The 59,413-nt window shown below is 38.5% G+C and overlaps 4 protein-coding genes across 4 annotated transcripts; 3 read left to right on the forward strand and 1 right to left on the reverse strand.

Annotated features, from left to right (window-relative positions):
* The first annotated feature begins 964 nt into the window (after positions 1-964).
* On the forward strand, positions 965-6,734 carry FGG (fibrinogen gamma chain). The gene is made up of 10 exons (XM_032186503.1): positions 965-1,101; positions 1,193-1,237; positions 1,678-1,861; positions 1,960-2,053; positions 3,021-3,151; positions 3,804-3,937; positions 4,055-4,239; positions 4,692-4,969; positions 5,345-5,511; positions 6,507-6,734. The coding sequence occupies exons 1-10, from the start codon at positions 1,030-1,032 to the stop codon at positions 6,519-6,521; spliced, it is 1,305 nt and encodes a 434-aa protein (XP_032042394.1). The 5' UTR covers positions 965-1,029; the 3' UTR covers positions 6,522-6,734.
* A 6,827-nt stretch (positions 6,735-13,561) lies between these two features.
* On the forward strand, positions 13,562-20,008 carry FGA (fibrinogen alpha chain). Its single transcript, XM_032187343.1, has 6 exons — positions 13,562-13,612; positions 15,394-15,522; positions 16,556-16,739; positions 17,029-17,174; positions 17,802-18,876; positions 19,299-20,008. The coding sequence occupies exons 1-6, from the start codon at positions 13,562-13,564 to the stop codon at positions 20,006-20,008; spliced, it is 2,295 nt and encodes a 764-aa protein (XP_032043234.1).
* Positions 20,009-23,443: 3,435 nt separating this feature from the next.
* On the reverse strand, positions 23,444-30,323 carry FGB (fibrinogen beta chain). The gene is made up of 8 exons (XM_032187383.1): positions 30,249-30,323; positions 28,464-28,667; positions 27,290-27,473; positions 26,467-26,694; positions 25,745-25,858; positions 25,056-25,178; positions 24,590-24,875; positions 23,444-23,672 (listed from the first exon to the last, which is right to left on the reverse strand). Exons 1-8 carry the CDS (start codon positions 30,321-30,323, stop codon positions 23,444-23,446), a joined length of 1,443 nt encoding a protein of 480 aa, XP_032043274.1.
* A 4,157-nt stretch (positions 30,324-34,480) lies between these two features.
* PLRG1 (pleiotropic regulator 1) lies at positions 34,481-47,978 on the forward strand. Its single transcript, XM_032186517.1, has 15 exons — positions 34,481-34,545; positions 35,026-35,132; positions 35,385-35,527; positions 36,546-36,599; positions 38,138-38,231; positions 38,668-38,758; positions 38,947-39,048; positions 41,014-41,106; positions 41,454-41,603; positions 41,718-41,819; positions 42,326-42,428; positions 43,112-43,220; positions 44,278-44,417; positions 46,138-46,331; positions 47,333-47,978. The coding sequence occupies exons 1-15, from the start codon at positions 34,537-34,539 to the stop codon at positions 47,390-47,392; spliced, it is 1,551 nt and encodes a 516-aa protein (XP_032042408.1). The 5' UTR covers positions 34,481-34,536; the 3' UTR covers positions 47,393-47,978.
* Positions 47,979-59,413: the final 11,435 nt, after the last annotated feature.

Raw genomic sequence — 59,413 nt, forward strand, 5'->3', positions numbered from 1 at the left:
AGTCACTTGTAGTTTCCTGAGCCCATGTTAACAGCACTAATAAAGAGATAATAGAAAACATGAGAGCAGTTGACTTGTATACATTTTTATTTACTCCATTTTCACTATTTAGGAAACAGAACTAGCCGTGTAAAAGGTGGAGTCTTGTCCTGAAAATGTATTGAATGAGGCAGAGTACAAACACAATCTCAGAGCTGGTCTCTGTCCCTGGAGAGATAGATAGCACTTTTATCTAGAAGCAGCATGTTTCCACAAACGCTTGTTGCAGACTTGTTGCAATAGGAAAGAAAACATTTCTTATCCCAGGATACTGATAGCACTAATACCCCAGCAAGGCAGCTTTTATCAGTCATTCAAACAGACTCCCTGAATTGAAGGATAGAGAATATTCATGCTTCCATTGCTTGTGAGAAATCACAGAATGTCACAGGCATGTTTTTCAGCTATGGCACTGCTCAATGTGGCTTTATACGTGCCTCAGTTTTATCATCTGCCAAGTGGGGGGAATGATGTTGAGCCCTTTTTGCAAAGCATGTTCAACTCTGCATAGAGAAAGTACTACATATGCGCAAAATGTTCTTAGCATTATCTCACATTAGGCTATGGATAGGTGTTGCACACAATTCAGGTAGTTACTGTGGCTTTTCCCTATGCTGAGTGACATTTCTGCCAGTCCCCATCCCACAGCCACGTGTGGGTCTGCTTACACTTGTGTTACTAGAAGTAGCTTCTCCAGTCCTTGTTTCACCTTTCTGCCTCCTTTAAGACCTGGCTGGAACAAAGTGGACAAGTAGGAAGCAAGCTCTGCAAACGGGAGGAGTGTGAGATGAGTGCAAATTCTGGGAATCCACCTCAAACCACTACCCCACCTCTTCCCGCTACCTCACAGAGCCCGCCCCCAGCTCCAGCCTGCTCCCTTAAACCACTGTGGGTGGGTGCTGTGCCAAAACTGGCTGCCCATAAAGGTGCCGCTACCTTGGGCACCAGGCTGAACACTTTCGGCTGGCAGCGCACGGTGGGGCAGGCACGATGGGGCTGAAGCTAGGCAGATGGGCACCACTGGGGTATCTCCTTTCCTTGCTCTTCTCTACCAGCCTGGCGGTAAGTGGAGAGGCAGTGTTAAAAAATGTATCAGAGCTGAAAATGCTGCTGGAGAAAATTCACTGAAAATGGTCTTGTTTCTTCTCTTCAGTACCTTCCCACCAGAGAAAACTGCTGCATATTAGATGAACGATTTGTAAGTACATGAACAATTTCCTTTTATATTAAGAGTCTAAACAAAGCCTTCCTACTGATTATTAACTGCCATTATCTTTTGTAGCTTCATTAGATCCCTATTGTTATTTTCAATACTTATTAAATGCGCTGTGCTTAAACCCATTGTTGATTCGTAGCTATAAACATCTGTTGAAAAAGGCAGCTGCGCTGCTGATAAAAGCATTTTAGAAGACGCTATAAGTAACAGCATGCACTGTTTTATTGCCAAGTGTGCATGTATACACAGTATGAAACTGAACTGTCTCTGTAAATTTAAACACCGCAGACAGTGGCAAATGCCTACCCCTTTTTTACCCAGTCATTTGTACAAACCATGACTTAGAGTTCTCCTGCCCAAATGTTCTACTGTCCTTTTTTTAGCTCCTGAAACATTATCATTTATTATTCTTTCCTCTTTAGGGTAGCTACTGCCCAACAACCTGTGGCATTGCAGATTTCTTTAACAAATACCGTCTCACTACGGATAATGAACTGCTGGAAATTGAGAGAATTTTGCAGCAAGTTACTAACGCCACAGGAAAAGCAGATTATTTGATTCAACACATCAAAACCCTCTATCCTCCAGATAAGCAGCAACAACAACGTGAGAATATAAAAATAACCATGCAATTGAAAAATCTTATGTCACTTGTTTTTCTAATTTGTCTAACTGCAATTATTTTATCCATTTGTCTGTTTTAGAGTCGGTTGAGGGTTTGACTCAGAAGTCCAAGAAAATAATTGAAGAAATCATCCGATATGAAAACACTATTTTGTCTCATGAAAGTACTATACAGTAGGTGTCTACCAACTTTTTGATATCACTTGACAGTCCAAATAATTTTATTTCTCTACTTTTATCAACTGCAATTAAGATTTCTTCAGAAAGGGTTTTTGTGCTTATGTGCACCACTATGCCCACACTGTCATTACTAGCTCCCTAGCAAGATACATTAGGATCATAAGGGTCTGATAGTGCATTCTCTGCTTATCTGCGTAATCTATTAATTGTGCAAGAAGTGCAAGATAAGAATGTCATGAAGCCTGGCAACATTTTTATGTTTCTTTTGCTGTGTCAACTACTTAAAACTTTATTTTTTTTTTCATTGGCTTGGGAGAATATATTAATATGAATTTGCTTAGTAATGCAAAGTGTTTGGAATATTTGTGCAGTCATTCACTCTGGCTAGTTTTTCTGCATATATCCTAGAATATCAGCTCAGTTCCACATACATAAATCACAAGTAATTATAAAATCAATGGTAGTCTTCTGTAAGCCAATGTTGAAAATACAAATGAAAACACCATTAACTTGGCTAAAACTTGAGGATATGTTTTTTTTTCCTGAATGTAGCAAAACCTCTGCCCCTATAACATTATATCAAATATGGCTTAGGCACACTGACTACTGCAGTAGTTTATTTACATAATTTATGTTTTACAAATGTGCCCACAATTAAGGAAGAATAATTTATCATTTACTAATGAGAACAAAGAAAAACTTTCCATAGCATTACAGTCATGCATGAATTGCTGATTTGAGTTTTGCTGATTAGAGGCAAGTCAAGTTTTGCATAAGATTAAGTTTACGGTTTCCCATTTTGGCTAATTTCCCAACTTTAAATATCAGTGTTAAGAGAGTCTTCCCCTTTTGCAGGGATGTATGTTGCAGCATACTACATCAGTCAGGCATGTGTGCAGAGAAATGTGTATTATTGTCATTAAGAAACACCTGAAGCAACGAGGCATTTTTATGTTTCCAGACAGTTGACAGACGCACATATAACGAACACCAACAAGATCGCACTACTGAAACAGAAGATTGCTCAGCTTGAGTCAAGCTGTCAGGAACCATGCAGAGATACTGCTGAAATACAGGAGACGACTGGAAGAGGTGCACAAAAAGTTTCTTGTATGGTGGAGGGTTAATTCAGTTGCGTGTATTGCCAGCATGCATCACAGCAATGAAGTACACGTAGTCTTAAGGAAGATAGATTTTTACAAAGATATGTAAGATTGCAAGTTCTGAAGTCAGCATTTGGAACAATTTAAGTACTGGGTAGGTGCTCCGCAAGTAGGACATTCAAATGGAACAGAGGTCTCACTTGCCCCTTTGGACTTTTTGACCAAAATATGATTATCCCAAAACGTATGCTATACATCAGTGACAGAAGGAGAGTTGCTGTGGACAGAGTGAAAACAGAAGATAACTCATTATGACATTTCTGCTGAGTAATATGAAAAAAATTAGCTCCAGAAGTGCTGTTTTTGTTGTTGTAGAAACTAATGCAATGGCTATATTTTACATTTAAGTTGCTTAAACTCCATGGAAGACCAAAGTCATTCTTGTCTTACACAAGTCCTGTGACCTTCAGTGAGTTTTTTTATGGCAATGACATCAAAGTATGTAGACTAAATAGTGAACTTTGCAACAGTATTTAGATGAGTTGTATTTTTTGCACTAAGAAAGTTGCAATATCAAATAAATGTGAGGATAGAACTGCAGCTAGATTAATAACAATCCTTTGAATATATGTTTATTTCAGATTGTCAAGATATTGCAAATAAAGGTGCCAGAAGAAGTGGTCTTTACTTCATCAAGCCTCAAAATGCTAAGCAATCATTCCTAGTCTACTGTGAGATTGACTCATACGGCAATGGCTGGACAGTATTACAGAGGGTAAGCCACTTGTGTATTATTACCATAAGCAAGCTGACTGCATCAGCACTGTTTTTATTTGCTTACATAAAATATATCACATTTTGGTTGATTATTTTTTTTAAATATTTTTTCCAGAGATTGGATGGAAGTGAGGATTTCAGAAGAAATTGGGTTCAGTACAAGGAAGGATTTGGACATCTGTCTCCAGATGACACCACTGAGTTCTGGCTGGGCAATGAAAAGATTCATTTAATAACTACACAATCTACTCTGCCGTACACCCTGCGAATAGACCTGGAGGACTGGACTGGCAAGAAAAGGTATTTGCTCATGAAGCTTCTGAAAATGATGGCTTAAAGCTTACTGCTTGTACTGTTGTGTTGCTTTGTACATATTTTTGAAAAAAATTGTGGTGCTGTTAGGTCTACTAACATACAGAGGACACTGAACTCACAAGTGTAATGCCAGCCTCTGTGTGTGTCTGCCTAAAGGCCATACCACAAGCAGTCCTAGTGGATTTGGCAGAATAGATCTGTTCCTTCCTCCCTCCGAGAATTTCCTTATGACCATAGTAAGCCTAAGCAGTAGGGGATACATACAGGGATACACACATGTGTGTGTGTGTGTAATGTAGGTCTTCTGTACATCACTGAAGACTAGGAGTCAGAAAACGCATCTGATGCTGGAGCATAGAAGTTGTTTGTGAATTTTTCATTTGAGCACATACTAGGAATGCAGTATGCTTACGTTCACCATTATCCTCTGTTAACAGCACTGCTGATTATGCTGTATTCAAAGTGGGAACTGAACAAGACAAGTACAGATTGACCTATGCATACTTTATTGGTGGCGAAGCTGGAGATGCCTTTGATGGCTTTGATTTTGGAGATGATCCAAGTGACAAATCCTATACCTTCCATAATGGCATGCGATTCAGTACCTATGATAACGACAATGATAACTTTGAGGGCAACTGTGCTGAGCAGGATGGATCTGGATGGTGGATGAACAGATGTCATGCTGGCCACCTGAATGGCAAATATTATATAGGTAAAATATCTTCTAAATACCTACTTTTATGTGGAAAAAAGTAAGCAAGGACAATATATTTCAATGACAAAAAAAAAAAAAAAGGTCACTTTCATTGAGTATATTTTGCCATCTGTTTTCTGCAAAATATACATAGCCCATTTTTTTCAATAACTGTTAATATTAATGCCAGAAGTAGGAACTTCTGGCAGCTCTCCAGCCCAAAGTGGAACTATCAGTCCTCAGAGAAGTAAACTGGGGGACAGGGGCAGTGAATGCATACTGTTAGGATGCCTAGGGATGTCATAGAAGTGTTAGTATCACAAATATGAATGGGATGAGCACATTAATTATTTTAGAAACAACTAAATATTTTGTGCCAACTGATATTTTTAGATGGCGTGTACACATCTCGAGATTCTGATCCAGCTGGATATGACAATGGCATTATCTGGGCAACCTGGCGTGACCGGTGGTACTCCATGAAGAAAACTGCAATGAAAATCATCCCATTCAACAGACTCTCAATAGATGGACAGCAACACTCAGGCAGCATCAAGCAGGTTCGACCTCAGGAGAGAGGAGATGTTTAAAATGAAAACAGAACATAGTTATCATTTTGAATACAGAGCATGGACAGCTGAAGTATTAAGCCCTCTGCATCCTAGGGGCATCAGCTTTGCTTACCATTTTGTCATAGAAATATTTGTGTTTTGATTTTAGTATATCTTCTACTTTAATGTTTCTTTTAACAGATAGGTAAGTGGTTGGTCTCATGATCAGAAATAATTCCTTGCCTCCTTTTACTTTGAAGGCTACGTTTTTAAATTCCAGCTAGTATCACAGAATCATTAAGGTCGGAAAAGTCCTTCAAGATCATCTGGTCCAACCATCCCCCTACCACCAATGTCACCCACTAAACCATGTCCCCGAGTTCCATGTCCAACCTTTCCTTAAACACCCCCAGGGACAGTGACTCCACCGCCTCCCCAGGAAACCCATTCAAATGCCTAGCTACTCTTTCTGAGAAGAAATGTCTTCTAACTTCCAACCTGAACCTCCCCAGAGCAACTTGAATGCATTCCCTCTTGTTCTATCTGAGGCCAGTTATCTGAGGCTGACCCCCAGCTCCCCACAGATTCCTTTCAGGTAGTTGTAGAGAGCAATAAAGTCTCCCCTGAGCCTCCTTTTCCCCAGACTAAACAACCCCAGTTTCCTCAGCTGCTCCTCACAGGACTTGTGTTCCAGACCCCTCATCAGTTTTGTTGCCCTTCTCTGGACATGCTCCAGGGCATCTATGTGCTTCTCGTAGTGAGGGGCCCAAAACTGAACACAGCACTCAAGATGCGGCCTCACCAGAGCTGAGTACAGGGGGACGATCACCTCCCTGGTCCTGCTGTCTACACCATTCCTGACAGAAGCCAGGATGCCACTGGCCTTCTTGGCCACCTGGACGCACTGCTGGCTCATGTTGCACTATCAACATGTCATTGTAGCCTTATGTACTTCTTTCTTAGAAGAACATTAAAATGCTGTCTTTTTTTTTTTTCTGTCGTAGGTTGGAGACGCATAAAGGGACAATTTAGCAAAGACTGATACGGACAGGGAAAATAAATCTTTCATCGGTGAGACACTGAACTTATCTCACTTTCCACAGTTTGGAAGTCAACTTTGTAAAAAGCTGTTGGCTGTAAAATGCTCAAGCATTTTCCTTGAGCAGTGCTTACTTCTTATGTGGTTATTTTTTCTGTACAAATTCTCAATAAATTTTTGATTACTACAAAAATGCTGAGCTTACTATTTGTGCTCTACTGTTGGCCAAACAAAACAAAGTAAACACTATAATGTTTGGAAAGTTACTCTGATCAAATCTGTTTGGGTCAGTCATTCCTGAATTGGACACCAGAAATTTCTGCTGTTTGCTTAGAAGTGTGTGTTGGAGCTATTTCTTCATAAAATGTGGTTTGCTTCCAAGAGTCTTCATTTTGTTTTCTGATGAAATTGTTGATTTGTGACACAGATCAAAGTACAAAGCAAATTGAAAGAGACCTAGTTTACTGCTAAAGGCCATATAACTGAGCTTACCACAAAGTAATGAATACATTTTCAACCAGGATATATTAGGAAATATACTAGCATAACAAAGATATTTTATTTCAGAACATATACATTAACAAGTTTCCCAAATATTATTCAGAATAGAAGTTTGGTTTTCTATATAGCACACACTACCACACTGTACAATGATTATTCCTGAATGCTATTGTAAAACTATTATTCCTGAATACCATATTCATAAGCATTTTAAATGATTCTAATGTATATAGCATGATTTTCAGAGCAAAGATGTTAAAATTTGCAGTAGAAAATAATTACATTTTTGTTGCATTTGCTTTTCCTAGATACAGTAATAATTTTCCAGCAATCCACATGAGCAATCCAACAGCACAGTTCAAGAACAGCAAAAAGTTTGAGATGCTGCCTGAATGTACTCATTCAGAATATTTGATGAGTATTTCTGGGTTTATTAGCAAATCAGATTAAGTTTGTGAATAAATTGCTCAATGAAAGATATGTTCAGGCTAGAACAGAAATATAGATGCATGTCAAGTTGATATATGAAGAAGTGCTTCCTGGTCTTTCCTTTTAGCTACCATCGAGCAGCCAGAAGTTCACTGGATATTTCTGAATAGCGCATCCAAATAGTTTGTTTTAAAGACAGAGAAGTGTAAGAGGAAGGCAGGTTTTTCAGGAGTAGGTCAGAAGAAGCCATTGCTAACATGGTGCCAACACAGGGTTAACCGCTGTTTGGGACAAGGGACAACCCCTCCTCACCACTGAACCAGTACATTTGCATGGCTCTGTTGCATCCATGCAACCAGCTGTGCTTTGCAGCCCAGCTCCAGTCTTGACACACAATTCTTCACCAAGCAAAGCAGTTATCCTGAATGTTTTGTGCAGTGAGGCCTCTCCTAGGGTTCCTCATGTGGTACATGTAGAGAGGCCTGTGGGAAGGATGCAAGCTGGAAGCTGGCCAGCCCAGCCTGATCCTGGTTCAGCAAACAGTCTCTTGAGTGGCGTTGGCCAAGTCACTTTCACTTTCTGTTTTCAGTTTATCCCACCTATAGGATAAAGGTGGTTAAATAATCTTAAAATCCCACCTATGAAATCTGTAGCAACATTACTCTAGGTCTGAACTGTGGTTTCTCCCCCCCTCCCCCCCCCAGTCTATCTTTTAGCTTGCAGTCACTTATTTGATGAGAATCTGCTGTAATTGCACACATTTAGTTGGTGTAAGCTGTCATTTTATGGGTTGCTTACAGGAGCTAAGGTTGGCTCATTCTACCAGTTGTTTTGTTGTCCTAAAGTCTCAAAAATAATTTCTGCTCCAGAAGTCTGTTAGGTCAGGGCTGTTGAATCCAAGTAGCCTAAGGAGTCACATAAGTCCTCTGCCAGTGCTCAGAAGGGAGTCTGACAGATCCCAATCTGCAGCTATACCCCATGGGCTCTGAAAGAAGTCTGGCAAGATTCGTGCCTTTTGGAGATCCTTCCTATTGTTTCCAACCATCTAGCTATCAGAAAGGAACCAGAAGAGATCTATTTCGTCTAACTCTTAGAGAGAGAATAATACTCTCAAGCTGTGTTTTGGTGTTTGTTGCTGTTTGTTTTTTTTTTGTTTGTTTTTGTTTTAAATTTGTTTTTGTTGTTGTTTTGTTTGTTTGTTTGTTTTCAAGTAAATACATTGCATTTTGATTTAATGCCTCCATTTTATATTCTAAAAGATCTTATTTCTCCTTTCTAAATCAGTCTATAATTGCACACGACCTTCAGAGCATAGACAGTATAATATAGTGTAATCCTTTATATGTAGGCTAACCTATCCTCCTCTGAGTTTATAGGAGTTCGTAACAGGGTTTGGGTGCTACACTGTTTGCCTTCTTTTTATACGCTATGATCACTCCAAAGTAAAAAAATAAAATAGGAAGAGATAGAGGGGTAGTGAGGAAAATCAAGTAGACAGACTGAAAGACTTGGGTAAAGAAACTAGGACTGAGAGGGCAAGTGAGAAGGTACTTACTAGCATTGGCTGTCTGGCCAGTAGAAGCAGGGAAGAAAACAGACTGGAGGAAGAGGGTGGTGCAAATTCAGAAACACAAACACTGACTTGGGAGCTCAAGTGAAGCTGAGGCCCCAGCAATGTTGACTGGGGGAAACATGGGACCAGATGCAGGGACTGGCTAGTAACAAAACCAAGAGAGGCTGAGGAACATGTTAAGAACAAGTGGAGCTCGGAGCTGGAGCTGGAGGGAAACTGTATCTAAGACAAAATTTCCAGAGGAGGGACAGGAACAAGCAGATAAGAGGAGGATAAGGCACCTTCTGGCAACTTGTGGTGGGGTTTGGTGGTAAAACAGGAGACAGAGGCAATGATGGGCAAACAAGAGCTGGTAGACACTAAGTTGAACATGAGTCAGTGATGTGTCCTGGCCACTAAGAAGGCTAACAATATTCTTGGCTGCATTATGCAAAATATTGCCAGCAGGTCAAGGGAGGTGATCTTTTCCCTCTACTCAGCATTGGCGAGGCTGCACCAGGAGTGCTGTGTCCAGTTCTGGGCCCCCAGTACAAGAGAGACTGGGACATACTGGAAAGAGTCCAACAGAGGACTACTGAGATAATCAAGAGACTGGAGCACCTCTCCTGTGAGGAGAGGCTGAGAGAATTAGGACTGTTCAACCTGGAGAAAAGGAGGCTCAGGGGAAATCTCATCAATGTCTATAAATGCCTGAAGGGAGGGTGCAAAAAAGACAGAGAAAGGCTCTTTCCAGTGGCACCAGTGCCAGGACAAGAGGCAGTGGGCACAAACTTCTTTCCTGTACAGGTGATGGAGCAGTGGCACAGGCTGCCCAGAGAGATGGTAGAGTCTCCTCATTGGAGATCTCCAAAAGCCACCTGGACGTGGTCCTGGGCACCCTGCTCTGGGTGGCCCTGCTGGAACAGGGGTTGGACCAAGTGGACCCAGAGGTCCCTGCCAACCCCAGCCATGCTGTGATTCTCTGATTCAGAGCTGGCTCTCAGCCAGGGCACACAAACCAGAACTGAATCCTGGAATCCCCAACTATTGTTGTGGCAGCCTGCCAAGAGCAGGGCAGCCGAAGCACTAAACTGCACTTCTGTCCTTTGATCATGAATTAAAGTTAAATCCAAAGTTTATTTAGCTCTTAGCCTTTAGCCTTCTCAAACAAACAGACAGAGAAGTGACTGGATGATTGCAACAGGAAAGCAAAGGTACAGGCTGAAGGTCAGGCCCAGATTCAGCCCTCAACTGGAAAGCCTGAGGAACTCCTCCTTTTCCCCAGCTTCACATATGAAGCAGGAAAACCCTCTTAGCTTACCTAATGTTTATGATCAGTTATCAGCTTTTTTTTTTTTTCTTTTTTTTTTTTCTTTTTTTCTTTTCCAGCCCCTCTAGCCTTGATGGCTGGGTTTTACTTGAACCAGAGCTTAAGGTTTTTTTGTGTGTGTTTGAAGGTCACCAGAGCACCCTCCATCAGGGTCAGAGGAAAGCTGTCTCATACTACTGCAATGTCCAGTCTTACACTAGTAGTGTATGTGTATCACACTATCTAGCAAATTGTCTAACCCTCTTTTACCGTGGTTGAAAAGGCAGAAATCCTTCTACTTGATGTGCTCACATTGCAAGAATGTGGACATGAAGAGAATGGTACAAATTTCCTGTTTCTTCAACACATTTTGTTTTTAAAGCCTAAAAAATTACAAAAATAATGTTCAGAGAGTATTGAAGATCACAAAATCAAGCTCTTTCAAGTTAGGAAAATCCAGAACTAATGTGACACATCACATCTGAATTATGCTTACATATTCATTATGATATTGTCCTAAAGATATTTATCACCTAATTCTTTTTTTTGTTGTTTTTGTTTTGTTTTGTTTTGTTTTGTTTTGTTTTCCCAATACATTATTTGCCTAATCAGTGCTGAGCATGGGAACTGGTTGCAAGAAGAATGAAGGACAATTTGTTTGTTGTTGAGGTTGTAACAAATGTAGTGAGCAAGACCAGACTGGGTACAGTCATCTCTTACAGCCAATACTCCGCAAAATTAGGTACTGTTCCTGACCTCTTCATCTCATTCCCATGGGACCACAGGCAAGTCACTTGGTGATCTTAGACCTGGCTGCTGGATGTTCCTCCAGACCTCAGTGCTGAGTGGAGAGCTACAGCTGAGGTCAGAGGGGTCTGCACATGCAGTGTATTCTGAAAACTCAATGTATCAAAAAAGATCCCCAAACCTAAAAGCTACTTTTGTACTTAACCTTCTCACCTGGCTTCTGCAGCCGTGAAATGGAGAAAGTGGTGCCCCACGAATGAGTGTTGGTAAGGCACTGGGATAGTTGAGTGATGAGCACCACAGAAAAATCCCTGAGGTTTAAGTCTTCAGAAAAGAACATACAGCTTCAGGCAGCAATGTACACACTAAACATGATCAGGAGAAGGGAGAATCACAGGTGATCCAGCAGTACAGCCAAGTACAGGTTTGTACGCACAAGGAGGGCATGTGGAGGTGTATGTGCAATTCTTGTGTTCCTGAGCATGGAGGGCGTAAAGCCATGGTCTTTGAGCAGAGTTTGGTGTCTATCAACTATGCTAAATTAGAGCTTATTAGCTTGAATGGGGACTGTCTGTGGACCCAAGTATATTTTGCATGTTGCTCATTTTATTCTGTTCTTTGAAAAAAATTATCTTATTGCTACAAGTCTTTTTGTTATCATGATCTTTCCCTCCCTCAAGCATGTTACTGTTTTCTGAGCTTTTCATAATTCCTTAAGATTCTTACATTTCTTTCACACTACTGTTACACCAGAGTCAACACAACTGTGTAGGACTTGGAGTGGGGAAGAGTCATCAGTCTTGCCACTGCTGAATTTAGCAGCGGAGAATTTATGAAAGTATATTATGTGCTTTGAGTTCAGGAGCTGCCTTATGGATGTTTATCAACCAAACAACACAGCCATGGCTGGCTGATCTTCAATCTGAGCAAAGGTAACATGGGGTCTGTCTGGACTTCTGTGGCTGAAGTTAGTTGGATTGTTCTGTTTCTGAAATTAGAAGGTGTTTCTTGCATCATAGCATTACTGGCACTGCGTGGGATTCAACAGAAGTCTTTACAAAACAGCCTGCAGGAAATTAAAATAAACAAACAGTCTTGTTTCAGCTTATGCATGCACAGGTAAGATTAAGTCTTAAATGTAATAGAACCCCTTTATATCTCATTTGCAAAGCCAGATTCTGGCGATATAGGTGTAAATCAGTGGCATAAATCAATGTAGCATCATCTTATTGAACTGTTCTGTTTCCTGCTACCTGAGAATATGACTCAGTAATATTGGTATATGATCTGTTTAAGCTTAAGAGGGTTTTCCTGGGTAAGGGAAATGCGCAATGCAAAGCCAGAGATAGGAGAAAACAAAGGGTCCAATTCAACTTCAATGAACTTTACATGGAGAGCGACAAAGACTTCTGAAGATGGAAGAAGAGGAAAAACAAAGGAAAGGAGGATAGGAGAAAACTCAAGAGGCTGTTTCAATGGATCCAAAGCTACAATCAGCTATTTGTAGTTAAAAATGTACAGTGCCAGAATCAGGCTTAAACATGCCTCTGTGATGCAGAGTATGATGAGCAACCTGTAGTTGACAGAAAGTTTTGTGAATGTCATATTATTTAAAAAAAAAAAAATAGAGTGTTTTATTCTTTCAACTGATTAAGCTGACATTTGCCCAAGCAAAGATTTTCTTGCTCATTTCTGCTCACTGTGGTGGCAACTGTGGTGGAGACAGGCAGCATCTTCAGGTGTTTGACAGCCATGTATAATATTCCCCAGTAATAGTAAGGCTCGTTATAGATCTCACAGCAGCAGCACATTATCATCAATTGCCACACATAAACTATATCCTTTGTTCAAAAATTAATTTTATATATATCTATATATCTATATATCTATATATATCCCCTTAATTGTTCTCAACATTTTTCTGGGGCATTTTCAAATACTACTATTTTGTGCTCTTCATAAGTATGTGTTCAATTCACACAGTCCATTTGGTCATCAATAGCCTATATCAACCTTTCTAAGACAAGTACTTGCTTTAGGAGGCCCACGGGAACATAGTCACAGAGAAAGGGCAAACCAATGACTTCCTTTTTCAAATATCAACTGTTTGATTACACTAGCTAAATTCCTGTCACACAGAGTGTGTCTTCCAGTGGTTGAGTATTCCTGGATGCTACTAGATCCTGCACACATCTTAGCTGAACATCTGTTTACAAAAAACTAAGCTTTAAACAGATTATTTTTTTCCTGGAATTCATGGTGTTGCCCTCATGCTGGTGCTCTACAATCTTATCTGGAGCAAACAGCACCAGAAACTTGTGCAAGAGGCCTTAGGTAATCACCTGGGGACATCTGGCATGTTTTGTCTCCAAACAGAGGGAAAATAATGATTAATCTCAGATTTTCATTAAGGTTTAAATTGCATCAAAAGACGAGAGAAGAACATCCTCTCAGTCAGAGTTCTGCTCGCTCTTCTCTGAAGATGATATCCATGAGGATCCTCTGTGTGTTGCTCTGCCTCAACTTAGCCTGGGTATGAGTTTGCTTACTTCATTCTTTTCATATCATGATGATTTGAAGAATGAAGGTTTATTTAATCTTAATTCATTAGATATGTTTTGGCTGTCACCTAGCTTGTGAAATTCAATGCGCACACATATGCACAAGCTTACTGTAAGCAATTCAGTGCTGGACTTTCACATCAGCAGTTCTTGAATATCCATTTCTGTAGTTTTTCTTAATCTGTTTTTGCGGAATCTGCCTTGCTTTAGGAGCAGCAAAGCAGATACGTTAACATGAATTCCTAGGTTCATAGATGATTCTGTGAATCTTAAAACTGACTGACTTGGATGCTAGTGGCTCCAGCAAGTCAGGAACTTTAAAGTTTATTTTAGGGTAAATTCTACTCTCCTTTGGGTAGAACATCTCAGTTTACCTCTACAATATTTTCCAGCTACAAATAACACATAATGCCTTTATCATAAAATACCAATTATACAACAGTGATTCCTGTGACAGCAGCATCAGGTTAAAGCAGATTTAAGCAAGAATCATTTTTTAGATAAGGAAAGTGATAGTCTTGATTTTCAACTATGCTAATATAACTTTGCCCTTTTTTTTTCATTTAGGTCTCAGCCCATAATCTTGTTGTAGTCTTTATGTTTCTCTTTGTGACTGTGTTTTGAAGAAAGTGGATATTTTAACAAATGACAGGAGTTATACAAAGCAGATCTGACAAAACAGAAGCAGTCATGTTGGAGCTGTCAGTGCTGAAAGGGCACAGACCATCTAAAATTAAACTTTTTATTTGTTATTTTGTTAACAGCCAGTTGGGCCAGATCCTCAGGATGAATTAAGCAAAAATGAATAAACACCCAATTCCATAGGGATAAGGTTCTGGCCCTGAAGGCTGAAATTAGGGAAACTTTCTCTGCCTCAGAATAAATCATTAATATTTTTAAGCATTAATTATACTGCTTGAAAAGAAAGTAAGATGTGTGCAGAGGAGTCTAGTCAGACTTAATTACATATCAAGTCTTAAAACAGTCTACTTCATCTTTTATGAAAAAATAATTATTTTCCAGTCCTTTACTGAGCAATAACGCAATAGGAATCTTTATAATATTTTGATTTAGAATTAGCTAGTGTAAATGTATTCTTGCTTCTCAGATTTCAAGAAAATCTCAATACTTATCTTTCTTCTCTTTCCATTAGCGGAGTAGAATCCATTCATCACTGACATTAGTAATTTTATTACAGTGTTATTAGCTTTCTTTTTCTTTATGTTGGGCAAAACACAGCTACAAAGTTATAGTTAGCAACTCTGATTAAAATCAGAAACACTAATGGGAAAACAAAATTCATATATATATTTAAGACAGTTTTGTGTAGACTGGAGGGGGTAGAATGAAAACAGAAACTTAGAAATATGACAACAAACATAGTGTTTCTGTGTACAAACAGCATATGCTTTACCTTAAGCAGTTTGAATCTAATTTCAAGTTGTTTTTTAACATTTTTTAAGATTACACAGAGCACAAGATCACCTTTTAATGATATTATCATATATTCTGAGCACCTTTCATTAATTTTAAGGTGTGTTAATTTTAAGAACTGAAAAGCTTTATTGTAAGAAAATCATATCTTACAAGAAATGCCAGGAATAAAATCCTTGCATTGCTGGGTGATTCTTTCCACATGTCTGCATTTTCTGCAGCCGTGATGCCACTGAGTGCTTAAGTGCTTAAATTTCTTTTCTCTTGACAACTGTTTAGACAATCTCAGGTTTGCACTTCCCCTTTTTTTACCTGGCAGGCGCAGGATGGAAAGAGCAGCTTTGAAAAGGAGGGCGGAGGTGTGCGTGGTCCCAGGATCGTGGAGCACATGCAGCAGTCCACCTGCAAGTATGAGAAGAACTGGCCCATCTGTGCGGATGATGACTGGGTGAGCAATGAGCTTTGGGGATGAAAACTGGGTACTCACAGCCTTCAGCCAGCCTGCTCTGATGGGTGTCATGCAGGCTGTACACATTTGAGCCTTAGATCTGAGAGAGGGCAGCTAAACCTTCATATCAGGACATCGTGGTGTCCTGGGGAAAAGAAAGAAAGAAAGAAAGCAATGCAGCTGTTACTGAAGAAGAAAGAAAGGGAAGGAAGAACAGTTTTCAGAGGTACAGAATCAGTCTGGAATAGAAAGATGAAATAAAAGAAGATTATTCTGTAGAAAATGATTATTATTTTCAGAATTTTGATATTGCTGCTTTTGGAGTTGGTAAGAGAAAGGCAATTGAAAGGAAGATGTGTGACAAAGAAAAATAAGTAAAAATAACTCATATTTCAGGAGCTACTTTTTAGAAAAACTGATGACAAAACATTCAGTAAAAGATTCGTAATGACTGACTGAATGTCTCTGTGTATAAACTGTCAATTTGTCTTCTTCTTGCCTCTTACATCTCAACTCACCTTTATGCTATATTTGTAAGATGTAATTTTGCCAAAGAGCTTTAGTTTATAAGAACATTAGGCTTTTCTGAGGAAAATTTTGCTTTAATAACTTGACCTAAGACACCCTTTCTCAAACTGGACAACAAAGCTCTCCTTACAGCAGTCTTTTGGGAAACAAATAAGGTTTTTTGTTTGTTTTATTTTATTTTACTCTTGAGGAAAAGAGTAAAAGGAAAATTAAGGGTTCCTAATCCCTGTTTACAGCAGGTTTCATGGGATGCACTACAGTGATTCCATCACACCAGTCTCAGAGGTGCAGGACATGAAGAATGAGGTGGTATGCTCTAAGTCACACAAGTCCTTGGCAAAGTCATTGGATGAATAGGGCAGAACAGCTGAAAAGAAGTTGCAGAATCTTTTTTTTTTTTTTTTTTAAGTGTGTTTTAAGTGCTGGCAAAAATCTGTAAACATTGATAAAAATAAGGCATGCTCATGAAGACTTTAACACAATTATTTCTTTCTTCCAATCTTAGGGTACAAAATGTCCATCAGGTTGCAGAATACAAGGACTGATTGATGACATGGACCAGGATAATAGCCACAGAATAGACAAAATTAGGCAGCTGCTCGCAGACAATCAGAACAACTATAAAACGTCCAATCGGATAATTGTGGAAACCATAAATGTAATAAAACCAGGCCTGGAGGGTGCCCAGCGTAAGTATCTCCCTCAGTTTTATATTTCATGGCTGATTTTTTTGTGTGTGCATAAACAGCATTTAGTGAAAATATATGCTGTACTGGCCCTCATTTTCAAAAGACAGAATAAACATAGTAATACATGACTCTTAACTAATAACTGGTAAAAACTAATGTAGGTTTTTTAAGTTTACTCTTATGAGAAATGTGTTAAGTACATATTTTAATTGTGTGTTTTAACACATGACACTCTTTTAGGAAAGAAAATCACACAAGCATAGCTGACCCTGATGCATTTGTGTTTCAGAGCTTGATGAGAATTATGGGCAGGTGTCAGCAGAACTGAGGCGGAGAATTGTGACATTGAAGCAGAGAGTTGTCACTCAAGTGAACAGAATTAAAGCTCTGCAAAACAGCATCCAGGATCAGGTGCTGGAGATGAAGCGCTTGGAGGTAAGCAGCTGCTACACCATGCATATTGTTTCCAGAGCTTAGCTACAGAGCAAAGAGGGTCTGTTATACCAAGCACAGCAACTGGTGCTCCATCCAGAAGGAAAATACTATCTGACCTGCTGAGGCAAACCCCCAAATGAGTTGCTTTCTGGGGGGCTTGCTTTTCTCTTCCTGCTTCATGAGAACCAGCATTAGCTAAGGAGGGCTCCTTCTCTCATCTGCTCTCAGTCAGGCAGCCAGGATTACTGATGCTGTATCTGCTGATAAGTGGCTCCGTGTGGGGCAAGTCTCCTCCTGTAAGGAGCTGCAAGTCGCTGGGGACAAGGGGGGAGATGTCCTGTCCTTCATAAGGACACCCTTATGCCCCAAGAGCAAAAGGAGCAGTAACTGGGAACGTGCCACAATGTACTTCTCCATGGCACTTATGTGCATCGTGCCATTGTGTGTGTTGTATTTGCAGTGGAAATGAAGCCAGGATAGGTTTCAAAATGGAGCTTTGGAAAAGCTTGGCTGTAGATTGGAGGTACCAATGCAGCTCCCAGTTTTGCCCAGTCCAGTTAAATAATATACTCGCTTGTGAAAGTCAGGCAAGTTCCCTAACCAAGTTATTTCTCTCTGTTCATGCAGGTGGACATTGATATTAAGATACGAGCTTGCAAAGGAAGCTGTGCTAGAAGTTTTGATTACCAGGTGGACAAAGAAAGCTATGATAACATCCAGAAGCAGCTTACCCAGGCCAGCTCCATCAACATGAACCCAGACCTTCAAACAACCACCTTGAGCACACTGAAAATGAGGCCACTTAAGGACTCGACTGTGCCTGAGCATTTTAAGCTTAAGCCTCTGCCAGAAATGCAAGCTCTGAATGCATTTAATAATATCAGGCAGATGCAAGTGGTGTTAGAAAGACCAGAAACAGGCTCGAGCTCCTCCCGAGGCGAGACCCTGTATCACGTGGCAGAATCAAGGGGGGATGGACATTCCCACACCAGCAAATTAATTACTTCTCCCCATGGGAGAGACACCCCTAGCCTGGGAGACAAAACCACCACTGTTCATAGATGCACCAAAACTGTCACCAAGAAAGTTGTTAATGGCCCTGATGGCCCCAGGGAAGAAATAGTTGAGAAAATGGTTTCTTCTGATGGCTCAGACTGCTCCCACTTGCAAGGACTAGGAAATATTGGAGGTGAAGGAAGCACGTACCATATCAGTGGGCCAGGTAGCTTCCACAACCTAGACAGGTTTTTCCCTGAGTTAGAGCCCTTTCTTACCCATGAATCTGGATCCAGTGGCAGTAGATACTCTAGTGGATCTGGCACCATTTCAACTGGCAGCCGTGTCACAGGGACAGGCAGCAGCCACCTGAGTACTGGAACATCCAGCCACACAGTGTCTTACGGAGGGAAAGACAAATTCACTGACTTAGGAGAGGGGGAAGAAGATGACTTTGGAGGACTCCAGTTTCAGCCTGGATTCTCGTCTAGCGGTGCAAGTCACTCCAAGACTGTAGTTACCAGCTCCTCTTCTAGTTTCAACAAGGGAGGCTCCACTTTTGAAACCAAATCACTAAAGACCCGTGAAATATCTGAGCAGCTAGGTGGGGTGCAACATGATCAGAGTGCAGAGGACACCCCAGACATTCAGGCACGCAGCTTCAGAGCGGGAGCAGTGAAGCAAAGGACAGCCAGCACTGGGAAAGGTACACAGGCTCACAGACATAGCTAATGAGGTAGTGGAGCCAAACTCCATCCATAACCAAACTGACAGAGTGGTTTTAGGTACTGCAGTATAATGATGTGATGATAAAATGCCAGAACTGTGTCTGTTTGTTGCCACCTTGGAAAAAAAGAAAATGAAAAAAAAAAAAAGAAAGAAAGAAAGAAAAAAAAAGGGGGAAATTATATCATTAATATTTGGGTATTACATAGACAATTCACAGTTTAAGAAATACGTAATGTTTTCTTCTCTCAGTTCTTTTTAACATTGCCTGTCATTATACCTAGCATAGTCCAAGACATGTTTAACAAATTTTCCTCAGAGCTATTGCTACTTGGATTCCTCTGAAGTTTTAATTAAATTTTACTGATAACTCCTGTCAAACCAGATCAACTTTTTTTTTAGACTGCGATGATATCCGCCAGAAACACACTTCTGGTGCCAAAAGTGGCATTTTCAAAATCAAGCCAGCGGGATCCAATAAGGTTTTGTCAGTTTATTGCGACCAAGACACCACTTTGGGAGGATGGCTATTGATCCAACAGAGAATGGATGGATCAGTGAATTTTAACCGGACCTGGCAAGACTACAAGAGAGGTTTCGGCAGCGTGGATGCCAAAGGGCGAGGAGAGTTGTGGCTGGGCAATGAAAACATTCACTTGCTGACTCAGAATGACACTCTGCTTCGTGTAGAGCTAGAGGACTGGGATGGAAATGCTGTGTATGCAGAGTACATCATGCAGGTAGGGTCTGAAGCAGAAGGGTACGCCCTCACCGTGTCCTCCTATGAGGGCACGGCTGGGGACGCGCTGGTTGCCGGCTGGCTGGAGGAGGGCACCGAGTACACGTCCCATGCCCAGATGCGGTTCAGCACCTTCGACCAGGACCACGACCGCTGGGAGGAGAGCTGTGCGGAGATGTACGGGGGCGGCTGGTGGTACAACAGCTGCCAGGCAGCCAACCTCAACGGTATTTACTACATGGGGGGCCACTACGACCCGCGGTACAATGTTCCCTATGAGATCGAAAATGGTGTTGTCTGGATGCCTTTTAGAGCCTCTGATTACTCCCTGAAAATCACTAGAATGAAAATCAGACCCATGGACACCTTGTAGAAGGACAGGCATTTATTATATGTGTTACAACTAAAAGATGAAAAGAGTTTTCATGTATATGTGCATGACATACCTTGACCCTATGAATGTGAAGGCAACTGGACATACAGCTCGTGGCTTACAAAATAAACACTGATTAATTATTAACAAAATAGTTCTTTCATCTTCTTTATAACTGAAAAACTTTTAAAGGAAATACTGATTTTAAAAAGCTTTTTATATAAACCTTGTCTGCAACCTTTCTATCGGTCCCTTCATAAAACTTCAGTAAACATCTCTCTGATGGACAGAGTACTTCTTACTAACATGTTTTAGGCTTTTCAACATGCTAGACATATTAAAGGTCAAAAACTCACAAAATGACTATCCCTAACTTATGCCTTACACAATTGTTCCAAAGTGTGAGTGAAAAATTACATTTGTGCAGCAATTTTCTAAAAAGCAGCTTAAGTTTATCTTGATGGTGATTTGGAAGGAGAGTCTTGAGTATGCCAATAGTAGTCACATCAATCTACTGAAGAAATAAGCAATTCAAAGTGACAAATTGTGGTGCTCTTTGGAGCAAGTCAACAGACTGGACTTCAACTTAATAACATTTGCCAGACTTAATCATTTACTTCAGCTGCAGAGAAAAATCCCAAATCCAGGTGATACCTGTATCAAATATGCTGCCTCAAGTTTTATCACAATAATTTAATATTTAAATGACTGCCTTGCACCTTCCTTCTGAGAACTGTAAAAAAACCAAAAACATATTTTTTTATCTCTCGGGCTTATTCATTATCACCAGCATAGAAGGTTTCGGGGCTGGATGGTTATTTTATTGCAGTTAGTACTGGATAGATGAGGATATAAAGAGTGTACTGCTCACATTTCTGCAGCTACACCACGCATGCAGCAGTAAGCTACCTAACCTTTCATAGGTGTTGAAAATAGATCTTAATCCAGTTCATTGCTCTATGTGAACACAAGACATACATGGAATAGAATTCAGCCATACAAAGCCTGTAGGGCTAGACCCCTATTTTAGTGAAACCAGCAGGGAGACACTTGCAATATGTCCAGGTTTAGATCTTTTGAATGTGATTTTACTATTTTTACCTGATCTTTTTCATGTTTCTCTCCACTGCTAAGATTCATATTTATGGATAAAATTACACAAGTATTTACTCTTTTTATTTTTTCTATGCTTCAATTGAAAAACAAGCATAAGCAGAATTGCTTGCCTTAAATCTTACTGCTCAGCGTTTTTCATACCATTTAACAATATAATAAAATACGGAGAAGGCTCAATTTCAGCCTTTTTTCAGGGCTTCTCAAGCACAACCATTGCATAACATTTTTTGAAATTTTGCTGAAGTGCAGAGACATCTTTACAGCCAGATGCATGGAGAAATTTCTACACTTTTGGAAAAGTTACTTCTGCTTTATGCCGTGTGTTTGTTCCCTAGTCTCACTGGAAGCCTGTCTGAGGGGACGCTGAATATTTGCAGTCATGCAGTGTGATGCTGCTATGACATCTCCTCCTTGTCCTCCTGGACTCCAGAGATTAAATAAACATGAGAACTGTAAATGAGAATTTTAGACTGCCATCATAATCAGCTAAAAAATTGTTGAAGGTGAGAAGGGTAGCCTCACTGACAAAAGATCTTGATCTATACAGAGAGCTTGGTCCAAATCACAGATGGGATAAACAGATGCATTTGGGAACAGGGAACAAAAGGATGACTGTCAGAATAACATTGATACATCTCTGTATTGTATTAGATGCCTCTAGAAAGAAGGCAATTTGTGTTGTTTGCTTAAACTACCTTTATTATTCACAAGTAATGTACACCTGGGTAGGATTTATACAAGGAGATGTTTTGTTTGGAGGGCTTAGCTTGTTTTTAATAAAACCTTTTTGCAAATGGCAAAATGTGCTTCTCATCACTGCCCATGGTGTTCCCCCTGCTCAGTCAGCTCACTGGGTCAAGGTGTACCCATGCAACTCACAGGCAGAGTTCACAGGCAACTCGTGTTGTTGAGCCTGGCCACCTTTCTGTCCATAAAGGAAAACATTCGTAATAAAAAAGCCAGTATACAGATAGTCAACCTCACTAACTTGCTCTCTTACTGCATGCACAGCACCCCATCTCTCCTTGCTACAATCGGGTTTGTATCTTGCCTGAACTTCCTTCAGCACTTCCAGGTCATAGGCACTTTCCTAGGTTTCTGTGCAAGCAAGCTATTGATCTGGCAATGGGAGTGGAACAGGGTAGTTCCCTCCAAAGCAGCTGTAGTAACAAGCCCCAAAGTCCCAATTACCCCATTAAGTGGTAAAGATATGGGAAGACTGCAACAGACAGGGGCTGGGTGATTTGGGAGGATGCCAATACAAAGATAGGCAGGACCTGAATACTGTATTTAGCCCAGAGCCTGCAAGCCTCTCCACTGTCCAGTTTGCAGTGTTCTAATGGCTGCACAGGAAAATCTGAGCAGATATAGGGGAAAAAAACATCACAAAGAGAGTGAAGTGGAGCAGGCTGCCCATCAAGGCTGTAATATTTTCAAGATACTCAAAACTTGACAGGGCAAAGCCCTCAGAAACCTGATCTAACTTTGAAGTTGGCCCTGATTTGAGCATGAACGTGGCCAAGATGCTCTCTAGTGTTTCCTTCAAACCAGAACTAACCTATGACTGGAGTTACTAATTGCTCTTGTCCTGCAACAGTGATTGTGTAAAAGACTTACCAGTCAGCTCTCCTAATACCATATAGGATATACTATAAAGACTGTGGGATGCTGGAAAGGATATTATGAGGTATGGTATGCAACTGAGTTTCTGTAAAAGGGCATATTTAATCCAGGAAATAGGATGTGAACTAAGTGACTGTTAACCTACAGATTTTTTAGATATACATATTTTTTTACTTTATTCCTTCTCAGCTTGTTACACAGGTAGTTACCACATCTTTATGATATAAAAGAAAAAAAACCAGTGCTTTCTTTGGTGAAATGTATTTGCTTTTCCCCCAATAACGCTTAAAGACTTATAAATTGTGGAGAAAAAATCAGTTTTAAGGCTTTGTTTATTTTTTTTTAGAAAACATTTTATAATAATCCTCTTCCTTTTCAATTTTGATATGGAACTTCTTTGTAACAGAGTGAAACAAGTGTACATATACATATTTTATCGGACATCTTCAAAACCAGTACTTCTGTCTTGTGAAGAAATGAAAAATGGAACAAAATACACTAGCAGCTCATTTTCATAGTTCAGATTTTGATTTTCAGTTGCCATTGCCTTTCATTTTAGGTCACTATATAGTCCTACATATGCATTTGGTTCTCATATGTAAAGACAAGCCTGAATACCATGTTGAAAAACATAACCAGGTACAAATATGAAAAGAAAATCCCTGTTTCTTTACACTTAGATCACTTCTATAGCAGTTAATCTGGGAAGTATGGCTTGATTTTCATGCTAATCTTCTTCATGGAATACCACGACCCTTTCCAGTTCATCCATACAATACCATCATCTGTACCATGTTTTGCCATATCCCAGCTGTAGGACCCTCCCCAGTAGTATCTGCCATTGGGGTTGGCTGCGTGGCAACGATTGTACCACCATCCACCACCATCTTCTTTGGAGCACTGTTTTCTTGAATCTGTAGTTAACCTGATGAAGTAAAAGGAACAGTTAAGACAGATGAAAAAGCAAATAGATGAGAGTGCACACACATGTCCCTGTACTGAAATTTTCAAACCACAACAAATATTTAAAATTCTTCTCTGAACTTTACGTAAAAAATTGACCATTGCAAGCATGTGCTATACAGTACACTTGGAACATGAAGCTGCTATGAGAAATAGGTAAAATTTTATCTGTATCTCTTTCAGAATGTCTTTTTAGTTTACTAAATGAAAAATACAGTTACTTGCAGTTCATAATGCTAACTGCAATATCAATTCAATTTAGGGATATTAGAAATAATGATAATTGTATGTCTTCCCAAATCTAAACAATTCCTTTATTCATAAGTAGGTAATCGGGTCTTAAGATAGACATATAGCGTATATTTTAGAGACAGAGTGCTGAATTACATCCTTTACAGATGAGCTCCAGTCTTCTGAGTAGGCTTTTTTTTTTTTAATAATCTATTCCCTCAAGACACATTACTGTGTTACAGGGGAGAGTACCAATATTCCTATTCAAGCAAGACAGTGCTGAGGACAAGCATTGCCACCATCAGGTTCTGATATTGAGAATATTGTATCAGATTTGCCATTTTGTCTCTGGTAACATCATTCATGTACTCAAAATAATTCAGTGTGCCTGCTCCTCACATGGCTGTGGAGCAGTGCTACCATAATATAGTTTTACCTGCCCTTTAGCTATGTCGGTTCTGCCATTGGCTACACCAGTGGGACAGCGTGAACACTTGGCTAGTAACTTGCAGTGAGAAACTTATTTTAGGTTACTATGAAATGCTGTGCAAACTAGCATCAAAGTAGAGAAATATTCTATATTTCTCTTAAGGAGAGACATATGGTCTGATAATTAATTTCTTTTAACTGTCTAATGTGGTTACATACCATCCATCATTGTCTCTGTCGTAAGTACTGAAGAACATGCCATTGTGAATTGTCATTGTCCTGTTTTCTCCATGCAACGTTGAAGCTCCTTCCATCAGAGCATTGCCTGCATTGCCTCCATAGTTACTAACTGAAAGCTGGTACTTGTTTCCTTCATTATGTATGGTGAAACCTCCATAGCGAGCTGATACTTTATCACCATTCCAATCTTCCATTTCAATTAAAACTTTAGTGGGCCCTATCTTGGTAAGTTGGCTGATTTTGTCATTTCCAAGCCAATATTCACCTGAGAAGCAACAGATGAGAGCTCTGTGAAATTGATTTCACAATATACTTCAAGGTAACTTTATGATTTGCCCACGTCTGCCAAAGCAGATTGGTTAATTTTAAAAAGTCAAAATGCTTCAAGAAATATGAGAAAACAGTTTCAGTAAGAACTCTTCATGTTTCATGCTCGGTGTTTTACCTGGTGTATCACAGTAGTTCTTCCCTCCACTCTTTGCAACATTTCCAAATCCTTTTTTATATTCATCCCACGCTCTTCCAAAATTAACACTGCCATCCTGGCGGTTCTGAATCAAAGTCCAGCCTGCAGGAGCGACAGTATTTAGATTAATTTGCTCTTATGAAAGGAGCATGAAACGTTAAGATACAGCCCTTCTATCATCATCTCACGGATGATGTGACTTCCTTGCAGCAAGTATGAGTTTTCACTGTTTATGAGTTCAGCCTTGCCATTTTTACTCACTCTGAAGGGGTGTATTGCTTCATAAGCAAATGTGGAAAAAACATAAGGTGAAAGAGTGACCCAGGTTTTTTTTGGCTAGCATGTAGTAGCAGGGTAGGAAATGAGCCAGACCCTCCACTTCTGCCCACCCATTGTCCATTTTAGCCATAGTAAGTATTCACCAGTCCCTTCCCATTAATTTATTTCCAGTTTCATTATAAAATGTCCTGCAGTGTATCTGAAGATGACCAACAAGACTTTCTTGAAATAGTCAGACTTAATTCTCAAGTAACTACAAAAATTGCAGTTCTGTATGTGATTGTTTAAATTGCAAGTTACTACTTTTTTTTTTTTTTTTTTTTTTTTTTTTTTTTTTTGTGGAATTCTTATTAATTAATATTTTAACAACGTTGTTATTCCACACTAACCTCCGTTATCTGTTTCCATGTCACAGTATACTCTGTATGGTCTGACGAAAGGATCTGGTTGGATGAGGTACATTTCAGATGTTTCACCTCCCTTTCTGAAAATATCCTCACATTCTGCAAGAATAAACCAGAGACTCTGTTACTGAAAGAGCGCCAAACTCCCTGGTTTGCTGATTGCAAGGGAACAATTTTAAAGATGTATTTATGTACTTTGATTTTGATTTCCATACTACATTGTATGAAAGAAGCAAGGAAGAAAGAACAGCATACTTGCATTGCTATACTTTTCTAGATAAGAATTTCTAAAAGCTCAACCTGAACAACTGAAGACTATTTATATTTTAATTACTTTTTGAATTGGACAAGCTTGTAAAAAGAGAACCTTTCTTGATTGAAAAAGTAAAGAGTACAACTACGAGAGTCACAAATGTATTACCTTCACCTCACTGAAGGTGAACGTGGTTTACCTTACCTCTTCAAAATGCTATTGGCCAATGATGATGACCAGTTATTAGATGAGACAATCTTTGGTCTGACCAGTACAGGTCAGTCAAAAGATTTTTTCATATTGGATAACCATCTGTCTTTTCCGCTATCCTAATCAGTGTCATAGGTTTCAGAGCAACCAACTCACACCACCAACAACTGAATGATGTGTTTATCAATATGCATAGTGATATAAATGTGAGAAGAAAGAGATGTTATTATAGTTAAATGAGTACCTTTGCCTGTAACCACCGGAATATTACAGGAAGCAACGCATGGGGAACGGCAGTAGTCTGTTTGGGTTGCAATGGCATTTTCCAGTTTCTGGATCTTTTTGTATAAAGTTTCCGTGACTGCACGAAGGACCCTGAGGCTTGATGGGATGTTATTGTCCAGATTATCCTTTATATAATTATAATGCAATTCCACTTCTGTGTTATACTCAGAAAGTAAAATATCATTGTCTAGAAAAACAATTAGATGAGAAGCAGATTAATTTTCAATGTTATGAAAAAGTCAAGAGCAATCTGTAAGCACAATCTGAGAAGCCACTTGTTTTCTCAGTGGGGAGGAAGGATATACGTGTCTTTTGATTACCTTTGCACACTGTGCAAAAACTATGAAGAGATTCTTGGAAAATTATTACATGTGCACCATTATTTCTTTGCAAGCTCATAGATTTATCAGCGTCACTATATTCTGCCAAAGAACTATAACTAGCTTCTCTCCAGAGAGCCATGGTGCCAAGCCAGGATCTGGGCATAAAGGAGTTGGATGGATCAAAGGAGTTGTCAGGAATCAAAGAATTGGGAAGCAGCTAAGAGAGGGGGCAACCCTTACAGTTAAAGGCCTAATAAGAATCGTGCTTCAGTATCCATTCCTTTGCCTCTCTGAAATTACTTTTTTAAAAGATTTAAGATGGCAGAGTTATGGAACCCTACTTTGCTAGATATTCTACTGCATTTTCAACATTTTTAAAAAGTCCTCTTAGCAAGTAATAGTAGCAGCGTCACTAGAAGTATAATATCATTTACATTATGATTCATAACAACAGCATACCTTTTCTTTGTTTCTGTGTCTTTATCAGTTTATCATCTATCATATTCACATATTGATAGAAAGTTGTAGAAGTATCAGAAAATTTGGTCACTTTGTCTTTTAGATCACGAATAACTGATGTCACAGTCTTTTCCTGTTTTACCAGTGCAGTTTGCAGTTCACATCCAGTTGGACAGAGTACTCCCTTAAAAAAAAATAAATAAAAAACAAGGGCTGTGCATAAAAATCAAGTAAAAAAGAGAAGTTTCTAAACTAGTCAGTGAAAGGCCATAGCTTTGAAAGCATTGAATAGTTAGTAATATGTGACCGTATATTTAGGCATCAAGGTACAGGCTTAAGATATTTAACTTTATGAAGAAGCTGCAGTGTGAAGGGAACGAAGGTGTCTTGAGTACCCCCAACAGGACTCCTGTTGAAACTCTTTGGAAAAGGCCTCTCTTCACACTTTTGGGTCCACTAACTGCTTTTCACTTTTCTGCACTGCTAAATGTTCACAGTATTCAGCCTCCTGATCCATGACTAGAATCTGTCAGGAACTAGCTGGTGTTCATGCATGTTTATATCTACCCCTTCCTCTTTCACTATCCTCAGAAAATCAACCATGTTCTCTATGCCTTGGTTATGTATGTCTCTCTTGAAATGGCCATGTATGTTTCATTAAAAAATGGTCATGTCAAGAACTGTGAGCACTATTGCTTCTTCAACAAGAACTGCACTGACTTCAGTCACTGGAGCAGTGACTGAATGTAGACTATAATTATGGTTTGAAACAAATTTTAAGATGTGAGTTTTTGGAGCCCCTTGAGATTACCTGAAATCCAAGCCATCTCTTTTGCAGAACTTTTTTTCTGTCATTCTTAATGGTCACCTATGCAAGCCAATGGGTAAATCTCAGGCTAACCCACAGATGCTTCCTTTCCTCATTTGTGGTTTGAACCTTTTCTCTCTCCCCTTACTCACTGTAGGCTGTTTGTCTTTGTGACTATCCCATGGACTCTATAGCACTGCACTTCTGAATGAAGCTCTACCAAACCCAAACAAAAAGACATTAAGTTTTGCTGCTTTAAATGAAAGATCATTCTGTGTTTGGCAAAGAAAACTATTGTTCAGCACACTAGAAGGCTGTTAACAACCGTGCCATCCTCCATTTCTGTTTAGACAGGGAGACACCTACCAGCTCCTCAAGAGGATGCTTGCAGCCACCAGCATCGGGATAGATGATACGTTCCTTCTTGCTGCCCTGCTTATCCGGCTTTCGTGGCCGGGGCTGGTACCCAGTTCCAGAGATGGGAGGTGCCACGGGTCTGAGTGTGGGGGCCGTTTCTCGCCTTTTGTCTAGGGGTCGGTGGCCTCGAGCCTCAGGTTGAGTGCTTTCATCCTGCAAAGCCAGGGGAGAGGAAGCTCTCTTGAGTCTAGGACTGCTATTGCAAAATGCTATGCACAGGGTGATGGTATCCATTCAGCACTCTATTTCAAACAGCAAAGAAAATTGTGGATTGGAATAGAAACAGCAACAGCTGAAATACAATACTGACATTATGTACAAATTATCACAATGTTTTTCCTTGTAAAAGCAGTCATACTCTCTTCACCTAGGGATAGACAAACTAAAAAGCCTTTAAACCAAAGCAAAACGATATTTCAATGTTTCATTCTGACTAAGGAATAAAGTTGATATAGCTCAGAGCCACTGAGAATCATGAAACTTTAAGTGGTGAGATTAAAAAAAAATGTTAGAAATAAGAGAGGTAGGAAGAACATTCATCATCTTGTGAATATTCAGTGTCCCAGTGGCTTAATCAAGAAGATTGCTCAGTCACAGCCCTCCAGCCAGGTTTTTAGAACTTCTTTGGATGCCCATGTTCCTCCTCCCTCCCAGGAGCAGGAACAACAGCCCCCCGCATTCCATGCTGTGTTTTTGCCAGCAGCAAAGGCTTACACATCGTCTCCTAAGAAGAACACTACCCCTGTGAGGCTTACGTATAAAAATTGGCAAACAGAAACACCATCTTAACAATTTCATTTATTTGAGAAACTTCCATCCTAAAGTTTATCCTGAAAGACTAGTAAGTCAAGCAAGGAAACTAAATTATTTGTTGAAATGAAACCTTCAATCATTAGTTGTTTGAACAATTGGATCCAAATCTTTGATCATGTCCAATCCCACTCGGACTTAACTGCAAATAACAAACATTTGTAAGGACCAAAAGTAGGCAGCATGCAAATTTCTGAAAATGATTTAGTGTGGTAATCTCATCAATAGTCAATGTACAGACATAAACATTTATGTTGTATAATGGAAAATAAACTAATTTCTGGTCACCTGACCCTATTTCTGACCTATTTCATTTTTGCAGGGATTTCCAAAATATAAAAACCATTCTGAAATTATAAATCAAATTTCCTAATAAAACATTTTACTTGTTGAAAACTAAATACAAGTTAAATTATTTTAGATTGATCCTCATTGCTTACCTTTTGGTTTAACTATCCCTTTACCTCTCCATTTCAAATATAAATCTGGCAGTTAATGATCTGGTGGCTAATTTATTTTTCCCAATGTCTACTGAATCTATAGTAAAATTGTTCCTGTCTTTCAGACAGGACATGATTAAATACATGTTTCTATGCCTTTGCACATCACAAATGAATTGTCCGTAACATGTCAAAATTGCTACATAAATATCCTTAAATAAATTTAGCTGAATAACTAATCTTACCATTCTTCATTCCCTAAAGAAAGGAAAGAAAGTATATCCAAAACCAGAAAATAACTGTTGCACTGTTAAATACCTATGAAGAAATAACTGAAAGATTATTTCTCTGAGGAGAAAAAGAACACGCACTGTATAATTTTCTAACTTAGCTAAATCACATAAGCCAGGTAAGTCATGCATGCAATTAAATAAAATTAATAATTTTCAGTCTTATTATTATTAATTCCAATCAGTATTACAACCTCATCATCGTAATCAGTAGAAGCCTGGGATTTAATGAAAGGAACACAGAGCAGGAGCAACAGGAGCAGCTTCATGGCGCTGGCTTGCTTGAGCTGCTCGGTGACCCTCTCCCATCAGCAGCTCTGACGGGGCAAGATCCTCTCTGTTCCTATATATACAGGTGGCAACCCCAATTTCCAGCTTGACACTGATAGGTCCAACCCTTCAAAGCAATCACTGCTTTCCTGTTAACATTTAACATTTCTCTTCTCTGTGTGCCTGAATACATTTGATGTTGAGCAATCTCTCTGGACATCTCTTATCTACGTGTCCCAGAGACCTCTGTTGCTGCTGGCATGAACTAAATGTTTAAAAACTTAAAAGTACCTCCTGCTCAGATTACACAAGTTACCATGTTCTCAAAAATTACGAGTCTTACAAGACTGAAAAAAAAAAAAATGACAGCTGAAAAGCTGAACATCCAAAGAAAAGAAATGTTGTCAAATATTGACTGTGACATCTCCTTGCTTATTTTCTCCCTGATGAAAATGTGGATGCTTCAGCAATAGCATATTGAATTTGAATTAAACTCACCTCACACAGAATGCTACACCCTTGTAAACAGTTCTAATGGCACCTGGATATGCAAGCCTTTGGGTCTTATTAAGTACAGTACATCTGAGTAAACATATTAATTTGCTGTTTTCTTTTTTAACACAAGAAGTGTATATGTCATAGCCTTTATTTAAATACTTTTAATAATCTTTTAAAAGAATATGGTATGAAGTTATTTGTAATCATAGTGGGTCACACTTTCTGATACTTTTTAAGAATATGGCATATCACTGCTCTCATATTAGCAGTTTTAACATTTCAGTGCCTGCATATTCTATAATTTCTGCATGGATTATGGATGATTTTGTTACACTGAATTATATCTAAGGTGCAGAATGAAAGTCTGCACACTTTTTTAAAGTTATTCCTATTGATGTCTGAGGACATTAGCAGAGGCAAGCCATGGGCTGAGCTTCCCTTTCAGAGACCAACTTGATGGAGCAGGAGATTTTGTGATAAACAAAGAAAAGAACAGCTAAAATTGCTTGTTTTAGTCCTTTTTCCTGTATTCATGCCATTGTCAGAGTTCTGGTAAACTATGGGGATTCCTGAAATATGAAAACTGTTTAACCTGACGGGTTTAATCATTAAACAGCTTGGCCCCAAATGAGCCATGGCTCAGGAAGCTCTTACTCCCCCGAGTATGATCCTATGTGTAAGGACGTCACTTACACTAACACTATTAGCTTTGGAAGAACACAAATTTATCCCTATAGAAATTAAGGAAGACTGTCTGTGGCCAAAACTGACATCATCAATGTGTTATTTCTATGTAAAGATGCCAGCCAAGATACCGTACGCCCTGTCATCACTGGTTCTGGGCATCTCCCAGAACCTTAAATGCAATTTTCCCCACACTGTGCCTTAAGGAAAGTTCAGTAACCCTTATTTTCTGTATAAGGAAGGGGCACAGTGATGCTGAGCCTCTTGCCCAGAGCTTACAGGTACTGGGCCAGTGGAGAAATAAATGGTGTCCCACTAGTCCTGAGTTAGGAACTTGGCCATAAATTATCTTGCCTTGGTCCATACAAATCTTCATGATATTTGTCTTGAATTCATTCTGAAACAACCACTATGTTCTGCAGTAGCTCATAGTGTCCTTCCTCAGGCACTCTTTGCGTGTCGTGGCCAAAGGTGGCTATGTCCATGCAGAGCCTGTCCAGCACAAGTGGCAGGGGTTGGCACAGGAGCTGAGCCTGCTGCAGAGTCCCAGCACAGGAAATCCCCAATTTCATCTGCCTTCGGATGGGATTTCCCCTTCGAAATTCAGCCTTTGACCCTCTCTGCTCCAGTGCTTTTCCTTGGCTTCCCCAAGAGGGTTAGCCAGTAGTATCTCCCCAGGGAATTACCTGGAGCCACAACAAATGAACAACACACGTCTGGATTGTGGAGTTGGGTCAGTGAGCAGATGCTCCAGCAGGCGTTGTGCAGGGCCTCAGCTGGTAGGGGGAGGCTGGGCCTGCACCACAAAGGTCTTCCCTGAAGAGGCTTTTCAGCAATGCTGTGCCTGTACAGGAACACAACTTATGCTGACCAAAAAAAAAAAAAAAAAAAAAATAATGCTTCCAGTGTGACAATCTAAATCTGGAACTGCAGAGTGAGCAAGGTATACTGGCAAACATACATGCATGTATCAAATATTTTGGCAGCAGAACTTAATCTACATGGGTTAGCTTGCTGGTTATGAGACGGGATTTTTATTTCATGCTTGCAACCATTACAGCTAGTTTGACACTTTATAAGGACTGAGTGTAGCCTTACGAAAAGCAAAGAGCAGGGCTTAAATTTATCCTAAAAACGGTATGAAGGAGGCTTTATTTTCCAAACAGGACACCTGATTTTTTTCCTCGTGTTTTCCTCATATTCTCCCCAACACACATGGTTAATGCAAAGAACTTCCCAGACTCATGTCATGATACCACAACAAACTTGCTATTAGGAACTGTAAAAACAAAACATTGATCTGATGGTGTTCCAGGACATCTCTTTGTACAGTGCGTTTGTCCTGGAGGGCTACTTACGGGCAGAGGTGTATGTGTGCTTTTAGGAATGAATATTTGTTTGCCACTTCTCGTGTTTGTTCTGCCGATTTGGCTGCCCATGGTGCAATACTCTTTACACAAATTCCCATCCTTGAATCTTGGCTCTTCCAAGCTGAATGTGTCCCTGAGGTGGTCTTGGTGAGGGGGAACAGAGACTTCTTGGGCCGCTGACAATCTGAGATGGTTACTAAATTAAATTTAAAAAGACATCCAGTTGATTTAGAAATGTTCTCTGAAGCCGCTAGTGTTGTAATAATGTCATACTATGACAAGAGTACTGTGGAATTAAGTGTTCATCTCAGGTGTCCTCTTTTGCTCCTTTAACCGGTGTCCTCTTTTGCTCCTTTTACCAGTAAAAAAAAAAAAAAAAAAAAGTGTTTCAAGGGTTTCTTGTAAATGAGAATTAATGTTACCTTCATATTCTGTGAGTAAGCAAGTTCTTAAACATTAATGAGGGGGGCTGTTCATTTTGATCTTAAAAACAGCACTGAAAGCATATTCAGTTTACCAGTCATCTCTTCCTTAGTGGTCATTTATTACAAATAAAATAAAATAAAATAAAATAAAATAAAATAAAATAAATTACATATTTTGTTATTTCTGGAATTAGAGCCATAGCTGACATGTAAGAGCACATCACATAGTTGATGTATTGATTGGTTTAAAAAAAAAAAAAAAATTGATTCAAAAAGTTTCAAAATGAATAAAGTGAATATTCTCATGAATGTTGCTGACATGATTTATTGAAGATCTTGGACTATATTTCAACTTAGAATAAATCTGCTAAAAAAAAAAAAAAAAGCGAACATAACAGATTAATTTGACCTCTGGTTTTCTAAAGCATTGCAAGGTGTGTATCATTGTACATCACTGTACTTTATCCATTGGCAGAGATTAGCCCTTTAACCATTTCCACATGTCAGATTCAGTAGTCAAGCAGACACGCATTACTTTTTGTGTAAATTTTTGTTTTATTGTTTGAAATCCCTTCCCTCCAGATCTCCTTTTACACCTTGTGTCTCCTCTATCTCGGGGAACTGCTACGGCAGATGCGGGACGTTTGTGGCCCACCGCCATCCCCAGCATCCGTAGTGGGTGCAAGGGGCATCACCCCGGTGGTGGAAGCCACGAGCAGCACGTGTAAAGCTATTGCCACCAAAAATGATCCATCAGTGCCATGAAGGAGAGGAGATGGTCGTCGTGTGAAGCGGGCAAGTTGCGTGAGGCAGTGATCCCAGGCTGCCATCCCATGGCTCATGAAAGGGGCAGGTCTGCGTGCAGCTCCACGTGTGTGTTTGCTTATTTGGCTTACACAGGCAAGTGGGAAACCTGTCAGGGCATCAGGATACGGTGTGAAACGGTAAAACTTCCCTAGGGGCCGCTGACTGCTCTCAGCAGTGCCACACCGCACCCGCGCGTCGGGCCCCGTAACTGCAGCCTGGGGGCAAGGGCGGGACTCGAACCCGCGACCTCAGCGCCGCCGAGCCCAGCCCAGCCCAGCCCAGCCCACTGCGGCGCGGCCCCGCCCCATGCTTGGCTCCGCCGCCCGCCTTCCCGCGCGCGTTTAGCACGTCGCTTCCGGCTCGGTGTGGGGAAGTGTCGGAAGTGCCTCCATTGCGGGCGGCGGCGGGGGGCGAGGAGGAGCGGCGCCATGGTGGAGGTGCGCTGCGCTGCGCTGCGTGTGGGGGGCGCGGGGAGGTGGTGGGGTCACCGACCCTGGGGGTGTTCGAGGGAAGTCACACTGTGTGCAGAGACTGATGATTGCCCCTGTTCGATTTTCTGGAGTTTGTGAAATAAAACTTAACGGAGTCTTTTCAGACTCAGTTGCTGTACTGTTTACATATAAAAACGCCTGGAAAATATGAAGAAAAACATTTGCACGTTTATGCATTTGTCATGTAGATGCTAGTGCTGAAAGTTTGATTAAGTTTCTGGCTTAGGTAACAGGTAACAAGTATAAGGTAGTATATAACAGTTTCCAAGGGGAGTGGTGTTTTCTGTGAACTAAACAGTGTTGTTATATCATCCGTCTAATGCTGCTGAAGTCTGAAATTGCTACTCGATTCAAGTTTTGTTTTGGTTTTCAAATTTTCATTTAATCGTGGCTGAATTTATTTAAATATGCTTTGCTTTATTTTAGGAAGTCCAGAAGCATTCTGTGCACACGCTTGTGTTCAGGTCTTTGAAGAGGACCCATGACATGTTTGTAGCTGATAATGCCAAACCTATACCATTAGATGATGAAAGGTAAGTACTACAGTCAGTGAGTTAGGAGTGTGCCTCAAAGCTTTGTACTGCTTTGTACTTTTGTGATTGCTCTGTCCTATTGGCAAATTCAGATGTTTCCTTCTACACAATTAGCAATCTAGTGCTGAGGGAAGAAAAAAAAAAAAAGAGGATTGTAAAGTAAGTTGTATAAAACATTTTCTGAAATATTTCAGAGCTTATTAACAGTTCAAGTCAGGGTTTAATCAGGGTTGTGCTTTGTTCTTCCAACAGCCACAAAGTAAAGATGGCAGTCAAACTGCGTACAGAGTATGGCTCGGTGTTGCACATGCCTACTCTTAAAGAAAACATGAGGGAGAAAGGAGGCCCAGCCACTGGGGATCCTTATGGACATAAACAGTATTCTGGAAATCAAGGTCAGTTTGCTCATCGCAGTATAGTTTTCCTCTGTTTTGTAATAGTCTGTGATCTTCATTTTGAAGACTGTTGTTAACTCATCAAAGATTCAGAAGGAAATCAAAATATCTGTTTTTTCATTTGTTGGTATTTTCCTTGTTATTTTCCTTGCTACAGTCCACAGGAGGTAAGTGGTTCAGGACAAGGAGAAGGCTTATTTTAATAAGGGAGTGGTAGGATGCTGTGTAATTTAACTTGTTGGTAAAATGAGTGTTTTTTAAGGTAGTGTTAGTACATGCTGTACTTGAGTAAAGAAAAAGGTCAGTGATGTGCTTCACCTTTTTACAAATTGATGATAGTTAAGGACTTATTTTGTTTGTTTTGTTTCATATAATTTTTTCAGACTTCTTTTAGCTGGGCACCTATTAAAAGAGAAATACTTGTTTTGATTTTGTAGGTTTTTTCAGCTTGTGTTTGATTACATATAGAAAGTGTGCACGTTGGGTAGATTTATACAGAAACTTCTCTTCTGAAGAATGCCAAAAGCCTTCTCATTTTAGTTGATATTTTTCTGAAATACTGCATTTGAAAGTATTCTGAGAAATGCTGAGAGACTGAAAATACTTTAAGAAAAAAACTTTTGCTTGTATATTTCTCTTCTGTCATTGCACACAATGAATTTTTGTAAGTGGCTTGCATGTCAGACACGTTGTTTGTGTACTTGAATCTTTTTTCATGATACTTTATCTACTTCAAAAGGCACCTTTGACAGTGCGAAGGATTTTTGTTTGGGGGGAGTGTCCCTCTGGATTGAAACAAAAAAGCCATTAGTGTTCTTACGATGTAATTTTACTATTGAATTTTAGAAAAGGTAGTCAAAACAAATTAAAATAAGAATTAAATTTCTGTGTAGTTCACTAGAAATTAAGTTATTGCAGGTTTCTTTTGATCTGTTTTCCTCAGTTTCCTGCTTGAATGCATTATTTTGTGATGTAGTGTAAAATACAGTTATTAATATGAAATTCTATTGTTTTTTAGGACAGGAGCTTGAATATATGATAACAGGTACACATCCATATCCATCTGGGCCTGGTAAGTAAAATTCTTTGAGTTTTGACAACTTTGTTGCCTTCCAGGCATCCCATGTCCTAGCAGGTTTCCTGTTGCAGTGAATCCATAGCTGACAGTAGTCAGTAGTAGTGGGAAGTAACATTTGAGTCTTTCATAGTATTGATGCAGAGTTTTGTGGCTGAAAAATGTTCTGGATTAGGAGGTAGTAAGATTTGATGAAGATGCGGTGTCTTCTTGCTAAGCCTTTGTGGATGTGATCTTGCTCTGAGGATGTCATTCGTTTCTGTGAGAATTCTCCTGTAGTAACGCCGTCAAAAATGTTCTAGGAATTTTCTCCCTAGTTTTGATGTTCACTTTCTCTTGGAGAACTTGCCAAGACCCATGGATTCCTAGTGCCTCCACTGTAGTGGCAGAGTGGCTCTTAGAGATTTATCTTGAATAAGGAGGAGGATTGCAGCTAGAAGGCAGTAGAAAGACAAGGTGGGAAAGTATCCTGCTTTTTATTACTAGACCAGAAAGGTGTAGGTATCAGCAGCCTTGCTTTGAGAAAGGGGCAGTAGTGTCTAATAGCTGTAGTGTCAGCTGGTTTCATGTATGCTTGGAAAGATCATTCCTATGTTGTTGCATTGGCCACTGCTAATTGGTGCTATAATTGATCAGTCTCTCTTTGTGGCAGTAAGATTTGTCTGTTGATCTTTTACTGTTAATGCTTAAGTTCACTGTAGTGGGAAATCTGGTGTGGCTTGATTTGTAAGTTAACAAATGAGAGTTCAGAAGTGCTTACTTGTCTGTAGCTGTGAATTAACAAAATCTTTGTTGCTGTTTCATATTTTAACCTGGGCATCTCACCCAAATTTTGTCTTTGTTGTTAGTTGCCAAAACTTTGGCTGGGGGGGGAAAAATAGAGAAATGGGAGTGGAATAAATTCACCAGTCTGCATCAAAGCTGCACCTTTCAAAGAGTTGTTTGTATGTTTGTTTTTTTTGTGTGTTTTTCGGTTTTGTTTGGGTAGATTTCTTTTGTTGTTTCTTGCTGTTCTGGATTCTAAAGTGACCTACTGTTAGGATGAGGAGAAGTTCTAGTCTGAAATTCTCACTTAATTAGGACTAAACTTTTTGTAGTTCCTGCACCACCCCATGATACCTGCCACCACGTAGGGACAACATAATAAACTGTGCTGAAGGAAGAAGTCAGCAAATACTTCTCAAAAATACTGTTTCTTTCTTTGGTGTTTGGAGTTTCACAGTGGTTGAAGCTGGATAAGAAGATGGGCACTGCTTCTGGTTAGGCTGCTTTTGTTTGCAATGACAATCATACTGTTTTCCATGCTAGAGTCTGCATACATCTGTAAGCAGTAGAATCACAGTAGAATGGATTTGGACCAAAGTACAAATTTCAGTGGATTTAATTCCACAGAAAATTCTGTGGTTATATGACAGTATTACAGAGACATAAGTCCTTGTGTATGGGTCTATGTGTAAATATCTGTTTATACGATATACTTTACTAAATTTTCTTTAATAGTTGTCTTTGCTTCTGCTATGTTGCTTTTTTTTAAGGTGTGGCTCTGACAGCAGACACCAAGATCCAGAGGATGCCTAGTGAATCTGCAGCTCAGTCCTTAGCTGTAGCACTTCCTGCTTCTCAGACCAGGTACTGCTGTGTTATTTTTGTTAACGCTCCTGTAATCTGTGGAAACTTCAAGGCAAAACAAAGGAGTTGGGATAAATGTTATTTTGAGTATTTTGAATATTCAACTATAAAATACTTAAACACTTTTTATATGGCCAGGCACCATCTTAGTATACACTGTTTTTTTTCTTGGGTTTCATGAGAGGTATGTGGACAGAAGTGGGAACATAGGGAATTGTGATGATTAGATGTAATAGGAAAAGAGGGACATTGTTTATGGGTTTAAAAAAAAAATATAAAGTTTACCTTGAGGTGGTCAGAGACTGGAACCTCCCCGGGCAACCTGTTATGGAATCTCCATCCTTAGAGACTCAGCTGAATAAAGCCCCATGATACCTTATCACTTCATGAAAGACTAAGTTGATTCCAATCAGTCAACTGTTCTCATTCACCCTAGGCTGGATGCAAATCGGACAGCTGCCGGTGTGGGTGAGATTTACAGGCATGCTGGAATATCTGAGCGTTCACAGCCTCCTGGGATGTCAGTGGTGAGTTTGTTGCATATTTTAATGTGAAAATTAGGTAGTGTTCGTCAGATTGGTTCTGCATTCGTGTGTTGTGTGGGGATCTTACTGACTAAATTTGATAAGTATTGAGATGTCAGAGCAAGGAAGCTTTAGGTTTTATGTGAAGAGATTTAGTTTTGAAGCATAAGAGTAACCTTTTTAATTTACAGGCTATGATGGAAGCTGGTGGAAACAAAAATTCTGCATTAGTGGCCAAGAAGGCTCCAACCATGCCCAAACCTCAGTGGCATCCACCTTGGAAGCTGTACAGAGTAAGTTACAAACTTATGGCGTGAATTCAGATAAACTAATGGTTTATCTTGTATTAAGATACCAACACATAGATTTTAATTTCTCATTCACAAAATAGAATCAAAAGAAAGGTGATCACACCTAAATTTTACACACACTCTTTCCTTTACAAAAGATGTGATTACAAATATTGTTCATTCTGTTTAGTAAATTACTTTGATTTATTCTTTTTACATTTTTTGTTTATGTAGATTTAGCTGTAGTATCAAATATTCATTAGAGATTGTGAGTTTTTTCTTTCTTTTAAGATTCTTTGGTACAGGAACTCAAAGGCAATATGCAAAAAAATGAAACTAATGACACATTAAAGAAATGACTGTAGCTGGTCTAACACTTTTAGAATGAGAGTAATTTCAAAAATCATTTAATGTTGATGAACGTGGCAGGGTAGCTGAGCTGCAGGTCTCTAAGCATATGTATTGGTTCAGATCTTAACTTTTCAGGTACTTCTGTTTCAACATGCACTCCCTTCTAACGGGCTAATTCTTCCTATAAAGCTTGAGCAGTTCTATATTTTGTCTGAGAAAAGGTGAATATTTCAGGCATATGTTTTCCTGGTTGAGATGTAAGAATCTCTCACTCTGGTGTCAGGATTGCATTGGATTTGTGTTGTTCATCTAAATATAGCACCCTATATAGACAGTTAAATCTTCAGAAGAGTACTAGATGTTGTTTTACTGATTAGGTGTAAGCCTAGTTGTAAAAAGTAGTTTTTTGAAAAACTCAAATATATATTGATTCTGAATACAGCAGTATTAGAACATGCTCTATATAGAAATTAAGGCAAGTGTAATCTATTGCAATGTCATCAAAATAAACCTAGAAGAGGTGCAAGGCAAATGCCTACTTGTTGTGAGGACTTTCTTTTCAAAGAGTGTAAGTACAGATCAAGTCACTGTGCTACGTATCAGCTCTTTGTTAGCAAAGGTTTGCTGTCAGAATCTTTGCTCAGCAGGACAAGAGCTTTTTCAAGTAACTTGGAAGTAGAAGTATAGATAGAACACCAAATGTGGGTTTCCTCTTATCTACTTAACTGTTTCACCTGGTCTTCCTAGGCTTGATGTGAAGTCATTTGTGGAAGACAGAGACTTGACAAATAATTTAGTTGACCTATTTTGTGTCTTGGAAATGCTTGTGTTTTTTTCTAGACTATGAAGAAATCTAGACAGATATTTCAAATGTATGTGGCTGAGGTCTCATCTGGTCTGAAGAATACACATTAGCTTACCAAATAATTTCTGCTTAAGAACTTCTGTTGCATTGTAGGTCTTTTGAAATTAGGTGTATGATAGCACATGAAGTACTGCATCCGGTGAACCTAATTGTGAATTTTTATTTTAGTTGTGTGACTTGAGAGAAATTAGTGAAACAGAAAGCTTGCTTACAGCAGCCTATGTATCAGTAAAGCTTTTATTGAGATTTCTCTAGTATTTTGTTGCCAGAAAGATTCTGATATACTTGTATCACGCCTTATTTGGGGGGGGAAAGGAGGTGGCAGCTTGTTTTAAGAGGTAACTATTATTTGCTAATATAATTTAAGATTTTATGTAATAGTTCTTGAGCTAGTTACTATATAAGCCCTATACAGTGATATAAGGAAGTTGCACTTAAATACAGTATTTTTCTGTGAAGTCTCAAGTGTTGAACCACAATGTTCTGGACTCAAAAGACTTGAAAAAATTGCTTGTAGGAGCGGGGTCTTTCCCTGTTACACATTTCCTAGGTGTGGTGTATGACATAAATTTCTACTAAAGTAGAAATAAAAGTTAAACTCTTTTCAGATCTAATTTCAGATTTGATTGTTTTGAGAAGCATGTGTTTCTCAGTTAATACTAACAAATTGTAGTGTTGGAGAATGAAAGTTTTATTGACTGATCTGTGTATTTTTCCTGATTTAAGAAAAAAAAACGTTTCCTTTTTTAAAGGTTATCAGTGGTCACTTGGGCTGGGTGAGATGTATTGCAGTAGAACCAGGAAATCAGTGGTTTGTTACTGGCTCTGCTGACAGAACTATAAAGGTAAGAGGTTGGAAGAAATTATTAACAAATAACTCTTCTGTTTCACCCCCTTCACATTTTAAAATGTCTTTAGCTCCTGGAAACAATGTCTTGGTTACTGTGCACATAATGCTGTGTACAGAGGTACAGAACTTTTTTTCCTTATTACCTAGTCACAGATGGAACAAGATTTATGGAATGTTACTACTACTTAGTATTTCATTTATTATATGGTAGTAGTTGAGGAGTAAATGTTTATGCTGTAATTTTTAGTTTTAATCCTACTGCTTTTTACCTGGGCTGTTTTCTCATGTTACCATAGCGTAGATTTTTTTTTTGTCTACCTCAAAATACCTGTTTTGATGCAGATTTGGGACCTTGCTAGCGGCAAATTGAAATTGTCTTTGACGGGACACATCAGTACAGTACGAGGAGTGATAGTGAGTGCAAGAAGTCCATACCTCTTTTCTTGTGGAGAAGACAAACAGGTGAAATGCTGGGATCTTGAATACAATAAGGTAAGCTGTAGTTTCTGTAATTGGAATTAGTTGGTACTGGGAAACATAAAAATCAAAGCACTTGAAATAATCTTTTGAAGATGTTAAAGGTTGTGTCTTTGTGTTTTCATCTAGGTTATCAGGCATTACCACGGTCACCTAAGTGCTGTCTATGGTTTAGACTTGCACCCAACAATAGATGTACTGGTAACATGTAGCAGAGATTCAACAGCACGAGTAAGTATAACCTTGATATTTTTTAATATATTCAATGTATAAAAGTGAGTAGTTAGCAAATGTTAAGGATGTGTATTAAGATGAAAATACAATGAAGGTTTCTGTTAACTTTGCCTTCCTGTGTAGGAAAAAAAAAAAGCCTTTGGTTATAACCTAAAAACAAGCAAAGTATCCTTTCAGGGGAATGTTTTATTTTTTTAATTTAGTAAGTAGACTACCTAAGTAAATATAAGATCAGTCATTTTACTGTATTTAGAAAGTTCTGTTTTTATGGTGACTTTAAGTTATCTAGATGTCTAGAAATTTAAAGGCAGGTTTCCTGTTCCCCTTGAAATTTGACAGGTGGGGCAATGATGTGATGAACTGTTGGGTGAAGTAAACAACTTAAACATCATAATTTAATCTGTAAACCTATGACAATGAATTCATATAATCATGACAATGCCTAAAATACACTGAATAGGCTTCTGTTCTTAACCTCTAATTTATTTACTGTGGATTCATAGATTTGGGATGTGAGGACAAAAGCCAGTGTGCACACATTATCAGGACACACAAATGCGGTAGCGACAGTGAAGTGCCAAGCTGCAGAACCACAAATTATTACAGGTATAATGGGCATGGTTTCACATATAATGATTAACAAATACATTAGTGATTAGGTTTAAGTAATAAACCTTTTTTATTATTTAAGTTTATGTAATAGGTTTATCTAATAAACCTAAATGATAATAAATATGATTTTAATAATACTTTTATCAGGTTTATTGCTTAAATCTAATATAAACCTAATGATTTTGAGGTTCATACTCTTATCTTTAACTTAATTCACCTTTTTGTTAGATTTTCTGTTGAAAATGGGCCATGCAATGGTTATTTCATACAATTGATGATATATTTAAGGAAATATGGCTGTGGATTGTTTAAAAGGTTTTCTGCATTTCCTATGTTTAATTTTTTTTTTGTAATTTGTATTGAAACTTCGAATATTCTGTAGTAGTCCACAGTTCTCTACAATACAGTTACAAGGGTCTGGTACCATGATTAAAGTGCATCTTTCCCGTTATGTCCAAAATACAGCTCTATGTAACTACTTAGTTCTTGAATTTCAGACTGCATAAAAAGACTTGCAACAACCCATCATCTTTCTCTCCTGAAACGGCATTAGTGTTTTATTTCCCTAACAAATATCAGTTATTTTTTACTTTCACATGTAATGTTTTTGGCTGACTTATCAAAAAATAGTAACTTTTATAAGAATAAAGTTTTTTACCGTTTTCTTTTCATTGCAGGCAGTCATGATACTACCATACGACTCTGGGATTTAGTGGCAGGAAAAACTCGTGTTACTTTGACAAATCATAAGAAATCTGTAAGAGCAGTAATACTACATCCAAGACAGTAAGTTTTCCTCATTCTTCTACTCTTTCAAAATTTGTAACATAAGAACATGAGAGAAAGCTAATGTGAATGATGATTTGGAATAGTAGGGCATAATAACATGTTTAAAAAAAAAACAACTTACAAACATAGAATGCTTTAAAATGTACATATTGGTAGCCTCTTAGTTCTCAAATACTTTAATTACACTGTGCTTCCCAGATATTGATAGTGGTGTACATTAACAATCCCCAGAATGTGTTTTATATACTCCCACAGAATTTCTTATGCATGTGCTTTGACACGATACTTGAAAAATCAGCAGCACTGGGCTTTATAAGGCTAATAATAAATATGTAACTGAGTGATTATTAGCAGAAAGTAATGCATTTTATACAATTGTGCATGTGTGAATAAAGGAAGCAGTGATTAATGCAAAGGGATGTTTTTTGGAATATGTGCTTCACTGCATAAGGTATTCCAATCTAACAGGCCGTAAAAAGAAACTTCTTGTGGATGTTTAATCTTTGAAGCAGGTGTTATTGGAAATGCTCCAAATTAAGATACAATATGTTGATTCATCAAAAATTGTCTGTTAATGCCCGTTAAAACAATGGAGAAAAATTCACATAAAATTCACTTTTTTACAGTGCGTTATCCTTGCTTGCATAGTTCTGGAAGACTAGCCAAAACTATTTTTCCCCTCATACTTCTGCTGCTGATGCCATTATACCTGAAAATTTGTCACAATAGCAACAGATGAGAATATTGTTTTACACTGTCCAAAACTTAATGTGCATTTTTAATGTTTGTTTGCATATTAACATCCTGTATGGTATAGGAGAGCCTTGTGATTCCTAAAGTTTAGGTAATCTATGAAACTAAAGGAAAACAATAGAGATAGATAACTTATGATTTCATTCATAACATCATAAAACTGCTTAATTTTATGCAAAGTACAGATGTCAGAGAAGCAGTGTTAAATAATTCTGCAACTAGCATTCAGCAGTAGATTGAACAAAGTGTTATTTATCTTCAGATATTTTTGCTTTAACATACTGTGTGTATTTTCTTTCAGTTACACATTTGCATCTGGTTCTCCAGATAATATTAAGCAATGGAAATTCCCAGATGGAAACTTCATTCAGAACCTCTCTGGTCACAATGCTATTATCAACACACTTGCTGTAAATTCAGATGGAGTTCTGGTATCAGGAGGTAAAACAAGAAATGCGTGTTTATATTCCTTCCACTCTACCCCATACTATGAATATATGTCCAGAGGTCCTTAGACAAAGACCTTCACCAAACTCTGATTTTTCTGGGATAACAATCCTGCTACAGCCTACAGCTTTGTTTTGCTGCAAGTAGTGTCACCTGAATTTTCTTTGTTACTGAGCTGCAAGCCCAAAAATGTGTTTGAAAGGAATTTCAAGGCTCCAGTAGGGAAGAGATTTCCTTTTCTCAGCTGGTTGTTGCCAAGATTAGTAGCTTATCTCCGAATTTTACCTGGTTCTGTGAGTCAAATGGAGGAGAATCCTGAACGCTTACTATATCTGATCATGAATAATTTTATGTAAAAATATTCATTATCTTTTATTGCAGGTAGCATTTTCCTATATGTCAATTACTCAAGCACTGCAATAAAAATATTTTGATGTTAACACTTAAAGTATTTTATATTTATTAAAACCATAATCTTTAATGTTTCTGGAAGTCTTATCTTTGCATAAGACAGACTACATGTGTAGACCTTATTTTTTTTAGGGACAAGCTTTTATGAAAGTAGCTTATAGATATTCCAGCAGAATTCAGATATTGTCATTAAAGCATTGCCTACGTAATAGGAACTGGTAATTTCTGTAGGGTTTTTTGTTTATTGTAAACATTATTATAAACATGGAATGAATTAGTGTGAGGAAAGTTGTAACTTTATGGCTTGAGTGTGAATCTCTAGAGAGAGCCTACGATAACGTAGGAAAACAGTTAAAGCAGGAAGTTAAACCCAAATTTCTGAAGTCCTAGACCTATTATTTAATTATGAGTTTGTCCTGGCAATGCTCTAGCTATTGTGGGAAATGAAGCTAAATTGTATTGCTCCGAATTACTAGCAGGACCTGAGTTTTCACCTCTTGGTTTTGCTTATCTGGGCTTGCCCTTCTAAATACAGACTTTGGATTGCTATGAATTCCCTGAAGCCACTAGGAGTTACAGTGACAGTAGTTTAAACTGGTATTTGAAATAGAACCTCTATAAACATAAAGCTGTTAACGGGTTCCCTACTGTCTGCAGTCTATTTGGCAGGATAATAGCTTTTTGTTCCATTTTAGTGGAGCTACTGAACAGAACTTAATATTCAGAATGCCAATCCTTTCTTTGCTTCCAGAGCAACTTGCTGCAATTGCCTTGGGATATGTTATATCATAGCTCTGGATTATTGGAAGGAAAATGGGATGAGGAAGCTTCATCAGCCACTTAGACAAGATCAGCCTTCCTTCTTCGCTAAGAAGGAAACCAGCAGAGTACAGGAAACCTTATAGGATGTTGAACTTTGAATATTGTGGTCAGTTTTGGGCCCCTCACTGCAAGAAGGATATTGAGTTGCTCTGGTGTGTGCAGAGATGAGCAATGAAGCTGATGAAGGGACCAGAAAATAAGACTTGAGGAGTGGCTGAGGGAACTGGGACTGTTTAGTCTGGAGAAAAGGAGGCTGAGGGGAGACCTGGTACATCACTCTGTACAGCTATGTGAAAGGAGGCAGCAGCAAGGAGGGTGTCGGTCTCTTTTCTCAGGTGACAAGTAATTAGAACACAAGGCAATGGCTTGAGCTATTGAATACATGAATATTTCATCAGATATATTTCTGATAAATTAATTAGATGTTCTTGATACTGTTTTTAGAAAAATATAATATTAATTCTTGTGTTGTTTCTTTAAGCTGATAATGGTACTATGCATCTTTGGGACTGGAGAACTGGATATAATTTCCAGAGGGTGCATGCAGCTGTACAGCCAGGCTCCTTGGACAGTGAATCAGGAATATTTGCTTGTGTATTTGACCAGTCAGAAAGCAGATTGCTAACGGCTGAAGCTGATAAAACCATAAAAGTATACAAAGAAGATGATACTGCGGTATGTTAAAGTGTCTTTTTAATATATTTTCATGAAATCAGATTTCAAATAAATGTTTCACATTTTAATAAAACAGATTCAACAACTCTGTATATGTTCAAAAGGACATGTATGCACTAATGTAAAGAAGACAACAGCCTACTCCTGATTTCTTACTAACTGCTATAGAACAAATAAGTTGCATGTCCATCAACTCATCCGCACAAATCCTTTATGAGAAAGCTTGGATAAATATCATTAAAATAGTTGTGTGTATTGTGTTTTGAAACCACTAGGGGACTGCTTGGTAGTAACCATTAAAACACGAATTAGCAGAAAGATTGAATTTGGAACTTTTATAGTACTTCTATATATGATCTAGGTTCAAAAATTGTCAAGACAAATGACTAGTGTTCAAAGTAAATAGATCTGGAAATAACAGTTGAAAATAAGCTGAATCTATTTACTAATAAGGAAGGCAATAAATTATATATAGTAATATATATATTACTAGTATATACTAGTAATATATATACTAGTATAGTTTATCAGAATGTCTTCCATGTAAATAATTATTTTTTTATTAAACCATTGAGCTTAGAGTAACTTGTAAAGGAATAACTTTTTAAATGTTTTTATACATTTTGCTATTGATTAAGCTGCAGACGTTGTGGCATTTGCCAAAACTCATGTACATCACTGGAAGACATTTGACTCATTGACTGTTCATAATGTTTTGATCACTACACTGTTCTTCCTGAGCTGCCACTGGCAACCTGATTTTTCTTTGTTACTTCAAAAAAAAAAAAAAAAAAGGCATGTCATGTACTTCAGGCAGTGGAATGGTATTAAAATTTAATGTGGGTAAATGAATTACATAATACATTAGGTAATTATAATGTTATGTATAAAATATATGTAAATCCTATGTAACAAATACTTTAAACTCTATTTGCAGATTGATTTCAAGTTAAAAATAATCCTTATGAGACTTTGCTTTATTTTTTTTTTCCCCCTTTTAGACTGAGGAAACTCATCCTGTCAGCTGGAAACCAGAAATTATCAAGAGAAAACGATTTTAATACAGCAACATACTTGTGCTATAATTTTGTTTTGGTTTTCCGGAGAGCATTCACATTATGTTCTGCCTACAGCAGCAGAGCAGGAAGTTGGCAAGTCATTGCTTTTTCAACATGTTTTGTAATAAATTTTATTCTTCTTTCTTTTTGTCTTTTTTTTGGTGTGAACTCAACAAACCAGTTGCAGCTGTTAATTTTTTGTTTGTGGCGCATGTATAGTTCATAAAAAGGATAAATGTGCAGGTGGTTACTTTTTTATATGTATCTACTGAGCATAAGTCTAAATGTTTTGGTGAGCCAGGTTTTTTGAAAGCCCTTTGCTTCACTATATAAGTTAATTGTAAATTTATCCATAGAGGCCATCTACTGGAGACTTCTTGAGTGACGTTTTTAGATTTTACATCAGTGTTGTTTACTGTATATATGCTTAGTATATGCTGAAATGCTGTAATGGAACAGTATATACACTGAATTACAGAATAATACCAAGAAAGAATTGGGACTATAAAATACCAATGTAGCTTGCTTAGTAAGCCACACTGGCAATGCTCAATGGCTGTGTTATTGAATTAAATGGATTTTCATAGTGTTTCTTTCTCTAGGAGAGTTTTCACATGCAACTCCACATCTTCATTACTTTCATTTTGGAGTGGACCTTCATATAGCAATGGCTACTGTCAAATTATGTTGTTTAGTCAGCAGTGGATTAGGACCAATTAACTTTCTTCAAATTATCTGTTTTTTTCAGTTATCCAAAGCATTTATGACATTAGATTACGGGGAACTTCTAAAACAGATCTGAGTGAAAGCTCTGAAGTCATTCCAACCTTAATTTTATTTATTGCTGTCTCCCCAAGATCTTAAAGGATTAAATATATACTGAAAGATGATTAATACAAGGGTCAGATGTGTAATTGCATGTACAAATGGTCATGTAACAAGCAGTAAACATGTAAGCCTCCTTGGTACAGTTTATCCATGGTGCTGGTGTTCTAAAACACTTTGTCTTAGCAGAGGAGGAAAGTGTTAAATCATTGAGCCATTCAGTTGTCAGCAATTCTGCTAACATTTTCAGTGGCTGCAGTGGTGAGTTTCATGCAGGGTGGACACTGAGAATTGTTCTGTGGTGGCAACCTTGTAGTAAACTGTTCACAGTAACCACTTCTAATTTATGCCCGTCTGATTTCTTTCAAATCTGGGATTTGTATTAGGGAAGTGACAGCTTGTTGAAAGTTGGAGCCTTCTGTTTGAGATACTAATAATATAACTTACAAAAATCTAGTAAGACTAAGTGTCGTTTATATTCCAAGACTTATTTCTGTAGTAATGCATAAGAAATCTTGTGTATGTCCTCCAAATACTGTATTTATAATTTAAATGTTTGACAATGTCGTCTTAAGGAGTCCATGCTGCATGAATAACTGAAGTTTGGTTGACAGCTATTGACTGAAGCATGATCACAAAATAGCAAGTTTTATACACCTCACTAACTTTGCTGTTGCTCTTCAACGCATACTGAACTTTGTTTTCCAGACTGCTGTGTTTGAAGACAAAATAGGAAAAGATGGGAATGGTGGTGATCTTACAATTATGAAAAATACAAAAACAACCCACATGAAATACGGATCAAAAACATTCACTTTAAACTAAAAAAAAAATAACAATCTGATTTAATTTAAATATTTATTTTCAAATTCTTCTCTTTTGAAGTTAAAAGTGGTGTTTCAGGGGGAGGAGGGAAGGGGAAGGTAGACTACAGTAACATGTATGCAATCCCCTTTTAATCTGCTTCTCTTTGTGTATCTGCCTAGCCTGCAGTTTCTCACTTAGAGCATTAGTTTTCTAGCCGTCCTAGAGCCTGGAGAAAAATAAACCAATTATTATTTGTTTAAAAAGAAAATCTCACAGAGGATATTTATAGTCTGGATTAAACACCTTTTATTTGGTTGCTAATCTTTATTACAGCTGTTTTCATTTTAACTGATGTAATGGGGAAAATACAGATTATAGCCCATGTGATTTATGCCTGCTGTTAATGCTTTGTTCCAGAAATCTGTGAAGTATTTTGGTGTTGTACGTAATTCTAATTCTTATGCTCATGGTTGAATTTTAACAGGAAACCAGTATGGAGAAGAATGACTTGGAAAAGGATGTTTTTTTTTGTCATTGTTTGTTCTTATTAGAAGTGTCTCTTTTGATAATTTGGAATCAGAAAGCGGAAATTAGAAGTTCTGGCTCACAGGTCTTGCACGTCTATTCTATACTGGCATTTCCCTTTAAAAACTGTTTTTATTTCATCGTTTAGCACTTTGAGTAGAGAACAGAAAGTCACCTGCAGAACCTGCGCTTCTTCCCTGGAGTTCGGCAGGAATCCACTAGCATGGGGGCAGTGGTTGCCAGGGCATTCTCTGTGGTGCTGTGGGTAAAGATCTGATTTACAAGTGAAAGGCTGTGTCACTGTTGTTTGGAATTACTTTTTTCTTTTTTGGCTCTCTAGTGTGCTGTCCCAGTTTTCAGTGTGACTTTTTTTATGTATTCTTTAACGTCTGATTTGCATGTTCATTTCCTTCCCAGTAGTTTTTTCTTCCACTTGACAGTAATGTGAATATTGTCGTATATGCTTCTGTAAATATCATTTGAGACATCAAGATTCATTTAAAAAAATAAAAAATCATTTAAGTGCTTCTCTAGTACAAAGTAAGCCTAGATGGTGAGGTGATGCACCTACATCTGGTTGTGTAGGATACACAGATTAGATTTCTCCGCAAGTCATAAAATGAAGCAAAATGGGAGGATTTGAATCACTGAATATATTTTCCATGCTTCTGGGAAGTGTCATGCTGCAGTGTCAGTTAAGTAATCTTGACTTGGAGTCTCATTCGCAGAAAATAATTGTTGCTTATTTCATAAAATCTATGTCTTCTGTATATGATCAAATCACACACATTTGTACCACAAACTTTGGATTTTGTTTTATACTGTACATAACTGCAGAGAAGAAAATGATTTTGATGGTAACATAATTAATAAAACAATTAAAAATGTAACAGGTAAAAGTGATAAATTCTAAGATCATTGTTTGCTGTGTGCTGAAGCATATAATGTAAGTTGTGCTCCTGGAATGCAGTCATTTGCCAGCAGCACAGAAGTTGTGCAGAACAGTATGTATTTGTCAACCTAAAGGCTTACAGAAGTAAATCTTTAATATCCAGTTCCTTCTTGGTCCTGTTAGATAAAAATTAAAGTACTTTGCTTGATTTTAAATGACAGCAATTTAGCCATCAATAAAACCTTCTATACAATATGATTTCATGTCATTTTTTCCCACTTTGTTCTTAATGCAAAACCCAATCAACTAAGCACATTGAAAACTAATTTAGGATTAAAAATCACAACTGTTTCTCATGTAACAATAACATTTATTTCTGCAGTTCAGCTGTAGTGGAAAGTCCTGGCTCATATTTTATGTACAGCTTCATATCTGCATGAAGGGATTAGCAAAACAAATACAGAATTTTTAATAATTTTCTCTAATGTGTTTAAAAAAAATCTCAAGAATGAGGCTTAGAGCAGGTTCTGGATGGGAGCTGAGGATGTGGAAAAAAGTTTAGAGTGAAAGTTCTGGTATGTATTACTGAAAGCAAATTAAAATATCAAAATAAAATTTGCTCTCAAATACGTGGGAGGTTTTTTGTTTGTTTTTTGGAAGATTATTTCTCTCACTGGGGTGTTCTATTGTTCACTGAGTTGCAAAAGCTATTACTGGCAAGTTGTATATCTAAGTATTCACACGGCACAATTTTGTGTGCAAGATGCATTTAATTTTATTTTTTTTAGATCAGATTTCTGATTTTTTTTATTAGTGTACTGAAGAAAATGGTGAGGCTTTTGGCTAGTGAAATCGATCAGCTAATGAAAGTTTTGTTCTGTAAAATTTAACACTAGATTAGCAGGACTTGAGACTACTGTAAATAAGGCTTTTTATGGAAAATGTTCCTTAAACAGAACATGCAGTTAGTGAATCGCTTCATTCTTTTAAAAGCAAACAAGCCTTTAGTTGAAACGAGTTTGAAGGCTGCATGAAAAGGCAGAGAAGCTTTTTGACTTGTTCTTGCCTGTCATTTCAAAACTTGGCAGGCAGGAAACTTCGGAGTTCCTTGGTGGCCTTTGGGATGGAGCTTGTCACTTTGAGCGACTCCATCTGATGCTTCCTTAACAGTAGCAGTCTACGAATCAGCTTTCTGGCTTTTGCATCTTGAAGCCTCATGAATTCTAGTTCTGTGCTGACAAGGTCAGAAGCTGGCTGAAAATGGCAATCCATTTTCCATCCAATTTTTTTGCCATCTGTCTAAAGATGAGCCTTCCAAGAATTTTGATGCACAAAGGGAGCTCTGCATTTCTCATTGCTGTGAGTAAACTCCGACTGTAGGACTATTCAAATATATTTGCCTCTGTGAATGCTCCTACCTGCATTTTTCATATACTTCTTTATCTTAGAAAAAGAAGTCAAAATAAGCTGGTCAGGAGTCACTCAATGTTGTAACTTCATCTGTTATATGTCAAATGTGAAAAATATCAGCATAAGCCTTCACAAGTTTTGATGTTCAAAATGATGTGATATGTTTTTGAGCAAAATAACACAATTTAACTGAGACAGTTTTCTCTTTAGTAGGTATTCTAGCAATTGCTGTAAAGCAGCACTCAGATATTTCAAAAGATGTATGAAAACTTCTCCAGGCTTTATTTCGGATGGTAATTGTGGAGTTTCTAGATGCACGCTTTTTGTTTCCCTCTTCAGCATGTACTCATGAAAATCTCAAACTAAAAATCAAAAAAAATTGAATAGTGGATTTGTGGGATAAACCAATAGGTGTTACTGTTCACCTCCTACTGTTCCTAGGGAAACTATAGTATCAATCACCTTTGTGACTTGAAAGCAGCAGCACTTCCTTCACCTACATCTTAGGATTTCAGCCTTCACCTGCATGTAACCTTTTAATCCTTATTTAGTGTTTTCATTTTTAGTATCATGAGTATGCAAGCCCCCAAATGTGTGTCTACTGCATGGATTAATTGGGGTTCTTGCCTGCAGATCAGACCTTAACAGTACAAACAATTCAGACAAATGCTCTGGGTGACAAAGATTGAAATGACCAATAAATATAGTTAAGAAGAAATTGTATGTTTGCACTGATGGTAAAACTACCTTCTATGTTTTATTTTTCTTCCAAATAATAAAGAAACCACCACCACACCCTAATTACTCATTTTATGTGTGAGACAGACTTGCATCTTCCAACATTTTGTTGCAGTGCCTCTGCATCCATTTTGGTAAGACACCTCACTTTGCCTCACCTTCATTCTTTCTGTTACAGTAACAGTTCTTGGGTTTGGGGATGCTGCAAGCTTTTTTTCTTTTTTTTTTTTTTTTCAATTGCTCAGAGTACAGCTGAAGGGTTAAACACTTGAGAGCAAGAGTCAATCCAGCATCAGTATGAATTATGAAGGGCAAGGACTACACCTGGGATAGAGAAGGACTTCCTGGGGACCAAACAAGAAATAGTTGCAATTAACTGAGATCTCTCAGGAAAATAAAAAGGACAAGAAAAAGCTAAAATGAGGAGAGACCAAAATTATGACATCTGAAAGGAAATATTTGAGAGCAGGCTACTTGAGAAAGTTCTGCTGCATGTGAAGAGTCTCAAAGCAACGCAGAGTTAGGAGGCTGGAGATGTTTGCTGCTGCAGTGGGATTTCACAGAGGAAGCACTCACACATACAATTCTAAACAAGGCTTAAGTGTAAAGCTTGAAGAGTGAAGCCAAGGTTTGCATTGTGAATAGCTTAAAAAGATAAAGTGAGGCTGATTTTAGAGTTGATTGAATGCACGGATTACCTTAGGACACTGGGTTAGCTTCTTTCTGACAGGCGGATGGCGGAGCTGGAGAACAGCACGAGTTCATAGCTGGGGAGCATCATGCTGACAGGATGTATTGCTGTTGGGAGACTATCATGCGATAAATAAGGATGTAGCTAGTGCAATCAGGGAAACTTTTGTGCCATACCCAAGTGTTGTTTTTTTTTTTTCACTAGGAAAAGATACCACAAATCTTAACAGGACAATCATTTCCAAGCAAATCCCCTTGACAAGCAAGCTTCCTGCATTGACAACTAGAGATCTGCTCTTGATAAAGTAGTAATATAGAGTATGAACAGAAAAATTCCATACAAAAATTTGAGTGTGGCTTTAGCTGCCAGCTGAGTCAAATTTCATGTCCTGTAAGTATTATTAATTCTTTCCTGTTCATTCCATTTCTTTTCTTCCCATGCAACATGGTAATGAACACATTTCTTTCAAAGAAACTTTGGCAAGGCAAATCTACTAGAATCGATCAATTCTGCTAATGACTTTGTTCTATTTTGGAACCGAAAATCCCAGGTTTATTATTCCATGCTGCTCTAAATCAATGCATAACAGGAAATTCAAAAGCAACTAGTGAATCATACTCACTGTAGTAGCTGAATTAAATTATATATTAAAAATGCTTGCTGCTAATTAAAATAAATGTAATAAAATGTAGCGTATGGCTCTTCCTGAGTAAGCCTACTTTGTTAATTTGTAGGTGAAGTTGTATAAGGCTTTTAAATATGCAAGAGGGAAGAAAACTGCACTCATCAATTTGCCAGTTTCATAGTGTTGTTGGTACATGCAGTAGCCAGGTCAATGATGCAGTTTTTCTCCAGGTATTAATATAGCATGGTCATGCTTAAAATAGTATGGTGTATTTCAAACTTTCACCCACTGAAGTCCATATTGCTTTCCAGCAACATAGCCCTTTGGTCTATGGCAGTGTATTTTTTATAGTAGTATTCTCTTTCTCAGAGGTTTTTAATTTCTCCTTGATTTTTTTTATTTTTATTTTGATTTTTTTTTAGGCAACAATAGCTTCTAATGGGGAAAATATTGCTAAGAAATTAGAAGCAATCTCTAGCCCATATATCCAGACTGATAATTCCTTTCTTTTCTTTCTTTTTCCCCCAAACTTGCCCTGCCCTTCTTCCATCACCAGCAGCCCTGTGGAACCTGCAAGGTCCTCAGCTGTGCTGGAGAGCATCATGTTGTCCAGAAGCGTGTGCCATGCTATGTATCACTCTTCCAGATCCCCATCACTTCATCAAACATGGTGACTGAACTATGTGGTGGAAGCATTTCAAGGTGAGAAATTGTTCTTGGAGAAGGGAATAGGCTGACTGGGTAAAATCTAACGTTCTCTGTCGACATGCAGTCTGATGTTGACAGCTGACTGTTCTCCCTCCATCTTGTTGCCCCACTATTTTTTCTTGAGTGATTGTTCTCATGGTACAGCACAGTGTGTATAATATGCTCTGGTGGTTTCTAGAAACACCCCATAGTCCTAGCAAAATGTGACAACAGTTTTCATGTTCCAGGGAGAATAAAGACAAGTGGTAAAGGCTAAGACTAATGAGAGACCACCAAAACCTACAGCAAAGTTAGGAAGATGTCTGTGTGTTTTTTTTGCTTGTTTTTGTTTGTTTGTTTGTTTTTCTCTCTTTATCTCCTGCTTTGCTCAGCATCATGCTCAACAACAGTTTATTGGCCTCAGCCAATAAAGGATAAGGATAAGGATAACTCTAGGATAAGTTGAGACTGACCCAGATCAAGTCCTGGCAAATGCTTTGAATTGGTGTGGTCGAGACAGGGAAGATGTGGTAGAAGAATGTCAAATGCCATATGCTAGTGACAAGCTGTCCTCCATGTGATGGAAAGGTTTTTCATACAGCACTCTTTACTATTTATTCTTAATTTCTTAAACCCCATAAACATTTACTACAACATTTGCTACAAATACTGTAGTAAAAAGATCTAGTATTGCAGGTAATACAGGTCATAAAATTGGACAGGACTTGTAAACTGTCTCAAAATTGCAGCCTTGGGAATATCCCAGGAAGTGTAAGGCTTGCAATGATGTGATATCTCCTACCATTAAAACAAAAACAAACAAATAAAAACACGGAGAGGAAGCTACTATAATTAACAGTCACGATTAGGAAATAGGATTTTCTACTCTTCCAAACACTATCTCCATCTTCATTCTGTTCAAAGAGAAAACAGAAAGGGAAGACGAGGGGGGTGGGCAGGGGAACAGAAAATGATTGTTCAGGGCATAAATGGCCACATGTTGTTGTCCTGTAAATGTATGCCTTACCCCTTGTTTAAGCTGAGGCAGTTCATTTGAATCATCTGTGATGACAACTGGTATCAGTATAGTTATAAGGCAAGTTATATCAGAAAAGTTATATCAGGCAAGTTATGTCTGAAAAACAAAGCTGACGATGATTGTGTGTAGGGGACACTACAATTAACCAGGAGGAGACAACACATTTTTAAAATAACACAGCTGTTGTCGTTAATACCTCAGGGTATTGCTGTGTTTCACACTGTCCTAGTTTAAGGCATGTCAGTTTGCACATTTTTTAATGTGGTGCATTTCGCTGGTGTAGACAGGGCCTAAGTAATATGCAGTGGAATTTAGAAATGTTCCAGTACGGACAACATATCTTGCCAAGAACAGGAAACCTCATCCTCTTTCATCTTTTTTTCATGGTTATTGTTGAAAGGTTTTCCTGCACATTCTCACATGCAGTTCATGTAAAGCCACTTTTCTCCCTCAAAGGAAGGAGAGCAAAATTAGTACTAAGCAAGAGAGGATAAAAGCAACGTCCCCTCGACTTTACCTGGAAAAAGATTAAAAAGTATTAGTTTAATTTTTTGTTGGTGAGTGGATATAAAGCAGATATACCCAGATTTCCCTTTTCTTCTTTGGTGGTTGAAGGTGAGAAAGGAATCACCTGCTGGAAACATTGGAGCTGTGTTCCTAGGGTCATACCTTCTAAAATTCACTGTGGACTTTGTAGAAACATGAATTTAAGAAGTGCTTTGCTGACAAATTTGTTGTTTCTCCCACCTAAGATTGCCGTAATGATAAGCATGTTTGTGATGTATCACTTGCCGCAATAAGCGCTGGGTCCCAAGCTGCATTTTCACATGTTTTTGTTCAGGGAATTTCATGCAGATTTTTTTCCTCTGAAGTGGGACTGTGCAGCAGTCCCTGGTTCACACCACGAGGTTTCTGAATTTGCTTGCTGAGATCAAGTCAGCTCAGGGAAAAGAAGATCTGCAGTTGAACATAAACTGTAGCTGGCTTTCTCACTGCCTACTACAAATGTAGTGCAGGCCAGATCCAGCTTGGTTCTGCTCCACCAAGCTGTGTTGGGGCAGGCAGGCTTCTGGCAGAGCTCCACCAGGCCCCGGGGGGTGGCAGATGGTGTCCACCAAATTCCCAGTGTGCTGCTGAGGGGCAACAGGTCAGACTGGCACCACTTCTTCTGGAACTGGGTCTCTTCTGGACTCCAGGACTGAAATCCTGGAACCTTTGGCTTCTCAGGAGCTGAAGTTTTGGTGAAACCCTGAGACACAACTGGAGGAGGCTGATGTCTGCAGTAGCCCAGCCCAATCTCCCTTTTCATTAAAAAATGTGAGACTTTTATGCCAAATCTAGCATGCTCCACAACTTGGCTATCAGCCTTGCATGACAGACATTAAGCTAGAAAAATAAAGCAAATGCACATTCCTGTGGAAATAAATTCTGGGAAGCTAAGTTTGTAGCTCTTATTTTTTTTTTTTTTTTTTTCCCCTCATTTTAAATCATGCATCAAGGCAGCAAGGGGGTGAGTTGTGATGTGAGTGTGGCGATCCTTGTTGTTGCATCCCACATAGGGAGGAGGAGAAGTGCTGCTTCTATGTGCTCTACTCTGAAGTCATCTTTGCCCTGATAAAATCTCTTCACTGGCATTTTATCCATATCTGACTCATTGGAGATATGCATTTGTTTTCCATTAGTTGCCTCTGTTAATACGATGGGTTTCCTTAATATGATCCTTAAATATTGCATTTTAATGAAAGATTTAACATTAACATTGACATTCCTTCAATGGTCTGATAAATCATTGGAAGATAATTTGCTCTTTCTGCCTCATGTTTTTCTTTTCATTCATTTTGCATCATTTTTCTTTCCTTCTTTCCTTTTCTGTGAGCTCACCTGCATACCATGTCTAATGTTTTCGTATGCATTGTGCTACACATGGAAGCTGTGAGGAAGAGGTGGTTTTCTGCCATTGCAAACACAAGTTTGCTCTGTGTCCTCTCAGGGTGCGTCCTGTGTGCTGGGAGCAGGATCTGGAGGTACCTGGAGGTCAGGAGGATGAGAGCTGGGAAGAGCGAGGAGTCATTAAGAAGCAATGTTATCATTTTTTAATATTCTCCTCAGCAGGGTGCCTTACTTACTTTCCATGTATCTTTAAATTTTGCACATAGGTTCTGGGGTTTTGCTCCTTTAACAGAAGGAAGTTAACAAAAAAATATCAGAGTGCAAAAGAGAGTGAGTATTGAGAAATAACTCTGAAGTGAGATTTTTCATGTGCTCTTTGAGTCCTATAAACCCACTACAGAAGTAGGACCATAGGATTAAGCCTTCCCAATTTCATACTGTAAAGTTTCCTCTATCAAGACTGGACATTTTTCTTTTCTTCCCCTTTGCAAAGATTTAAGCCAAAAGATAAGTCTTGCCTCATGGCCCAAAGGTCAATAAATCCAGTCTGACATATACCTGTGGGGAAATTAAAAAGTTACATTGTCCTCATGGCTGCATTTTCTAAAAACATCTTTTCTCTGCCAGTGTTTTGGTCATAAGCTCTTCTCAGCAAATTCTGTAGCTATAGTTGTGCCTTGAAGTTGCTCTAGTAATAGAAATAACAGGGGAGAGTTGATCTCTACTTCAAAGTATATTCAGTTACAATCAGTTATTAATTTAGGTGAGGCAGACAGAAAAGGGCAAGCTGGGAGTGCTGGGGTGGGATGTTTTCATTCCTTTTAAAATGCTCTAGCAACACTAATGTACTGCTGTTTTCATTCACATCCTTCCGCAGCTCCGAAAATGACAAACTGGGGGATCAACATTTGTTCCGCCTAAACACCTGCTTGAACCACTTTCACATTTCCTGCCCTCACCTTCTTCTCAAAATAAATTAATAAATATAAACCCACAGAGTGAGGTATTAGCCCAAGCACTTCGTCTTAATGACAGAGACGTCAAATGATATGAAATGACAATCTGAACTGAGGTGTGTAAAAACTCCCCACCTCAAATGACTGCTTTAGATCTAGGTTTGCCATTGTACTTGTTGAGAGGAATTCCAATACGTTTCCCTTTCCTTAACCTCTTTATTTTACAGTTTATTCCTTGTTCCACAATTTACTGTGTTTGAAATTGGACACAGACATGTATGGGTGGAAAAGCAAAGGATAGGTCCCAAACCGTGCTGTTACACACTATTAACCATAGGGATAGCAGCCAGTGAGCTCACTTGATTATGCCAAACCCAGATTATGCAGCACAAGCCCCAACAATTTGATATAATTTTCTGAAGAAGCTATTCCAAATCTATTTTCTGGTGGGGAGAGAAGACAATGTTTTGGGGAAAGGAATGACTCTCTTTAGCTGTTGAGCAAATACAGAGCATCTGCCTAATATGCACTGTGCATATCCAAAGACACTTAGGCAGAAAAGGTTTGTTTTGGAACAAAGGGGATGGATTCCTGTCCCGTTAGAGTAAATGGGAGACCTGCCATTGACTCCAGGCAGGCCAGCTTTTCACCCAATATCTTTTACATATGTTCTTGTATGTTACGATAATTCATGAATGAACTAAAACAATCCCTGTAGAGAATATATAAAGATTTTTCTTCTCTACCTAGGGGGGGAGCAATCTCTGTTGCTTCGTATATTGGGGTTCTTGGAAAAGATATGGATTGGAGAGCCTTTACTACATTAATGATACATACTTTGTCTTGTATGACTCTTTTGTATAATCTGTCAACCACAGCATTACACAGAGGTTAGTTGAGAAAGGAGCACAGATGGGAAGAAAATGCTTGAAACTGGAT

The sequence above is a fragment of the Aythya fuligula genome, chromosome 4, assembly GCF_009819795.1.
Source record: "Aythya fuligula isolate bAytFul2 chromosome 4, bAytFul2.pri, whole genome shotgun sequence".
In the NCBI taxonomy this organism is placed as follows: domain Eukaryota; kingdom Metazoa; phylum Chordata; class Aves; order Anseriformes; family Anatidae; genus Aythya; species Aythya fuligula.

Excerpts from the sequence above, each read along its gene's own strand:
- FGG (XM_032186503.1), top strand. The coding sequence starts at position 1,030 with ATGGGGCTGAAGCTAGGCAGATGGGCACCACTGGGGTATCTCCTTTCC. Across the intron at positions 3,152-3,803 it reads ACAGGAGACGACTGGAAGAG|ATTGTCAAGATATTGCAAAT; the intron begins GTGCACAAAAAG and ends TGTTTATTTCAG. Across the intron at positions 3,938-4,054 it reads GCTGGACAGTATTACAGAGG|AGATTGGATGGAAGTGAGGA; the intron begins GTAAGCCACTTG and ends TATTTTTTCCAG.
- FGB (XM_032187383.1), bottom strand. The coding sequence starts at position 30,323 with ATGAAGCTGCTCCTGTTGCTCCTGCTCTGTGTTCCTTTCATTAAATCC. Across the intron at positions 25,859-26,466 it reads TCCGGTGGTTACAGGCAAAG|AATGTGAGGATATTTTCAGA; the intron begins GTACTCATTTAA and ends TTATTCTTGCAG. Across the intron at positions 24,876-25,055 it reads GAACTACTGTGATACACCAG|GTGAATATTGGCTTGGAAAT; the intron begins GTAAAACACCGA and ends GTTGCTTCTCAG.
- FGA (XM_032187343.1), top strand. The coding sequence starts at position 13,562 with ATGATATCCATGAGGATCCTCTGTGTGTTGCTCTGCCTCAACTTAGCC. Across the intron at positions 13,613-15,393 it reads TCTGCCTCAACTTAGCCTGG|GCGCAGGATGGAAAGAGCAG; the intron begins GTATGAGTTTGC and ends TTTACCTGGCAG. Across the intron at positions 18,877-19,298 it reads GACAGCCAGCACTGGGAAAG|ACTGCGATGATATCCGCCAG; the intron begins GTACACAGGCTC and ends CTTTTTTTTTAG.
- PLRG1 (XM_032186517.1), top strand. Across the intron at positions 38,759-38,946 it reads AGCCTCCTGGGATGTCAGTG|GCTATGATGGAAGCTGGTGG; the intron begins GTGAGTTTGTTG and ends TTTAATTTACAG. Across the intron at positions 39,049-41,013 it reads CACCTTGGAAGCTGTACAGA|GTTATCAGTGGTCACTTGGG; the intron begins GTAAGTTACAAA and ends CCTTTTTTAAAG.